General features: G+C 46.1%; 2 protein-coding genes and 1 pseudogene across 3 annotated transcripts in view; 2 read left to right on the forward strand and 1 right to left on the reverse strand.

Annotated features, from left to right (window-relative positions):
• The window catches only part of RDM1 (RAD52 motif containing 1), a 10,904-nt gene extending 2,731 nt beyond the window's left edge, over positions 1 to 8,173 (forward strand). Inside the window, exons 4-7 of the mRNA XM_080922252.1 lie at positions 122 to 281; positions 2,987 to 3,085; positions 3,805 to 3,890; positions 6,737 to 8,173. Coding sequence (XP_080778378.1) covers positions 122 to 281; positions 2,987 to 3,085; positions 3,805 to 3,890; positions 6,737 to 6,838 — 447 coding nt within the window. The 3' untranslated portion in view covers positions 6,839 to 8,173. The remainder of the gene's footprint in view (positions 1 to 121; positions 282 to 2,986; positions 3,086 to 3,804; positions 3,891 to 6,736) is intronic.
• A 3,906-nt stretch (positions 8,174 to 12,079) lies between these two features.
• LOC308426497 (small ribosomal subunit protein eS27-like) lies at positions 12,080 to 12,309 on the reverse strand (annotated as a pseudogene). The gene has a single exon. The product of its transcript is annotated as a small ribosomal subunit protein eS27-like (transcript).
• A 19,796-nt stretch (positions 12,310 to 32,105) lies between these two features.
• Positions 32,106 to 34,046, forward strand: ARL4D (ARF like GTPase 4D). The gene is made up of 2 exons (XM_080924515.1): positions 32,106 to 32,200; positions 32,984 to 34,046. Exon 2 carries the CDS (start codon positions 33,086 to 33,088, stop codon positions 33,689 to 33,691), a length of 606 nt encoding a protein of 201 aa, XP_080780641.1. The 5' UTR covers positions 32,106 to 32,200; positions 32,984 to 33,085; the 3' UTR covers positions 33,692 to 34,046.
• Positions 34,047 to 71,247: the final 37,201 nt, after the last annotated feature.

Here is a 71,247-nt window from a genome sequence, read left to right on the forward strand (position 1 = left end):
ATTAGATTCTCAGATGATGAGCTCGGGCTGAGTAGGGGAGAGCTTGCCTTGCAGGAGCAAAGCTTCAGGCTTGGTTCTCAGAGATAAAGAAATCCTAGGACTTAAATCCACCCCCTCCCAGCTGCAGGCGCTCTCTGGATTGGATGATGCAGCCCTTGCTGTGCCCACTCAGAAGCAGAACACCCAGTTCTTCTGTGCTGTAGAGGTGGTGCTGCCCTCCTACGGATGCAAGAGTCCTGGAGTTGGCATCTCTGAGGAACCTCTGCACCAGATGGAGGAAGGTCTGTTCTTGGCTCAGGGAGGGTGGCAGGATTGGATATGTCACCGGCCTGTCTGTCTCTCTGTCTTTTCTTTTGTCTCTTCACTTTTTGTCAGCTACTAGCCCAGTCTTAGGCAGAATTGTTATGCCTTGTAATAGACTTTCACCTTAATCGCATGCCTGACAAACTCTTTCATTTACAACAGAACCGTTCTCCTGCCCAGACGCTTAGGGGAGGCCAGAAACACTGTCTTCAGTTTTTGGTTAAGGATGTGCTTTAGGTTAAAATAGTTGGCCAGAGTCATTTAGTCTTCGATTATCTCAGCAAAGCCCTGCTCTAGGACGGGAGAAATGGCTCAGTATGTAAGCCTGCACTTTTGTTGTACAGGACCTGAATTTTATGCAGCACTCAGTTCAGATGGCTCGAACACCTGTCAGCAGATCCAGTAAGCTCTGATGCCTCTCTTGTGTACACAGAGGAACAGACATACATACTCCTCATTTACTGTTATCTAAACATTGCCATAAACTTTTGTATAGACACTCAGTCCTTTGCCTGCTAATGGAATGGCTTGAACAGATAAAAGGGTTATTGTGAATGGATACTCCAGTTTATGCTGAGGTTTCTTTTCCTAGACTCCATGATCCTCAGCTGGAGGAGTCCAAGTCAGAGGCAATGGTGTAAGTGGTGGGGTGGAGTAGGCTCCCAAGGTTTCTGAGTCAGTAATTATGGGTTCATCACCAGACCCTGTTCCACATCCAACCCTGTTCCATCACCTACCCTTGCTCAGTATGATTCTGGCCCTGAGCCACAGCAGATGGGGTCTGCAGGGTGTAGTAGCTTCTGCCTGTCAGTTGAAGTTTGGCAGTGAGATGAGATTTGTACCTGTTCCTCGCTTGAATCCCACGACTATAATAGAAGGAACTTCAGAATACACTGGGCCTATACAATAATGCGCCCTCTCGTGCTGGACCTTACACCAGCTCCTGCATTCTGTTAGCTGCTCAAATAATGGTCTAAGAATGACCCACGAATGTGCTTCCTTTTAAAACAAAGGTCTGTTGTTATCTGTTTAAATATTTACTTAAAAAAAAAAACTTTTATTGGTTCTTTATAAATTTCACATCTTGAGCCCTAATTCCACCCATCTCATTCCTGCCCTTCACTCTTGCAACCTCTCCTCCAATAGATAAAAAAAAAAATCTCATTGTGGAAGCTGTAGGGTTGTTGCAGTAAATATTAAAAAATAACTGGTTTATCTCTTTACCAGCCCTGAGGTCTCACTCCTCAGGCGCGATTTTAGTTTGGAGCCGTGCGAGCCTCTGGCGCCTGGTCTGAGCTGCCAACACGGCCCAACTTGTCTGTGCAAAACTCCCTTCCCTGGCCGTTTTCTACCGCCTATTCTCTGCCTCTGTCCCAGGGTATTTCTCTACTTCAGAATCCCACAATCACAACTCTACAGCATGATAGCTTTTCATACAGGTTTATATATTCAACTCTCAATCCACAAACCCTCTACACAACAAGATTGCATCAAATAGACAGATACAAACTGCCCTTCTATACGAGATATTAGACCTGTAAAATCCTTAATATTCATAGCTTTTTAATCCCAATAAATCCTACCTGAGTCTAGCTGGTCCTTGGGAAGCTCCAGGTTGTGACGACCTTCCCCCTCCATCCTCTCATCTCCACAGCCTCCTGACCTCTGACCTCTTAGACTTCCCTCTCTCCACCTACCTCACCCTACCCAGTCACTGGCTTTTCTTTATTTTCCTAATTAAAATGGGAAGGTTCAGTTGGAGTCTTGCAACTAGGCTGCTGAGGCTGCCCTTCTAGGGGAAGTGGAATTAACATTAAAATACAAACAGCTTCAGGACAATCTACATAGGGTGTCATAGTGTGTCCCACAGTCTACAAAAAAAAAAAAAAAAAAAAAAAAAAAAAAAACATTTCTTTGCTTGCAAATGTTCATTGCAAAGAGGCATTGATCAGGTTTGAGGCCTCGGGCTTCTGCTACACTATCAATACTGGAAGCTCACTGGGACTCCTCAGAGACCCTGTAGCTTTGGATCTGCCAGACCAGCTCCTTCAAGTGCCTCAGCAGTTCACAGATGGGGTAGATGTTGTAATGGGCCAACTCAAAGCCTTGGATTTGGGCCTGAGAGGTATCTTAGTTGGTCAGCCTGACAGCTCTTCTGCACCCACACCACTAGTGTGACCAGCAAGGGGCAGAGTAAGCTAGCTCTGCTTTCCTGCCTTTGGTGCTGGCTCATCTTCACCCATGCCATCAGGGCCAGCTCTATTGTGCTGCCAAGGCAAGGTGCAGGGCCCTGCTCTTCTGAGTACTGCAGCAGGTGAGGGGCTGGGTCAGCTCTTCCATCCTCATGACCCCAGGGCCAGCTCTGTACTCCGGAGGTAGCAAGGGGTGAGGGTGGGAGAGAGCATCTCTTCCTTGCCCACACAACTTTGTGGTTGATTTTGTGTTTGTTATATTTGTGTGTAGTATATGTAAGTGTGTGTGTGTGTTAACACGTAGTGCATGGGCCTGGAAGATAATAACAGGCTCACTGTCTCAGCCTGACTCACTGTTGGGGCTGCAGACATGTACAGGGTAATGCCCAAGCTGTTAATGGCACTGTATCCAAACAGCTTCTACAGCAAACACTGAGCCCTCATCAGCCCCCATTCAGGTATTTGCAATCTTTCTGTTTGATTGGACCCAGGACAGCCGTCGTTTCTAACGAAGAGGAAGACAGCACAGAAGCTCGCCTTCCAGGCAGCTTTATCCGATGCCTTCCAGAGGCTGACCATAGTGGTTCTAGGTGAGTGTTTCCTGATTGTCCTTTGTGCTTGAGTCTCAGTGAGCAGAAAGTTATTTTAAAAGATTAATCCTGCCAGCTGGTGGTGATACATGCCTTTAATTCCAGCACTGGGGAAGGCAGAGGCAGGTGGATCCCTGAGTTCAATTCCAGCCAGGTATTCAGAGTGAGTTCTAGGACAGCCAGGGCTACACAGAGACGCCTCGTCTCAAAAAGAAAGAAAAAAAGAAAAGACGACTGTCTTCCTCTTGCTTCTAATCCAGGACTTTCATTCCTGGTTTGAATTTGCTTTGCCTGCCGCTTACTTCTTGGTCTTCAGCCATTTGAACATTTTTTGAAATATCCAGTTTCTTATTATCACCTTAATCCTGCCTCTAAGATACCAAAATTGTCTAAACTAAACATATTTGCTATCTCATACCTTTTTTTTTTTTTTTTTTTTTTTTTTTTTTTTTTTTTGAGGTAGGGCCTGTAGCTCACTATGTAGACCAGGCTAGCCTCCAATTCACAGAGACCCTCCTGCCTGTGGTCCTGGGTACACCACCATGCCTGACCTGTACTCTTTAAGTAGATGGTTCTGTTAATAACTGCAGTGTGGGATGCAACATTTCTAGAACTATCTTTTCTTTAGGTTTTAGAAACAGTAAGTGCTCACTGGTGTGAGTTTGGACGTGGGAAGTTTGAGAATGTGAACAACTCTGAGTTTCTCCTCTTTCTCTCAGAAAGCGGCAGGATCGCGGTGGAGTACAGACCCACGGAAGAAGATCTAGATGCCAGAAGTGAAGAAGAACTGCAGAGTATAATCCAGGTACGTGGTGACCAAAGCCTGAGGTTTCCATAGCTGAGGTAGCCTAGACCGAAGCAGCCAGCAGGATCTGGAAGACTGCACTGTGTAGCATTCTTAAAGAACTTCAGATTTGGGTTGGGGACATGCCTCAGTGGTTTAAGAGATCTTTCTAGAACTTTTTCAAAGGATCCTGAGAGTACAAAGAACTGGGCAGTTAGTTCTTTGATGTGCTATGGCCAGAAGCTCTTCTCTTTCTGATACAGTGCATTATCTAAACCCTGCATTCCAGCCTCTCTCCAGAAGGTGATTTTTGCCAAAGACTTTCCTATAAATCAGTTATGCGAAAGGTTTTAAACAGAGAATAAATTGCCAAAGTCATTTTAAAAAATCACTATTTATTACGTAGAAAATATCTTTAGGGCTGGCTCAGCAGTTAAGAACATTGACTGCTCTTCCAGAGGTCCTGAGTTCAATTCCCGGCAACCACATGGTGGCTCATAACCATCTATAATGAGATCTGATGCCCTCTTCTGGTGTGTCTGAGGACAGCTGCAATGTACATATGTGTGTGTGTGTGTGTGTGTGTAGTAATATTTTTTTTAAAAAGAGAGAAAAGATACCTTTAAAAGGGTGGGACTGCAATGTGTATTTGTGCTATAGGCGTGACACTTGGGGAATTTTTTGATTACTTAACACAACCAGAGGTTTGAAGTAGTTTGGTTTGGAGAGATAGAGTTCATCTGGGTAAAGTTCATCCCCAGAGAAGCAGGGATTTAGTTCAGCTTAAACATTTTCTGGGCAAATGTTTCTGATCTTGCTGGAAGGAATTCAGCTGAGACACATTGTAAACAGAAGTTTGTTTAGCAAGGTATCTCTGGAGAGGTTAGAGCAGACTGCCCTACTGCAGTTAGGCTGGTAGGCCCTGTGCTGTGCTGTCTGCTTCTCTTTTGTCTAGCACCCTTCTCTGTGTGTGTGCGCATGTGTGCTCGAGTGTGCGTTGAACATGTAGATATCAGCAGACTACTTGGTGGAGTCATTTCCCCCTATAGTCCTTTTACTTGGATTCCTCTGGCTGCACCTGCCAGTCTTGTGTGGCAAGTTTCTTTACCCACTGACGCTGATGGCCATATACTGTGGATTTTTGACAGGTTTTGTGAATGTTTGTGAGGTGGGTAGTAGAACCATACTGGTAAGACTTTTCTACTAAATTATGGCTGATAGGATCTCTGTTTTAGGATTTGTTTGTTTGCTTGTTTGTCTTTGTTTTTTTCTGAGACAGAGTCTCGATATGTAGCTATGACTGTCCTGGAATTCACTATGCAGATCATGTTAGCCTAGAACTCACAGAGATCCCTCTGAATTTGCTCCCAGTGCTGGGAAAAAAGGCTATGCCCAACAGTGTTTGTTTTTTTTTTGAGGCAGGGTCTTAAATAGCCTAGAACTTAAGTAGCTGGCTTTGAACTTTGGTTCCCATACTATCGCCTTCAGAATGTTGGACTTACAGGTGTGTACTGACAAACATGGCTTAGTGCCTCATGTGTACTGGGTGGTAGTTGGAATGATAACGGCCCCCATAGGCTCATATATCTACTTGTGTAGTCCCCTAACCCTTAAGGATTAGGAAGTGTGACTTGTTGGAGAAAGAATGTACCTGGGATTGGACTTGGAGCTTCAAAAGCCAACAGCAGGCCCAGTGTCTCGTTCTGCCTGCTTATTTGTGGATCAGAATATAGTTCTTGGCTACTTCTGTAGCACCCTGCCTGCCTTGTATGTCACCCTGGTCCCTGCCGTGATAATGAGCTAGCTCTCTAGAACCGTAAGCAGGCCAGGATCAAATCCCTTCTTCTCTAAGAGCTGCCTTGGTGTCTCTTCACAGCGATAGAACAGTGACTAAGACATTAGGCACACACTACCTAGTGAAATTTTTCATACTTTGAAAAAGTCCAGTTTTTGCCCTGTGTGGTAGAGCACACATTCAATTTCAATACTCAGAGGCAGGTGGGTCTCTGAGTTTGAGGCTAGGCCAGGCCAGTCTACATACATAACCAGTTCCAAGCCAGCCAGGACTACACAGTGAGACTCTGTCTCTAAAACAAGTCCAGCCTGAGGCTGGAGAGATGGCTCAGTGGCTAAGAGCATTAGCTGCTCTTCCCTAGGACTCAGGTTCAATTCCCAGCACCCACATGGCAGCTCATACCTGTTTGTAACCCCAGTTCCAGGGCTGCCTAAACCCTCACACAGACATACATGCAGGCAAAACACCAGTGGACATAAAATAAGTTATATGTATATTAAAAATAGATATAATTCTGGCTCTCTGAATATGAGAGGAAGGAAGTCAGCTGTAGATTCACCCATAGATGAGTGGACTATTAAAATAAGTTCCATTTTTAAATCTCCACTATGTCCCGCCATGTCAGGACACTGGTATATGTAGTTATGTGCACATGAGTGGAGATGTCCTAGGAAGCCAGAGGCATCAGATCCTTGAAGCTAGAGTTACAGGTGGGACTTGGGAATTGAACTCAGATCCTTTGGAAGGACAGTACATGCTCTTGACTGCTGAGCCATATCTCCAGCCCCAAGATGAAGGAAGGCTTTTTTTGTTTGTTTTGCAAATCACAATGCAGATTATAAAATCGGCTCTGAAGGAGGTCAGCTAGTTAACTTCTGCATGTCAGTGTGTGAGCAGAATCTCTTGTGAGGTGTAGCTATGCCTTCGAGTGAAGGTGGGGTGCAGGTGTTTCCCCAATTCTCAGCTGTGAGTGAGGAAACTCGATCCCTGACGGTGAGGGGCAAGAGGGACAGTGACAGGAGCAACCACAGCCTGTGTTCTCCCGCCATCCTGATGGGCCTTCATCTTGCAGGTTGGCTGCTATCCTTCCAGTCAGTCCAGCCAAAGGGAGGAAGAATTTCTCTCGGATTTCAGCCTGGAGGAAGAAGACCTGAAGCTGTGTGAACTGCACTAGCAGCTCAAACTGTCTGAGGACCTGCCGTGTGACTTTGACAGGAAGTTCTGCATTCTCAATTAGTGGGTTGCTGGTATTCTGAACACCCAAGTGTGAGGCCTAGATCTTGCTGGGCTATGTAGGAGGACATCTTGGGAGAGGTCTAAAGAAGGCTTGAGCCTTGTCACTATGGTGGGAAGAGGTTCCCCATATAGAATGGAACTGCGTCCCATCATAATAAAGGTTTCCTAAAAAGATGTCTTGTAAATAGTGTGTGGTTTGGATCCCTGACTTCAGGTTTACAGTCCACTAGTGAGGCTATGTCTTGAAGGTCCAGCTTAATCTACTTTGTCCCGTGAGCCTCAAGGAGAAAGTGGATTTCCCTAAGGAGAAACAGCACCTGGCTGTGTTTTATGTTAGTCAGTGTGTTTTTGTGTGTGTGCACACATGTACACACAGACACACACAATGTGTCAGTCAGAATTGGCTCTTGTCTTTGGCCACCCTGCTCTTTGAGTATCTTGGATCCACTCTTCTCTCCTACATGTTTGCCCCATCTAAGGAGTTCACAACAGTCTACTTTTAATCCAGGATACCAGTTCCTCTGGGGAGCTACACCCTGAATCGGGTCAGCTGGCTGTTCCACTGCAGAATGTGCCCTGCTAACTGACTCAGCTCCTGAGGGTCCCAAAACTGCTAAGGTCCAACTGCAGACCAATGGATTCAAGTTGACTATCGACAGTGCTGCTTATGGCCTGGAGAGTTGGCTCAGTGGTTAAGAGCACTTGTTCTTGCAAAGGACCCGGGTTCGATTCTCAGCACCCACATGGAGGCTCACCCCTTCTGTAAGTACCATACATGTATGTAGTAAACAGACATAGATGCAGGCAAAGCACTCATACATATAAATCTTTTAAAAAACAACAAAAATCGGTGCAGCTTTTTAAAAATGTATCTTGTGTGTATCTGTCCATGGAGCCAGAAGATGGCATCAGATCCCCTGAGCTGGATTCCTAAACAGCTGTGAGCTGACCTGAGAGGCTGGGAACCCAACTCTGGTCATATGGCAGCAACTGCTGAGCCTTCTTTTCAGAAGGCCCCTTCTTTTTCCTAGGCCTCTTCCCAGCAAATATACACATTTTAGGAAACTTTGTAACCTTCTTCCCAAATGTTAGGATTAAAGGCATGCATCACTGTTTCCTAGCTAGGTCTTATTCCCAGTTTTAACAAAACTGTTTTTTATGCAAGGTCATAAGGACAGTTGATGTTTCTGATTCTGTAAACAAAAGCTTGTTTTGCTCAAGATGACTTCCTCCTTACACCTCAGACCACATGTAACTTTTTGTTCTTTGAGTTTATAAACCCTTGACAGCTGTGGGTGGAGCCACATTTAGGAGACCTGACACCAATATATGAATAAAAACCTCTTTGTTAAATTGTATTCATGGGCCTCTTCTTCTTCCGGAAAACACCAAATGGCTGATGACGCCAGTGCAGCGGGAGGGCCGGGAGGACCCAGGGGCCCAGGCTTAGGAGGCCGCGGCTTCCGCTGAGGATTCGGCAGCGGTCTTAGGGGCTGCGGTCGGTCGGTCGTGGTCGAGGCCGCGGGGCTCGTGGAGGTAAAGCTGAAGACAGTGAGTGGATCCCCGTCACCAAGCTGGGCCGCCTGGTTAAGGACATGAAGATCAAGTCTTTGGAGGAGATCTACCTGTTCTCCCTGTCCATTAAGGAGTCTGAGATTATCGACTTTTTCCTGGGTGCATCTCTAAAGGATGAGGTTCTGAAAATCATGCCAGTGCAGAAGCAGACCCGGGCTGGCCAGCAGATCAGGTTCAAGGCTTCCGTCGCTGTCTCGGACTACAATGGTCATGTTGGTCTCATTAAGTGCTCCAAAGAGGTTGCCACTGCCATCTGAGGGGCCATCGTCCTGGCCAAGCTTTCCATCATCTCTGTGAGGAGAGGCTACTGGGGGAACAAGATTGGCAAGTCCCACACTGTCCCGTGCAAGGTGACAGGCCGCTCTGTGGCTCTGTGCTGGTGCGTCTCATTCCTGTCCCCAGAGGCACTGGCATTGTCTCTGCTCCTGTGCCCAAGAAGCTTCTGATGATGGCCTGTATAGATGACTGCTGCACTGCCACCCTGGGCTACTTTGCCAAGGCCACCTTTGATGCCATCTCCAAGACCTAGAGCTACTTGCCCCCTGACCTCTGGAAAGAAACTGTGTTCACCAGTCTCCTTATCAGGAATTGACTGATCATCTTGTAAACACCCACACCAGAGTCTCTGATTAGAGGACCCAGGCTCCAGCTGTGGCTACCACATAAGGGTTTTTATAAAAGACAAAATAAATGAACTGTCTGTTTAAAAAAAAAAATTGTATTCATGGTCAGACCAGTGAATCTCTGAACTACCCCATACCTGTAATAGCCTAGGCAGGTCTCAAATTCATTCTTACCGTTTTTTTAGAAATAGAAACAAAGATGGTTATCAGGAAAGACTCTGGAGATGGGAAAGGCTGTGCTTCAAGCTCACCAGATCTAGGATGGCCTGGAAGGAGTTCTGCCTTGTCTTGTAGGTTTGCATGGCCACGCTAATTGGGGCTTGCCCACGAGTCGCTCCTGGTCCCCATGGGACCCCCTGTTGCCTGCTGACACTAGAAATGTTGATGTAAAATCCACAGTTCTCACCTTAAAGTAAGAGATGGTTTGTTCTTGAGCTATTTTGAGTGACCATGGTCCAGGAACAGATTTAGGTTACCCCAAATTCCACATCCCTATGTGGAAGAAGTTTCTCAAGGTTTTTGATAGCTTTATAGAACAAAAAAAAAGTCCTATATCAAGGCAATTTTCCCCCTGGGTTTTTAGAGACAGGGTTTCTTTGGGTAGCCCTGGCTGTCTTGGAATTAGCTCTGTAGAACAGTCTGGCCTTAAACCCAAGACCCCTTGCCTCTCCCAAGTGCTGGGATTAAAGGCATGTGCCATCACTACCCTACCTAAATCACGGTAATTTTAAAATACATTGGTAGGTATACCAGACAGGCAGATGTGTTGAGGTGGAGGATGGGCCGAGATACATCTGTTGACAATCTCAGCTCTTGGGTTGATAGAAGCTTATGTTCTACTAAGTAGCTTCTAAGATATTTTTACTTATTCTCAATGCTCAAAGTGTTACTTCAGATCCAGAGTGAGGCATGAGATGGCTGCCTCCAGAAGGCTAAAACCAGCCCCAAATAAAGTAATTAGCCCCTGAACCTACAAAATTCCAGTCACTCCACAGTACTGAAAATACTCACAGTGTTTATCAGACTCTGTCTAGACTCCATCCAGGAGTTATGTTCACAGCCAGACACAGCTCCTTCTTGGGGATTTTCCTTCACAAGATCCCATCTTGGATTTTTCACAAAATAGGTAAGTGTTCTATAACTTGTTTAAAAGTCTAAATTAAGGCTCGAGAGATGACTCAGTGGTTAAGAGCACTGGCTGCTCTTCCAGAGAACCTAGGTTCAATTCCCAGCACCCACATGGCAGCTCACAACTGTACCTCCAGTTGTAGGGTATCTGACACCCTCACATGGACACATACATGCAGGCAAAACAATGTACCTAAGAATTTTTTTTAATTAAAAAAAGTTTGTAGTTACTGTGCTTAATGAGAATCATAAAGCAAAACTGGACTTCCAAATGTTAAAGACGGTTAAGCATTGTTTTTGTGCTGAGCAGTGGTGACACACACCTTTCATCCCAGCACTCAGGAGGCAGAGGCAGGTAGATCTCTAAGTTTGAGGCCAGCCTGGTCTACAGAGCTACTTCCAGTACAGCCAGTGCTACACAAAGAAACCCTGTCTTTAAAAAAGCCTCCAAGATACCTGTGAAACATCTGTTTGCAAAACAGAATGTATGTAACTTTATGTTCTTTACCTTTATAAGCCCATGTGGCTCTGTGCTATATTTGGGAATCTGGAGTCCTTGGTGTAGCCCTGCTGCCAGTATCTGAGCAAAAGTCCTTTCTTCATTTAAATAGATTGGTCAGATTGGTGAATCATTGAACCACCCAGACCCAAAAAAGACTGAGCTGAATATTCCAGTTTCAAATTCACCCCTGCATCCCAATCCTGTAAACCTAAACTCCAGCTCAATATGTCCTGAAAACTTACTGTGCTACCCAGACTGGCCCTAAAATTCACAATTTTTCTGCCTCCATCTCCCAAGTGCTGGGATTATACACAGTTTTTACAGAACAGTTCCCTTGCAGATTACGATCTGCATCTTGCAGGAAGCTCCTTAAACAGGAAGGTAAACAACTCAGAATAGCCTCAGGAAGTTCCTGAAACTGACCAGATTCACTAGGCTCCTCCCTGATAGAGTAAACAAAAGCTGACCTGTGCTACAAAGAAAAGGGGCAAAGAAAAAAAAACCTCTCAAACCAGAAGAGTTGCATAGAGGAGGTTTTAGTCCCACAGAGGTGCCACAGAGGCTCAGGAAAAGGACACTCGCCAACCTGTTGAGCTTTCTGCAGCCTGTGCAGTGTGCTCCAGGTCCCCAGCTTTGTGAGTCATCCATGCCGGGGTAATGAAGCTGTCTTTAAGTCTTTTCTCCTTCTGTAAGTAACCCCAGTAAAACTCATGGTTTACCAGATTGGTCTTTGGCGGTATCCGAACTTTGGTCCGTTGTGGGTTCCGTAGCTGGTGTGAGAGGACCTGTGCATTGTCTTTCCCCAGGACAAGCTTTATTTGTCCCACAATAACCACCATGTGTAGTTCTCCCTAATCAGGTGGTTCTCAACCTGTGGGTTGTGACATCTTGAGGGCAGGGCAATCCTTTCCCAGGGGTTACCCAGACCATCCTGCTTATTATCAGGATGATGTCAAAATTGTTTGCATCATGATTCATAGCAGTAGCAAAATTACAACTGTAAAGTAGCAACAAAAATAATTTTATGGTTGGGAGTCAGTACAACATGAAGAACTAAAGAGTCACAGCTTACGAAGGGTGAGAACCACTGCCCTAATATGTATTTAGGCGTTTCTGCATGTTTGGACTTACTTCTTCTTTTAAACATTATTTATTTATTTTATGTATATGAGTACACTGTCCCTGTCCTCAGACACACCAGAAGAGGACATCAGATCTCATTACAGATGGTTGTGAGCCACCATGTGGTTGCTGGGAATTGAACTCAGGACCTCTGGAAGAGCACTCTGTGCTCTTAACCACTGAGCCATCTTTCCAGCCCCAGTTCCCACTCATCTTGAACGGGGGGCTTTCAGTGCTGCGTCCTCCTGAAGGAGCATCCTTCTCTCAGCCTGGCGTTCCCACCTGTGGGCTGACAGAGGACAGTGGAGCAGCCAACACACAAGACCGTGGTGATTTTACAGCATCCTGGGCATTTCGTGTCCATAAATAGGAATTGGGGTTCTGCACCAGGCGCTTTTTCCTGTGTTTCCTCTTCTCCTCTTCCTGAGAGGGAGGAAGGAGATCCTTTGTAAAAGGCATGTTCTCCTAGGGGTCATCACCACCGGAAAGGCCCACATTCTCTCTTACTTCCCCACCCTCCCTTTTCTCATCTCTGTCCCCACTCATGTTCTACTGTCATGTCTTAGATATGTGTGTGTGTGTCCATATGAAGTATAGGGAGTGCAGGTAAAAGAAAATATTTGTGGGAGTGGCTTCATTCACTTAATATAATTAATATAATTATCCGAATAATTTCTCTTGCAAACAGCTACGGTATTATGGTTGAAAATAGTTTCAGTGTAGATACAAAACATTTTCTTTTATTATCTTTATTTTTATTTTTTAAGATTTTATTTTATGTTTGTGAATACACTGTCGCTGTCTTTAAACACAGCAGAAGAGGTGGATCCCATCCCATTCCAGATGGTTGTGAGCCACCATGTGGTTGCTGGGAATTTGAACTCAGGACCTCTGGAAGAGCAGTCAGTGCTCTAACCACTGAGCCATCTCTCCAGCCCCCAAAGAATTTTCTTCATCTATTGCTTATTTGGAACACCAAGGATGGATGCATAACTTAGTTGTTGTGCGTGGGCTTTCAGAAACACTAATGTAACTCTGGTGTGTTGACCTGGAGTCCTTTGGGTAGATACCTAGAATAGTTGGTCTATGTGGAAGAGCTATTGTTAGTTTGAATAAACCTCATATTGATTTCATAGCAGCTGGACTGGTTTGTATTTCCAGCAGCACTGTGTAAACACCACCTTTTGTCTGCCTTCTTGCCGGCTAGTGCTGGTTTGGTTGCATCGGTCCCAAAGCCTGCCTTGTCGGGTGCTCCTTTTCCTTTTCCATGGCAATATGGTTTTACTTCAGAACATAGGCAGGCCTAGACCCCAGACTGCTGCGTGTTTGCAGTTAGCAGTGTGTGCAACTATGTTCACCCTTAAGTGTTTGTTTGTTTGTTTGTAACAGTATCACTCGGTAGCCCTAGGCTGGCCTAGAAGTAAGTATACAAGTGTGTGGATTACTCTGGCTTTGAACTACTTCAAAGTTTCACCTGCCTCTGCCTCCTTAATACCGGCTTTACAGACTTGAGCCAACCCCTCAGTCCAGAGTAATTGTTTTTAATTTTTAAATTTTATTTTTATTTATTGTTTTTCGAAACAGTTTTTCCATGTAGCCTTGGCTGTTCGGAAACTCGCTCTGTTGACTAGATTGGCCTGGAACTCAAGAGTTCCTCCAAGAGTGTGCCTGCGTTCACCCCAGTGGTGCGATTAAAGACATGCCACACTACAACCCGGTTTACTCGGCTTTTAAAAAGAAACCCTGCTTTGGGGTCAGGCCGAGGCAGGAGGATCACCAGGAATCGCACTTCAGTCAGTTTGGGCTTCCTAGGCGAGACGCTCCCGCGTGAAAACAGGAGGAACAAATAAAAGGAACGAGGAGGAAGGACAATCCGCCCAGAGCAATAGTTCTAGCAAAGGAGCTGCAATTCCTAGGGCCCATCTCCCAAGGCTCGGTCCGCCCCCCGAGGGGATCAGAGCACGTCTTCCCCAGAGCCACACTCAGGGCGGACACCGGCCTCCTCGCCTCATCCGTGGGTCTCATCTCAGGCGAGACGCCATGCCAGCAGATAAAAGAGGGGGCTAGGGAACTTCTTGTGGTGGGTGTTGTCAGTTCTGTGTCTGAGAAAGACCCTAAAGAAGAACCGGGCAGAACCGCGGGCATCGGTCGGTGCAGCGTCGCCCGGGCGGCGGCCGGCAGCGAAGAGTCCCAGGGCGCGCTGGGCGGGGCATGCAAATGAGGACGCGGTCCGCTCTCCGCGGAACTCTGGGAACGAAAAGCGCAACAAAAACAACTCCGTGTCCTTGGCTCTCTCAGGCTTTCCCTGGCATAAAGGCGGTCAGAGAACAGGGTAGAAGAGGATGGGTGTCGGGTGCGTGTTTGCAGGCGCGCGAGTGTTGGCGACCGTGAGTTGAATGTGTGTGCACTGGTGAGTGTAGCGGGCGTGCGGCAACAGGAAGGCATCGCTTCTCGGCCTTTTGGCTAAGATCAAGTGTAGTATCTGTTCTTATCAGTTTAATATCTGATACGTCCTCTATCCGAGGACAATATATTAAATGGATTTTTGGAACTAGGAGTTGGAATAGGAGCTTGCTCCGTCCACTCCACGCATCGACCTGGTATTGCAGTACCTCCAGGAACGGTGCACCCCTCGGGGGACATACAATTAAGTATAAAAATAGAGCTTAGTAAGTCTTTAGTTGTCTTTATGTGTCTTGTTGGTGTTTTTGCTTTAGTTTTGTTTACTGCAAGTTCTACAGCTTTTCTTTTTGTCTTGTTTTGAGACTTGTGAGCGAAATCTGGAGTGTTGTTTTTGTGTTTTGGTTGTAAGTTTTGGTAGTTATTTCATCTTAGCTCTCAGTTCTATAGTGTTCCCATCAGTCGGTTCTTTTGAGCCTGCATTCTGCCTCCGTGGCATGCTCCCCAACTCTGTCTGCATGGTTTCTTGAGCTCTTAGTGTATTTCTAGGCTTTATTTCTCTATACTAAATTTTTTCCTCTCAATCTGATTAACTCAACTGAGCATTTTCTTTTATGGTGCAGCCATCTTTTTTTATTCCATGCAATTCTAGTTTTATTTTATAAACGGTTGGAATCCTGGTCATAAAGTCCTTTATGACTCTGTTTGAGATGTGTTTATTTTTCTTAGGACAATTTGAGTTTTATGTACTATTGAGGTCAATTGTAGCTCATTTTTGTGTAGGATAAAGAGGTAAGAATCTACTACTTTCGTTATGGTACCTTTGTCGGGGTGTATGGTCTTCATACCGTGCTCCTTTGTTACTACATTCATTGGTGTGCTTATTTTAAATTCCTATTTTGTTTCTGTGCCTATAAAACTGCCTGTAAATTGAAATCATGTATGATTGTATAACTCCAGTAATACTCGTTTTGATTAGGATTGCTCGGCTTTCCAGGATCTCTTAAGATATACTTTTAAGATTCACCCTCCTGTCACATCTGTGAGGAGAGTCACTAGAATTTTTATTGGGATTGTATTGGATCTGTAAATTGCTTTGGGTCAGATGATCATTTTCTCAACATTATTCTTCTGAGCCAGGAGACAGTCAGAAAATTTCTTCTAGTGTCTTCCTCAATTTCTTTAATCTGCTTTCGTTTTTTGAGTCAGGGTCTTATGTGTCTCTGGCTGTTCTAGAATGCACTGTATAAACCAGGCTGGCTGGGAACTTGAGATCGGTTTGCCTGCCTAGAGTAGGCAAAGGTTAAAGGGGTGAACTACACCATCTAGCCTTTATATTTGAAAGGCAAAGGTATTTTAATACTAAGAGGCATTTGTTCTGCTTTGGATAATGTATATGGGGATCGCTTCTGGTTTGTTTTTGTGTATCCTGTTGGCTTTTTCATTTCTTTGAGACGGGTTTTTTTCTGTTTAGTCCTGGATGTCTTGGAACTCACTCCATAGAACAGGCCTGCCCCCAAATCACAGGGTCCTGCCTGCCTCTGCCTCCATTGCTGGGATTAGAAGTGTTTGCCCCTCCTGCGCCTGTGTGTGTGTGTACACACCTGAGAGTTCGAGGGTATTTTAGCCCCTGGAGCTGGAGTAAATGAGTAGTTGTAAATTGCTGGCAACTAAACTCCAGTCTCTAGAGTAAAGCCAACTTCTTGATGGGAATGTTTTTGGCTTTGGTTCGATGGTTAAGAGTCTGACTTTAGCTGGAAACCAGCTCTAGCAGGTCAGGGGTCCAAGGAGGACATGTGGCGACAATAAGCAGACAGACACACAAACATGTTTGAAGAATGATCTGATTTTTCTTCTTTCATGCTTTTTTTTTTTTTTGTTCCTTTCTACCCTTATCTATCTAAACACAAATCACATATTTCAAAAAACAAATTTCCTCAGAAGCTCCAGCAAGTCTACATTAAAATAGTCATATTATGTAGACCTAGAAGCCTCTCCCTCCTCCCAAGGCATTTAAGGTGTATACCAACCTGCCTGCATGGTTTTTGTTTGGTTTTCCAAATCATGGCTTTCTCTGCCTCTGCCTCCCTCTGGAATTAGAGGCACCTGTCTGACAGAGCCGGCCTCATGGAGAGTGCTCAGGGCCGTTGTTCACCTGCCCAAGAGCAGATCCTCCCCAACGACCTGTGGAAGAAGACTTGGAAGTGTATTCTGAAGTCACTTTTCTCCGTAGACTGGATGTAGACAAAGCCCTAAAGAGTCTGGAAATGGTCAGCATCTTTCTTTTCTTTTTTTTTTTTTAAGATTTAATATTACGGGCTGGAGAGATGGCTCAGCGGTTAAGAGCACTGACTGCTCTTCCAGAGGTCCTGAGTTCAATTCCCAGCAACCACATGGTGGCTCACAACCATCTGTAATGAGATCTGATGCCCTCTTCTGCTGTGTCTGAAGACAGCTACAGTGTGCTCATATATAATAAATAAATAAATCTTTAAAAAAAAAAAGATTTAATTTTACATAACTACACTGTAGCAGTCTTCAGACCAGAAGAGGGTATCAGATTTCATTACCGATGGTTGTGAGCCACCATGTGGCTGCTAGGAATTGAATTCAGGACCTCTGGAGGAACAGCCAGTGCTCTTAACCACTGAGCCATCTCTCCAGTCCAGTGGTCAGCATCTTTAAGTCAGAGCTATAACCCTGAGCTCAGACTTGATGGCTTGAGCCTGCTGATGTTCAGTGTTCTGGAAATCCAGTGCCCATCGATGTGGACCAAGGAAGAGCCTGGACAATGGTCACTCTCATCATGGAGAAGCTGCAGAACCAGAGTAAGATGACCTTACCCGCAGGGTCTGTGAGGCTGGCCCGTATTCTGCTGAGAAGAACAAAAGTGGCCATTTGTTCCCTATGGAGATTGGTGTGGATAAAAGTCTCTGGAAGGCCTTACATGGAGGATGCCCATTCGAAGCCAGGCAGCCTCAGGCCCCTTCTCAGTGGACTCACATGGTGTGTCTCAAACCGAAGGTCTCAAGTGGCAGCTGGAATCCACAGGGCCCATGGATGTGGACTGCTTCCTGGACCTCCGTAAGCACGGGGCCACCTGCAACACCACCAACCAACCACTCGACACTGCTGGACCCTGTCAGAGCCAGAGGAACTGGTTCAACGCTGTTCCTCATGGCGCCCTGGTAGCCCCAAGACTTCAAAATACTCAGAGCCTTTGTTTCCTGGACTATGAAGATGACACCCAGGCAGACTATTGAGTAACTCACAGGGCCTCGTGGGCATCATCACACCCAGCTCTAGCCCTAGGCCTGATCCAGACAGCCCCAGTGTCTGTGCCTCAGGGGAGTCAGAGGTCAGCACAGGTGAGGGTGGGAGCAGTGGGGTCCCCAGTGACAGTGAAAGAGAGGAGGGCATCTTCCTGCTGGACCATGGCAACTTGGAGTAGATTGAGAACTTAGATTTTTGGCTTCATTTTGCTGTCTGTCACCTTGGTACCTGACCGGGGTGAGGGGAAATGAACTAAGCCGTAATTTTTGTACTTTCTTACTTTCGAACCCGCATTATGAGTTCCCCCGAGGGGGTGCACCGTTCCTGGAGGTACTGCAATACCAGGTCGATGCGTGGAGTGGACGGAGCAAGCTCCTATTCCAACTCCTAGTTCCAAAAATCCATTTAATATATTGTCCTCGGATAGAGGACGTATCAGATATTAAACTGATAAGAACAGATACTACACTTGATCTTAGCCAAAAGGCCGAGAAGCGATACCTTCCTGCTGCCGCACGCCCGCTACACTCACCAGTGCACACACCTTCAACTCACGGTCGCCAACACTCGCGCGCCTGCAAACACGCACCCGACACCCATCCTCTTCTACCCTGTTCTCTGACCGCCTTTATGCCAGGGAAAGCCTGAGAGAGCCAAGGGCGCCGAGTTGTTTTTGTTGCGCTTTTCGTTCCCAGAGTTCCGCGGAGAGCGGACCGCGTCCTCATTTGCATGCCCCGCCCAGCGCGCCCTGGGACTCTTCGCTGCCGGCCGCCGCCAGGGCGACGCTGCACCGACCGATGCCCGCGGTTCGGCCCGGTTCTTCTTTAGGGTCTTTCTCAGACACAGAACTGACAACACCCACCACAAGAAGTTCCCTAGCCCCCTCTTTTATCTGCTGGCATGGCGTCTCGCCTGAGATGAGACCCACGGATGATGCGAGGAGGCCGGTGCCCGCCCTGAGTGTGGCTCTGGGGAAGACGTGCTCTGATCCCCTGGGGGGGGGGGGGGCGGACCGAGCCTTGGGAGATGGGCCCTAGGAATTGCAGCTCCTTTGCTAGAACTATTGCTCTGGGCGGGTTGTCCTTCCTCCTCGTTCCTTTTATTTGTTCCTCCTGTTTTCACGCGGGAGCGTCTCGCTTAGGAAGCCCAAAACTGACTGAAGTGCGATTCCTGGTGATCCTCCTGCCTCGGCCTGACCCCAGAGCACGGTTTTCTTTCATTTATATTTTGAGACAGGGTCTCTCTGTGTATCCCTGGCTATCCCAGTACTTGCTATGTCCACCTGCCTGGGTATGCATTTCTGAAGTTCGTCCCACAGTTCCTCTTGTTTTAAAAGTGAACGAAAACCACTTCGGCTTGGGTATTTTGGAGCAGGGGTATTCAACTCCACAGATTGCTCCATGATAGGACCTAGTGTTCCAGGCTGGCCGGAGTTCCTCAGTGAAAGTCTGTGCGCAAGCGAAATTAAAGGAACACCATTGGACAGGAAGACCGTTAGGACCAGGATCCGTCGTGGATCAATGCTCGATGCCTGGATTTTCTTCCTACTCTCTGTTTCAGAAGCTCTGGTACCATCGTGGGTGAAAAGAAAAGCATAAAATTTATTGCATGTCGTAAGTATAGTCCTCGTACTTGGAAGAATGATGCAGTGAGATACTTCCAAAAGTGTGGTGTGTGTGTGTGCCTGCCACTTGGTAGAATGGTTGGTTGCCTGTCATGCACAAAGACCTGTATTGATCGACAAGACGGCAAAAAGGAGAAGGTAGGCCGTAGATAAGCGTGCTTCAGCTAGCAAAAGACCCTAGATTCAGCAGTTAACAAAAAAAGTGCATCTGCCAACAAACTCGGTTTTGTCGATGGGACCAGGAAGAGAGAATTTCACCTGAGGAAAACTGGGTCAATAGACTGGCCTCTAGGCAAGTCTGGATTTTCTTGATGAGTGATTGACGTGGGAGGGTCCAGCTCACTGGAAATGGTGCCACTCCTGGGCAGGTGGTGTGGCTTGGTGTAAAGAAGGCAGGGCTGGGCATGGTGGTGCAGGCCTTTTATCCCAGCAGTGGAGAGGCAGAGGCAGGGACATAGAAAGAAAGCAGGCCGAGTAAGCACAGAGAGCAAGCCAGTAAGCAGCACTCCCCACGCCTCCCTGTATCAGCCCGTTTTCAGGTTCTTGCCCTGTTTAAGCTCCTGCCCCGTCTTCTATCAGTGGCTGCCTATGATCAGGACATGTAAGCCAAAGTAAACCCTCCCTTCCCAAGTTTCTTTGTTAAAGATTTATTTATTATATATGAGTACACTGTAGCTGTCTTCATTTTGAGGGTAGTTCACTCCAATTTCTCCCTGGAGTGCACTTTTACCCTGTCAAACACACATAACAAAACCGCTGAGCCCATCCCTACAGCACAGCACTTAAAAAAAAAGTGTGACTCTTAATTGGCTTCTTTTCATTAAGTTGGTCATGGTGATGACATGCTTTTTATCCCAGCACTTAGAGACAGAGACAGGCCGATAATTCAAGGCCAATTGGCCTGGACAGAGAGATCCAGGCTGGGCCAGATAGAGCTATATAATAAGACCCATGACAATCCTGGCTTCCCTAAGGCTTGGAGCAGGGGCGTTCGTACCCTTCTAGGGGTCACAGTCATAGCCACACTCTAGGAGACCTCAATTCTCTGCAAACTCCAAAGGAGGAGACAGAGGCCAGAACTGAGAGTTCAGGAAGACCCCCCCAATTCCATTGAAGAGCCCTCCCCCCAAATTCCATGCTCTCTGAAGCACTTCCTCAATTCTGATTTTTTTAAAAAAAGTTTTCTTTTTCTTGTCTCTATGTGGGTGTTTTGCCTGTGTGTGTGTGTCTGTATCTTTTGTGTGCAGTGCCTGCAGAGACCAGAACTCATTGTATCCTCTGGAACTAGAGTTTCAGAGAGTTGTAGCCATCAGATGGGAGCTGGGAATCAACTCTGGGTCCTCCAGAAGAACACCCAGTGCTCCTCATGTTTGACCTATTTCTCCAGCCCGCTTTTATATTACCTATTTATTTTGTTTTTATTTATTTTGACATAGGGATTCACTGTGTCTCTGGCTGCCCTGGAACTATGTGCTTATACCACACAAATACAAAACAAAGAAATAAGTAAAGGGCTGGAGAGATGGCTCAGATGTTCTTCCAGAGGTTCAAATCCCAGCAACCACATGGTGGCTCACAACCAGTTGCAGTGTACTCAGATACATAAAATAAGTAAATAATTAAATAAATCTTTAAAAAGAGAGAGTCTTGACTGCTTTCTGTAAGTTCTCATGGGGAAACACAACCCACAAGGTCTTAGAGCCTGTGCCTCAGAGAGTAGCTCCCAACTGCTTGGCTGGAAACACTGTGTTGTGTAAGGAGCTGATTCCAAAGCATTGCACGTGCTGCACACACACACACACACACACACGTGCTGCACACACACACACACACACACACACACAATGTCTATTGTTCCAATTCCCTGCCAAATCAAGGTGTTTCCTCAAACGCTGCATCCAGGACAGCTTCAAAGTGTCTAGCCCCGATGGTTGAGCCTCCCAGACTGCTTCAACTGCTGCCTTCATGTCTCTAGGCCCAGATGGTCTTAGGGAATCTGACCTAGTGGAGGTCAATATGGAGTCACTCTCCAAACTGTCTTAAGAACTCTGCCAATACAACCAGGGCACATCTCCAGTCCATTCTTTTCAGACTTCAGGCTTCACAAGGCTAGCCCCATTCACAGGGCTGGTGATACTAATCTCTGCTTTTTTCTTGCCTTGTCCTCTTTCTCCAGAAATGGATTCTCATTAACCAAGTGCCCCTACACCCATACCTCCCTTTGAATACCAGCCCACTGACTGCTCCCTCCTTCTCCCCACATCGGTCCATGCCAGCAGGAAGTAGCCAGATCTGAATAGGCACCCGATACCCAAAGAGGTCCAGATATTAGGCTGGAACCCCTGTTCCCCTCTGTACGAGCTGGGAAACTCCGTCTGCCCTCCCTCCCCCACCTCACGGAGAAAACTCATTGAGCAGAAGGTTTTTATTGTGGATGTGTCCATTAGCACAGCCCTAGGAATCTAGAAGAGTCCAGAATGAACACAGCAGAATAGGCCTGATCTTGGGTGGGGATGGGGGTGGGGCAGCAGAGGAGTGAGAGAGGAAGAGGAGAGAGAGAGAGAGAGAGGGAGCCAAGAGGATCTAGAGACATCCTGGATCAGAGCCATTGAGAACTGGCACCAAGAGAACCAAGAGGGGTAGCCAAAATGGCTGTCAATACAGGAAGAGGAGCAGAGGGGAAGGGAATTCCAGGGCTTAGGTTTAGGATAGGGTCTGGGTGAGGAGTGCTGAGAGGCCACTTTATTCTTTCCACTGCATTAACACAGCCATTCTGAGAGGGCCTGGCAGCCAGAGTCTGCTTTGATGTGTTAGTAGGGATCTCTGTTAGTTCTTTATCTTGAGCATCTTTGAGACCTAAGTCATCCTCCTGAGAGAAGGAATCAAATTAAACCCCTTTCCCCTCACCTGTTCCCCCCCCCTTAGGCTAGTCTGAGTGTCCTGCTGAGGACTTATTTGGCCAACCAGCAGTTTCTTAACTTCTTGCCTTGCATAGCCTCTTGTATTCTTCCAGGAGGCTTTCTTAAGTCCTTATTAAGACTTTAGGATCTGGGCTTCTTGCTCTGTAGCCCTTTGGTGTAGGGGTTTCTTATCAATGGAAACATTACCACCTAGAGGCAGAATGGAAACCTGTTAATAGTGAGGAAATAAATAAAACTCACAAGCCTCAGGAAGTTCCTGAAAACTACACATTTCATCCCACCCTTTTAAATAAGCAGTGACAATTTTGACCAGAAAAACAAAACAAACAAACAAACAAACAAACCCTCTTCTGTTAGCCCAGAAGATATGTGATATGTTACACGGATAGCTAACTTTATGGGTTTATGGGAGGGGATTGTTTGTTTGCTTGTTTGGTTTGGTTTTCAGAGACAGGATTTTGCTGTGTAGCCTTGACCTGGAGTTCTCTCTGTAGATCAGGCTGGCTTTGAGTTCACATGCTTCTGCCTCTTGGGTGCTAGAATTAAAGGAGTGTGACACTGATAACTTTTAAAACTTAAAATTTACTGCTTGGGACCAGAGAGGTGGCTCAGCGGTTAAAGCACTGGCTGCTCTTCCAGAGGATCCTAAGTTCAATTTTTACAACCACACAGTGGCTCTCAACCATCTATAATGGGATCTGATGCCCTCTTGTGGCAGGCCAGTGTATATGCAGATATAGCATATCTTTAAGAAATTACTGTGTTTAAGAGAGCTGTAAACCAAAGTTAGAAGTCCGAGTATTAAGGACTTTTGGTTGATTTAGTCATTGCTTGGTCTTACACAATTTTAACAAAACTTGTTTATGAAAGATCAAAGGTCGTATGGGACAAAAGCTTGTTTGGCTAGAGATAGCCAAGACTTTGCAAGACAGATGGTAACCTTCGATTTGTGTTGTTCTTCCACTATGTAAACCCCTGACTTCAGGCTACTCTTTAGTCCAGGGTGTAACATATCCGGATCAATTCAGGATCTCCAAGACCAAATTGTCAGCACAGAGGAGATTTGTTTGCTCCGGAAGGAAAGAGGGCAGGAGTAAGAGACAACAAGAGATAGAGGATGAGAAGGGGAACAAGGGGGAAAAAGGAGGCTGGTTTTTTTTTTTTTTTTTTTTTTTTTTTTTTTTGTCCCTGCCTCTGGATAGAGAGGAGACAGATGTGCCCATAAGAAAATGGTGGTTTATATGAAAGTGCAAGGGGAAACCCCATGTTAGCATAAGGCGTTTAATTTTAATTGAGCATGTTAATTAGGTGAACCAAAGGGGACTTTTGATTGCTGGACTTCAAGATCTTGGTAGTCAACCTCAAGAGGAGGAAGTAGCCAAAAAGGGAATAGACCTTAGGGGCTCGCTTTTGGAATGTAATCTAAAGGTTTTTAGCATGGCAGAGGGAATCCGAGAGAAGGGCAAGGCCTGCCAGAGCCATGCCTGCCATGTTTGAGCTGCCCAGTGTTCCTTCACAGGGTGTAATCCTGGCACCATTATCTAAATAAAAGCATCTTACTAAAACTTATTCATGGTCTGACTGGTGAGTCTCTGGCCGGAGACACATACAGCTTTCATGAGTCTTCACACAAGGCAGGGTGGGTGTGCTGCTAAAACAGCCGCCCATCAATTTTCCAAACTCCAATGAGTAATCCATTTCTTTTCCTCTGTAAGTAACCTGGTAAGCTCACTGGTTCTCTCATGAAGTAATGGAATCCTCCTTTTGGTTGGTTATCAGTGCCTTTTCATGGGGTGAAGGAGACTAGCCTTTGTCATATCTCCTTGGAAAATGCCACATACACCACTGTATACCCCGGGTTCATTGCCAGCTTTTAACCCTTTCTTCCTGTAGCCTGCTATGATGATCCTTGGTACCATTCAATGGAGTATGGGAACTCGGCCTTCAGGCTTATCCAGGCTCCTCCTAGGATTTACCATGGGCGCATAGGGAGATCAAAGCTGGTTACTGGCAGTCACAAGTCACCCTAGCACTAAGGAGACTAAGACAGGAAGGTTGTATTAAGTTCAAGTCTAGCCTGGGCTACAGTAAAAGATGCAATCACAAACTGAAAGACCCCCGGACTGGGGAAGCCCCGCACTCAAGTACCAGGATACTGCAAACCCAAGAACTCACAGAGAGCCTATCTTGCTGCAATCAGGCAAGAGGTTTATTTCCAGAGCTCTGGGGACGACACATATCTCACGCAGGAGATAGAGGAGTCGACCCTGAACTCAATTGGGGGGACATATTTATAGGGAAAATTACATAGGCAGTTAGCAACGGGCGCATAGCAATTTCATTGTTTTCAAATTGGCACACTCTGTCCATTTTGGACAACTCTGTTTTGGGGCACACTAACCTTCATACTTTGTTTCTCTCAGGACTGCAAGGCCAACCCAGACCTTATCGAGTCTAGTAGGTCTGGATTTGGGCCATTTCTTTAAACAAGTTATTTTGTTCTTAGCCTTGAAGCATACTTGTCCTCAAGGCAGGGTCAGTGGGGCCAACTTGAAATTTTAACTCTTTCAAAAATTAACAGCCAAAGAAAGAAATACGTAACAAATACGATACGATGGAGTTTCAAGGGTCTGTGCCACCCCTTGACCTGATCAGCGCTTGCATAACCGGACGACTGTACTGTGGCCACTGGAACCCTCCAAACTCATAAATCTCACCTCTTTATAAAGGCTCATAGGCCCAGATATAAAGCAGATAAAGAAAAAAAAGGGGGGACAGTGCAAGAGAGTGAAGATCCCCCTGTGGTTCTCAGTTTTGCATTTGAAGTATTGTGAAAAATACAGTACAGCTACGGGTCTGTGGGTCAATATCAACGCAGCCGCTGAAAGAATTTTGCAAGCACTCTTTCTGACGTTCGAGTCGCTGGCGTGCGCTGGGCGGAGCATGCAAATGAAGACGCGGCGGAAACTCCACGGAACTCTGGGAGCGTAAAGCTCAACGAAAACTTCCAGACCCCTTTCTTCCCTAGCGTAAAAGTGGTCAGTGGATAGGATAGAAAAGGAAGGTCGGTGTAGGGCACACGTTTGTGGGCACGCGAGTGTTGGTGACCGTGAGTTAAGGTGTGTGCACTGGTGAGTGTAGCGGGCGTGCGGCAGCAGGAAGGCATCGCTTCTCGGCCTTTTGGCTAAGATCAAGTGTAGTATCTGTTCTTATCAGTTTAATATCTGATACGTCCTCTATCCGAGGACAATATATTAAATGGATTTTTGGAACTAGGAGTTGGAATAGGAGCTTGCTCCGTCCACTCCACGCATCGACCTGGTATTGCAGTACCTCCAGGAACGGTGCACCCCCTCGGGGGAAGTTATTGTGTTAAAAGTTAGACGCAGTGTTTTCTCTGGGTTTTCTTGCTTTAGTGTTAGGAACTTACTAATGTTTTGCAGTAGGGTTTTGCTGCGCGTCGCGTTTGGCTTCTGAAAACAATAGTTTCCTTGAGTTGCTAGGTTGAGCCATGTAGTCCTTCAAGTCAGATTCACCTCTTCTCCTGAGAACTGGAACTAAAAAGGTTTGCAGCATCATGGTTTGCCAATTCTTTTATTTATCGTAAAGATTTATTTATTTCAGGCATGTGAGTACACTGTAGCTGTCTTCAGGCACACCAGAAGAGGGCGTCATATTCCTATTACAGATGGTTCTGAGCCACCTTGTGATTGCTGGGAGTTGAACTCAGGACATCTGGGAGAGCAGTCAGTGCTCAACCACTGAGCATTTCTCCAGCTCCCCCCTCCCCTGCCTTCTTAAAAAATTCTTTTTAAAATTGATTTATCTATGTATATGAACACACTCTTCCTCTTTTTAGACACGCTAGAATGGGGCATTGGATTCCATTACTATTGCAGATGGTTGTGAGCCAACGTGGTTGCTGGGAATTGAACTCAGGACCTCTGAAAGAGCAGCCAGTGCTCTTAACCAGAGCCATCTCTCCAGCCCTTGCTCTGCTAATTTAAATCTTTTCCTTAAAAGATGAAAGAAAAGGAAGGAAAAGAAAGAAGCGAGGACATTTTGCAGCCCCAACCTGAAGTCCTATAAATATTTTCAGAAAATACAGGAATCAAAGGGACCCAAATCATCTTCACTTTTTAGGAATAATCAAGCAGCAACAAATATGTCCACCGGGAGGCAGCATCTGCTCATTTCCAATCCGAGGCTCTGGTCTTAGTTGTGGTTTAGAGATGGATGGGGAAAGGAGCCTTTTCAATACTTGCTGCTCCAGCAACCATTATGAGACACAGATGATAGGGTCTTTATATGAATATGCTGTCCCTGTCTTCAGACACACCAGAAGAGGGCATCAGATCCCATTACATATGGTTGTGAGCCACCATGTGGTTGCTGGGAATTGACCTCTGAAAGAGCAGTAGGTGCTCTTAACCTCTGAGCCATCTCTCCAGCCCCAGAGTTCCTAATTCTTAAAGGCCTGGCCAACCACAGTTTCTCCATTTTGTTTGTAAAACAAAAAAGCTGGGATTTGAAAGTGGGTCTTTGAGAGAAGTGGGCAGGTCGGGTCTTTGTGATTCCTAGCTGATACTGCTCTTAAGCCTCCTTGCTTCCCTGCAGCTCCTCTGTTCATCTGGACATGAACTTGTTGGGGCAGGAGTGGTGTCATCTGTAATCTGTAAGCAGTTAGGAGGCAGAAGCAGGGGGATGTCAAGTTCTAGGTTCTAAGTTCTAGGTCAACTGGACCACAGAGAGAGACCCTGTCTCAAAAAACAAAAAACAAAAAACAAAACAAAACAAAAAAAAACCCAACCAGTCATTTCCAGGGTGAGCTCTACCCATCCTCTCAAGCTCGTTCCAGAAGAAGGAGGGGCTGTAATCACTGAAACTTCTCATTACATACTGAAAAGTGCCGGTCCCAGAGGGAGATAGCTTGTCCAATCCAGTGTGGAATGGGATGCATACTTACTCTTAAGTCCTAGGTTTTAGCGTGCCAGGATTTGGGGTATTGAGGTTGTATAAGGTATTATCCCATTACTGACCTCTGTTTTCTCCCTCCCCCACCCCCCACAAAAAAACGTCCACACACAGGGATAGCAGGATGATTTAACAATTTAAGAACACAGAGAATCCAGATTCAGTGCCCAGCACCCACATGGTGGTTTACACTATCTGTAACTCCAATTCCAGGGATCAGATAATTCTCTTCCATCTTCAGCTTCCACACGATACGTAGTCATACATGCAGACAAAACACAAAGTAAAGAGTAAGCTTTTTAAAAGTGTGCATCTATGAAATTCTCAGAGAATAACTAAAAAAAAAAAAATAAACTCCCAATATTTTATTTATTTCTATAAAGTTCTGTTTATTTTGCTTTATGCATGAGTTTATCTGTCCTGAGTATGTCTGTCCCCTTCTGTGTGTCTGGTGGCCAAGGAGGTCAGAAAAGGCATCATATCCCTTGGAACTGGCGTTACAAATTGTTGTGAGCCACCATGCAGGTGCTGGAAACTAAGTATCGGTCTTATGCACTAGGTTTGGTGCTCTTAACCTCTGAGCCAGCTCTCTGGCCCTACTTCTATTATTTTATATGCATTTTTAAATGTGTGTGCATAATGATGTGTGTGTGTATGTGTGTGTGTGTGTTCAACAACTTTGTGGAGTCTGTTCTCTCCTTCTACCTTTATGCAGGTTATGAGGATTGAATTAATGTTCTCAGGCCTGTGGGGCCAGAGCTTTGACTGAATAAGCCATGTTGCTGCCCAACCCTCCCGTCAATATTTTAGGCAGGATCCCATGTCGCCCAGACTGGCTTCGAGCCTGTGAAATGCAGAGTTTCAAGTCCAGTCGTGGACAGTTCATTACTAACAGAAGCACTGAGGGCTAAGGACCCCCGGACTGGTGAACTCAAAACAAAGGTGTGGCTCCATGGTCAGGGCTCTCCTTGGTGTGGTTAACTACTCCATCTCACGGGATTTCTGGCAGAGAGGAAGCCAGACAGTGCCCCGATCAGTGTAGCTGCAGATGAGAAGAGCAAGCGTCTTCCATCTGGGGTTCAGAGTGCTGACCACACAGCTGGACTCTGATTTGAGTTGAGTGGGAAGCCAGAAAGGGCAGCAGCGGCTCCTACTTCATCTGTCCTATTGCCTGGACACTTACCACACACGGGTGTCAGTTAAATATTGCTTCAAAAACCCCATCTTCTAAAAAGCCTTCCTGAGCAATATCACCCTCAAACTAAAAACAAACAACCCCTCAAAAAAAAAAAAAAAAAAAGTCCACCAGGACCTCACCGCCTCCTCTCCCTTTGTCTGTTCACACCTTCCCTGCAAACATGAAAGATAAGGTGTGGAGTGAGAATGTCCCTTTCATTTCCTTTATCAGAGAGGTGACAGTTTCCATCTTGGGTGTGAATCCCTTAGGGGAGGGAGTGTTAAAAACATAGCCTGACACCTGACAACTTGTGGTTCCCCCCTCATTTCCCCCCCTTACCCCCAGTTTCACAGTCATTGAACCTTTGTTCAAAGCCAGGGTTGTTGGCACAATTCCTAGGTGGCGGGGTGGGTGACCTTGGATAAGTCGTGTAGCCTTTCTGTGCTTCAAAATCTTTTTAGAAAAAAATGCACCCAGATCTTGGTATGTTGTGTTTTGTTTGTTTCTTTCTGAAGTCTGCTGGAGATTAAACTTCAAAGTCTCCGGGATACTTGACAAGAAATCTATTCTCACTGCTTAACTCCCCTTTCTCTCCAACTCTCCCTCTAGTCCTCATGTTATTAGCTTTTGTTTGTCTGTTTGCTTTTTAGCCCAGTTTCCTCTCCAGCTTACTATGTAGCAGAGGATGGTTTTAATTAAATAAATGATCCTCCTGCCTCGATCTCTCAAGTACTGAGATGAGAGGTGTGGACCACCACAAGCAAGTCTTTATTTTTGCATTTTGAAAGAATGTTGACTGTGTAGCATTCGTTGCCCTGAAATTCACCAAGTAGACTGGGCTGGCCTAGAACTTGTTGCCTCCCAGTGCTGGGATCCCAAGGCTGCACCAACCATCCGTGCCTGATTCAGTTATGAATTTTTAAAAAGAAAACTGTGTAGATGCAAGGCAGATCTCTGAGTTTGGGGCATGCCTGGTCAACAGAGTGAGTTCAGGGACAACCAGGGTTAGACAGAGAAACCCTGTCTTGAAGACAAAAAACAACAAAAAGAAAACTGTGTTGAGCGCTCAGACTGGAGTGCAGCCTGCAGTGTACGCTGTGAGGTGGTGTTTGTTCCCTGTGGCCTTGGCCTACCCCGCGGTTCCCCTCTCCGGCTTCACTGTACTCTTCTCTGCCTCTGGGCTTTAGCTACCATTCTACTCTGTCTCCTCATCCCCATTTTGGGGGAGTAAAAAGGTGATTTTCTAAGGTCTGGGTCCCAGACTAACTTCAGAAGCTCTCTAGGGATTTGGAGGCTCCCTGGACTGCCAGGCAAGCCAGGCGACTCTTGTGGTAGGAAGTGACAAAGGAGGCTGGTGTTAAACTTGGGCCTTTATCAGCACTTGCTGGGGGTGGCTGGCAGGAAAGGGCTGGGCTCTAGCAATCTGGTAATGGCTTCTCCTCCTCCCTTTCCAATCCTCATTACTCTCAGCTGTTACTAAGGGTAATCCTGTTGTCCTTTTGGTCACCTTGCCCTTTATAACATCTCTTCCCCTTCAGGACAAGCAGGACTGCAACTGCTAAGCACAGCCCCCACCCCCGCCACCCCAGCCCCCAAGTGGAAACATTTTTAGAAGCCTTTCCAGAAGCTTCTAGCTGACAAGTTTTTTTCCTCTGAAGTCCCCTATTGATAGTTTGTAAAAAGCTAATTGTGTTTTCCTGAACCGCCACTGTCTGTCATTCCTTATGGACTGAGACCTTTGAGGCTCAAGGTGTCCATAGCTCTAGGACTCTGGCTTGTGCAGAGGAGTTTACTAACTCACTGCAGTTCTTGGGACAGACCCTGAGCCTGTGCTGGGCAGGTGCTCCACTGCTGAGCCATCATGCCTGGTTCACCTGTATTTTTGAAATTGGGTCACTATATAGCTTAAAGAGGTTATGAACTTAGTGTCCCCTGCCTCAGCCTTTGGAGTACCTGGGATTAAAATTCTGTGGTTATGCCCAGTTGAACTGTCTTTTTTTTTTCTTTCTCAATGTATTTATGTGAGTACACTGTCATCTTCAGACACACCAAAAGAGAGCATAGCATTTAATCTCATTACAGATGGCTGCGAGCCACCATGTGGTTGCTGGGAACTGAACTCAGGATCACTGGAAGAGCAGCCAGTGCTCTTAACTGCTGAGCCATCTCTACAACAAGAACTTTGTTTTTTTTAAAGTTTATTGTTGTTGTTATTATTTTAGACAGTCTCACTGTATAAGGCACATTGTCATGGGCTCACTCTGTACAGGCTGGCCTTGGATTCGGACAGCCCTCTGCTTCTGTATGGAGTGCTAAGATTAGGCCATTGCAAGCTATTTAAACAAGACAGGCCCTTGGAGCTCTGCCGTTGGTCTGAGCAGGCTTGATGGAAGAATTTCCACTAAGGCATTCTAGCCCCATAATTTCCCCATGAAAGCCAAGTGGTGGGCATCCTGACACTGAATTCAGACAGACCTTGCTCAGCCACCTATGACTTAGATGTGATCATAAATGTCTTTTAACCCTCTGCAGCTTTCTGTGCCTGTAAGAAACAGTAGTCCCTAACATGCTATTGTGAGGTAATGGGGTTCTCAGCATTCTACATGCAGGAAGCTGAGGCCCAAAGATTGCTAAGGTATCCAGGCTAGCCTGGGTTACATAATGAGATTCCCATCTCAAACAAACACACAAACAAACAGACAAACAGATGTAGCTAGGTATGGTGGTTCATGCCTTTAATCTTAAAGGCAGAGGCAGGTAGATTTTGTATGTGAGGCCAGCCTAGTCTACATAGTAAGTTCCAGGATATCTAGGGCTATATAAGTCCTAATAAAATTAGCAGCTACAGGGCTGGGAAGATGGTTCAGCAGTTAAGAGCACTGGCTGCTCTTCCAGAGATCCTGAGTTCAGTTCCCAGCAACCACATGATGGCTCACAACCATCTGTAATGGGATCTGATGCCCTCTTCTGGTGTGTCAAGAGTAGTGTACTCATTAAAGAGTCAAATAGCTCAAAAAAGAAAAGAAAAGAGAAAAAAGGGGGAATAAAAAAAAAGCGACTACAGAGATGGTTCAGTGATTAAGTGAACTTGCTGTTCTTGCAGAGTTCCCAAATTCGGTTTCCAGCACCTGTGTTCTGCAGCTCACAGATGCCTGTTAACTCCAATTCCGGGGCTCTGACGCCCTCTTCTGGCCGCTGTGATCACCAAGCAAGAAGCAAGCAAAGCAGGTAAAGCACTCATATAAAATAAAAATCTTAAATTTTTTTTTTCATAAAAAGTATGTGCCTGCTATCCCAACACCTGGGAGCTGGAGGTAAAAGGATCAGGAGTTCAAAGTCATCCTTGACTACAAAATTGGTCCAAAGCCATTTGGGGTTACATGAGACCATGTTTTGATAATGGGCTTAGTACTATATATCTTAGTACCGCTGTATCTGTATGGAGGTTCCAGGTAAATACTGCTTTGCAAACTAGACGAAGAAAGCGACTTGAATGAGTACTACTGAATGAGGGAAGACAGGAAAACTTGTCCGCATCTCTTCGAGCAGATCCTTAGGTGGAAGGAAACTATTGGTGGGGCCTTCAGCCTGAGTGAGCGAGAAAGTGGATGGGGTGGTGTCATTATTAGACATTCCATTCCTTGCTCCCGTCAGGCACAGCCACGCCTGTTCCTTTGGTTCTTCCTACCTCCCGGCCCTGCGAATTCCAGGCTCGATTCCAAATACTGAATAAGGTAGAAAAGATTAAATAAAGCGGTTCCGGATAGAACGAGCACTCCCTCCGGAGGCTGGGTCTGCAGAGACCGGCTTAGTCCCCGCCTAGCTCCCCCTCGGTAGCGCTGATTGGTCCTCGTCGTGTGACGTCACGAGAGGCTTTTTAATATGGAACCCGAGCAACGGCTCAGCAAAGTCCGATGTGGCTGAGACGCGGCGGGCCAGTGTCAGGTCTACGTAGCTGGCGGGGAGTGCGGCTGACAGAAGGTAAACGAGGCTGTCTGGACGGTGCAAAGACGCCGGCTTGCGGGGCTTGCGGGGCTTGCGGGGCTTGCGGGGCTTGCGGGAGCGGCAGGCTGGAGAGTAGCAAAAGACCGTGGGGATGGCGGTCACAGCGCCCGCAGGGGCGTGCCAGCGTTGTGGGTATGCGGAGCTTGTGGGAGCCCGACCCGTATCGGGGCTCATTGGGCACGCTGCCCGACTGCCTCCTTTCTTCGAGAAGTTTCCTGTGGGGAATGGAGATCATAGCTTCTGCTTTCCCTCAAGCTCGAAGGGGGGCGCAGGAAAACTACCTTACTTGGGATCTAGCCTGCAAGATCCGCACCTTCGAAGATCCTAGCACCTGAGGGTTTCTCTGACCCCTAAGCCCGGAGAACGCCTGCTTATCACACCTGTAGCTACTTTTTTTTTTTTTTTTTTTTTTTTTTTGTAAGAAAAGGGGAAGGAAAAAGGCATTGGAGTTGGCTCAGGGGTTAAAAGCACCTACCCTCAAACATAAGAACCCTAATTGGTCCCTGAGACCCACATACTCCTGCAAGTTGTCCTGACTTTCACACTCAAGCTGTGTTAATGTGGCTTATACACACTAACAAAAAAAATTTTTTTTTTAACGATGGGAAAAAAAGAGGCACCTAAAAATCTTGTTTTAATAAGAGGAATATTTAGAAGGGTGGGGGTGCTGGTTTAGGAAAATAAAAAGTTGCAAATCTATGTTTATTTTAAACCTTTTTTTTTAAATTAATTTTTAATTTCTCTTTTGGTCTTGTTTAGACAGCCTAGCTTGTGCTACCTGCCGGTTCAAGGCCTTCTCTTGCTGGTCTCCGCTGGAGCCCCAGCCTTGCTCCTGAGGTCTATCCTGCACCCTAGCTCACCATGGGAAACCACTTGACTGAAATGGCACCTACGGCCTCATCTTTTCTGCCACACTTCCAGGCCTTGCATGTTGTGGTCATTGGGTTGGATTCCGCTGGGAAGACTTCCCTTCTTTACCGCCTCAAGTTCAAGGAGTTTGTCCAGAGCGTCCCCACCAAGGGCTTTAACACCGAGAAGATCCGAGTGCCCCTGGGCGGGTCCCGTGGAATCACTTTCCAAGTGTGGGATGTTGGGGGTCAGGAGAAGCTTAGGCCACTGTGGCGTTCGTACACCCGCCGGACAGATGGACTGGTGTTTGTGGTGGACTCTGCAGAGACTGAGAGGTTAGAGGAAGCTAGAATGGAGCTACACCGAATCAGTAAGGCTTCTGACAACCAGGGGGTGCCGGTGCTGGTGCTGGCCAACAAGCAGGACCAGCCGGGGGCCCTGAGTGCAGCTGAGGTGGAGAAGAGGCTGGCAGTCAGAGAGCTGGCATCTGCCACGCTCACCCATGTGCAGGGCTGCAGTGCTGTGGACGGGCTGGGCCTGCAGCCAGGACTGGAGCATTTGTACGAGATGATCCTGAAGAGGAAGAAGGCACCTCGGTCGAGCAAGAAGAGACGGTGACCTGAGGCTGCCCATACCCTACCTGCTAGGGCTCAGTGCACAGAATAGTCAGGCAGGGCCTGTGACCTCTCAGCCAGCCTGGGTGCTGGACCCGTCCACCTCAAAGGACCGAAGGAGCATGACTGGCCCTGTGTGCCACACGGGGGAGGGAAGATGGAGTGTTTTCATGGCCCTTCACTTGGTCGAGGATAGGGGCTGCAAGACCGGAGACAAATATCAATGCTATCTCTACCTCGGCCCTGGCTCTCCTTTTCTGCCCTAGCATTTTATTTGGATATATATTTTTTATCATCGCAGGAGGAAGGTGTGTAGAAAGTTGTCCAGAGAATGCATTTGATGGTGAACTGAGAACAACTTTATCCTCTCCACGACTGAGGAGAGCAGGGGTCTCCTTAGCTGCTCTTCTCACAGTCTTCCCATGTCTGTGAAAGGCCAAGAGTTCTCCCCACATTTGTAGATCCCCTGGCCCTTTTTTTTATAAGCCTCTCCTGTCCTCTGTATTACTGTTTCTTGTTTGTTTGTTTGTTTTTTAGCATTTGCCTGTAAGTTATTAAAGTTGGATGATTCTAGCCCTTGTTTTGATCTGGTAACTTCCCCTCACCTTACTTAGCTCACCCCATGGAGAGTTTGGGATTTGCATGGAATAGGGGAGGGAAGGTTGCTTATCCTGAACGAACAAGACAAGCACAGATTAGACTATGTAATTATGGGGTGGCTGGTACAAATTCTGGAGGAAATTGAATACCCCTAGAGCTATGGTTGCCTGACCTAGTTTAGGGGTCAGGGTTTTTCTCTCTTCCTCTCACCTCCTCTGGCTCTTGCTCCTGAGACCAGCTGCTCCTAGGCCTCTCTGCCCACAACCGGCCCCATCAGGGCTTCCCTAGTGTTCAGGTCGGTCCAACTTAGTTATCCTTTTGGGGGATGTATGGTGAGGATGGGAAGTAATCCCTGGCCTTAAGCCACCTTTAAGTGCTCAATCCTGCTGACTGTGGCTCTCTGGCAGCAGCTGGTGCTTCAGAGACCTGGGTTGGCCTGGTGACTAAGCCTGAGTCTTCAGCTATGGGAACAGCAGCTCTTCTCCCAGAGGGGACACAGTCATAATCTACCCCACTCCCAACCTGTGAGACAGGATTGGAAGAACATGATCTGCAGTGTTAACAGGGCAAGCGGAGATAGCTGCGGTATGCACCTGCGGTCCTAGCATTTGGGGGTGGGGCAGAGGCAGGAGGGTCAATCCAAGGTGAGGTGAGACCCCACCACACACACAATAAGGGGTAAGGTAACACATGAATGTTGCCAGGTCCCCAAGTTCCTGCTTAGGTTTCCAGGGGCCCCGCCTCCTGCAGGAAGGCCAGCTGTGTCTGATAGAACAATAAGATTCTCTCCTAATCTATCTGGGTGGGAGTCCTGAGAAAGCAGAGGACAGCCTTCTAGGCCCCAGTCCCACCCACGGCTTTTGCAAACAGGAGATCCTTAGAGCAGCTTGACAGTCCTGCCCTTGGATCTGATAAAGAGGTGGGAGAGCTCTCAGCAGCTCAGTCTCGGGGAGGCTTCTTCTCCAAAAGCTGAAGCTTGCTGCTGAGTCCAGGGCCACCTAGATTTGTCCTCCAACTCCCTTGAAGCTCTGGCAAGATGGGGGTGGGGAGGGTGTGTGTGTGTGTGTGTGGTGTGTTTCGAGAGTGCATTGATCCGGAAGGGTGCCCAAGTGTGCGTCAGTTTGAGGGACAGCTTGTAACAAAGCTGCTGGGCTGGTTCTGCCTGGAACGTGTGCTACCTGACCTCTCTGACACGCAGGATTGATGGCTTTCAGTCTTTGGAACAGAGTTCTGTAGTTCAGGGACAATACAGGGCTGTGAAGGACATGGTCAGATGAAGGCTTGTCCTAAGAGATCTTCCCTCCTTATCCCAGTTCTGCTTTTGTCTTAAATGCTCTAATGAACTTTTGCTTTTGTTTCTTGTTGGGTTTTGTTTGTTCGTTTTGTTTTGTTCTTGTTTTTACATTCAATCATCTCTGGGATTAAGGTCTCCAGATCTGAGGAAAGAGGTATAGAGATGTGTTCTCTGCTCTCTCTTGCCAAGAGGCTTCTGAGGTGTCAGCTCTTGATTTTGACGTCCAGCTACATGCCATTCCTTCTTGCCTATTTAGAAATAAACCCTCCTTACTATTGTCGTAGCCATAGGGCAGGTCAGGGATCATGGTCCTCAGGACTGTGCAACTGTTCCAGCTCCCCGAAACCCTTGGGCTTGACTGTTGGCAGATTTGAGTCTGGTGGAGAGAGGGGAGCCTTGGAGGATTCCTGTGTAGATAGGGAGCAGCGAATCATTGGGATCTCTGGAAATAAGCCTGGCTTGACCCATCAATGGGACTGGAGACTTGCAAAGGTGTGATTGTCCTTCTGTGTTCTAGAAGGGAATGGGAGATTCTGAGTTTTGAACACTGGGCGCAGGCTGGGGGCAGGTTGTATTTAGTTTGTTCTAGTTTCCCTAGGAAGTATACTTTCCTCAGAGGAGAGCATCTCTGGGGCAGAAGTGGTGGATGGAACTGGACACCTATAAAGAGAAGTTGGAGAAAACCTGTAGGCCTAGAGTGGGGGCTCCCAACTCACGCTTCCGCCCACTGGCCACCCTCTTTCCTTGCAGTCTGAAGGAGAATCTATGGGGAGGGCATGGTCCTTGCTTGCTCTCTCTCGGAACAGAGAATGGTACTGGCTCCATTCCCTGCCCTCCTCGGTCCTCCTCTACTACACATGCGCTCAAGGAAGGAGAGAAAGAAGGAAGAGCCCTTAAGATTCAGATCCTTGTTCCCAGGGGAACAAGTTACCACCACTGAGCTTTGCGCTCCTACCCCTCCCCCCTTCTCTCTGGATCCCCACTTCTTGATTAGATTAAGGCCCAGTTTTCCGATTCTTCCCTCCCTCCCTTCCTGAGGAGTGGAAGGTCTTATCTCCAAACCTAACAGAGCTCTGGTTTCAAATCTGGCCACACCCTCCTTTTACACAATGTATCAGTAGAGTCTTAAAACATCTTCTAGGAAGCCCAACCCAACCCAATCCTGGAGGCTGTTATAAATCCAGCCCAACACAAAATCATAAGCATCTGAAACATTATAAGTTGTTTGTGCAAGTTCTGGAAACTCAGTTGTGTGGTTCTCCAGCTTTGAAATTTGCAGGTGACAGGTTATGTCACAGTGTCAGAAAGTGAGCAAGGCTGGGCTTGGTGGCACGGGCCTAATACTGGCATTTGGGAGTCAGAGTCAAAGGTGAGTTTAAGGCCATCCAGGGCAAGTGACACTTTGTCTTAAAAAAAAAAAAAAAAAGGACAGGCCTCATTGCAAAGAGTGGCCTATTACCTGTCAGGGGCCTGTTTTGAATAGAAGGTAAGCAGTAGAAGGGGAAAATACTGGAGAGGAGGCTATGAGGCGCACCCCTACACCCCCTCCTTTCACCCCTTCACACACACACACACACACACACACAGCACATTTCCTTGGAGGAGCAGGCTGAACATTTACCCGGCTGCTCGCTGCCGGGGAGTTTGGATGGAATCATAGGTTCTTGTCCCGTGGTTGAGCCAGAAGAAAAAAAAAATCCTTCAAAAAAAAAAAAAAAAAAAGTCTTATTTAGCTAGGTGTGGGTTGTTGAGTTCAAGCCTCAGTACTGAGTCTAAGACAGATCACCTAGAATTTCATGTCAAATTCACCTTAAGACCAGGTACCCAGGCAGTGCATAAATACACACATAAATTAAGAAAACAAATTCACTGACCTTCATTCGGGACACAGGTGATAGATGTAATCTAAACACAGGAAATGCTGGGCAGGGGGTGGTACATTCTTTAATTTTAGGACTCAAGAGGCGGGTGGATCTCTGAGTTCCAGGCCCTCCTGGTCTATAGAGTAAGTTCCAGGATAGCCAGAGCTACACAGAGAAACCCTATCTCAAAAAACAAACAAAACAAAAAAGGAGAAAGAAAGTATAGAAACAATCTAATGTGCTAAATATCATGAACAAGTTTTAGATCTACCCTGTATGTCTTTGCATACGGATAGAAAGATGTGTCTCTCCAACCACACGCGGGCTTACATAAGGTGTCCTGTTCAGCTTTGCCTTTTTCGTTTATATCTTGGACATGATTCATTGCTGACACCTATGAGTTTTCTTGCTCTTTTTGATGACTACATGAAATTTCATTATGTGAATTCATCATCATTTTATTAATGAATTCATTATTCAATTCACCTTGTGAACAAACCAAGAACGTCCTTGAATATTTTTTGTACACTTGAGGAAAACTTGTTGTATCAAAGGGTATTATGTAGGCAAGTTCAAGGTGGCTCAGCAGGTAAAATCACCTACTGCTGACCCTGATGACCTGGGACCGACCCCTGAAACATGCCCTCAGACTTCCATACTTGCAGACATGTACACAAAAGAAGGTTTTTTGTTTTAAAGACTTATTTATTTATTACATAAGCTGTTTTATTATATATAGCTGCCTTCAGACACTCCAGAAGAGGGCATAAGATTTCATTACATGACGGTTGTGAACCACCATGTGGTTGCTGGGATTTGAACTCAGGACCTCTGGAAGAGCAGTCAGTGCTCTTAACCACTGAGCCATCTCTCCAGACCCCATTTGTTTGTTTTAAATATAGTAGTGTTGGGCTTGGTGGAACACATCTTACAGTGTGCATCTCTATTGGTTCAAGGCTACCCTAATCTACTTAGTGAGTTCCAGGTCAGCTGCACAGTGAGATTCTGTCTCAAAAAGCAAAACAAAACAAAGCTGTTTTTATTTTCCCCCAAGACAGGGTTTCTCTGTGTAACACCCTGTTCACTATACCTCACCCTGTAGACCAGGGTGGCCTTGAACTCATAGACATTCCCCTGCCTCTATCTCCAGAGTGCTAGGATAAAAAGTCTTGTGCCACAAAGCCCTGACTACACGGTGTTTTGTTTTGTTCTGTTTTTGTTGCTGTTTTTGTTTTCTTTTTAAAGAGGGATATATTGGCAGGTATTGGAAAGTCGCTGAACCGCCTAGGCTAACCTATATTCTTGGCTCTATTCTGCCTGCTGGGGGCGCGGGGGGTGGGTGTCTGGATTTATCGCGGTTTTTCAGTATGATGGTGCATACCTCTAGTCCCAGCATTTGGGAAGCAGAGCCAGGAGTACAAGGCTAGCCTGGTCTACATAGCTTGGTTTTGTTTGCTTTTTTTTTTTTTTTTTTTTGTTTTTTTAAAGGTGCACCGAGGGTAATATGTATTGAAGGCTTAGCCAACATTTGAGGGAAAGAGAAGTTTTAAGTTTATCCAACCTCACCCTCCAATTGCTGCTCTCTGAGGATTCATTTGGGTGGAGAGTGAGCTCAGTCTCAGACCCAGCCACCACTGCCTGGCTGGTGGCGGAGGCTGGCAGATGGTGAAGGCTCCCTAGCACCCTGCTTGTCATAAACGTCAGGCAAAGTAGGCGACGCAAGTCCTGAAATAACTCCTGGGGTGGAGGGGACTTAGCTCAGGGAAGGAGGCTGAGACCAGAAATGTTGTCTGGGAAAGGAGCAGGAAGGGAAGCCCTAAAGAGGGAAGGGGAGGTTCTAGCCCCGCCCCGCCCCTCTGACCCGTGCTTGACCCCTTCTAGTGAGGATTCCCACCAATTGCTATAGCGCACCACGGACTCTCAATGGATCTGATTTCCAGAATGTTTGGAGGATGATCACTCCGGTTTACTCAGGTCCTGGCAGACAGTCCTCACCCGTATCCAGTGGAGTGGGGTAGGGTGAGGTGGGAAGGCGGGAGGCTTATCTCCTTCGCACTCTGAGTGCCCTTCCTGGTTAATCTGTGGGAAGATCCCTGGAGGAGTGGAGAGGCTACAGCTGTTTTTAAAATGCGTTGAAAGCAAAGCGTCTTGTCTCCCTTAACCCAGCTTGTGTGGGGATTAAACACGAGTTTGATACAGTTGAGATCAGCTCCAGAACAAATTATTTTTACCTATGTGTAGGCCGAGGGTGGGGTTGTCATATCTCCTGGACGTCCCTTAAAGGTAGTTATGAGTATCCTTGTGTGTATGCTGGGACCAGAACTCCTGTCCTTCAGAGGAGCAGTGCTGGGTATTAACCTTAGAGCCATTTCTACCACCCCATCTCCAGCAGTGTTTAGTGATGGGAATTTTATTTGGGTTTTGTCTTGTGTTTTGAGACAGGGACTCACTATGTAGCTGAAGCTGGCTAAAGCTCGTGGTCCCCACGCCTCAGCTCCTGAGTGCCAGGATCCCAAGCATGTCCTATGCCACCACAAATGGCTCTGGTTCTGTTTTAGCTTTTGATGTTTTTTATAAAGTCACCCGCTGTGTTCCACTGTAGGGCTACTTTGTACTCTCCTGAGTTTTTGGAGCCTGAAGGGGAGACGAGAACCCCCAGTCTTCCAGACCATATCCCAGAGAGAAACCCACAAAGTAACTGAAGGTCAAGATAGCTTTAGCCATGATTGTGACCAGGATATCCCCTCTCTCCTCATCCTACATCTAAATCTATAAATAAGGGCCTTGGGGGCTATTCTGGGTAGTTTTGCGTCAACTTGATATAAGCTATATTCACCTGAGAGGAGAGAACCTTATTGAGAAAAACTGTCTCAAAGATCTGGCTGTAGGCAAGCCTAAGGAACATTTTCTTAATTAGTGATGGGGGAGGGCCCAGTCCATTGTGGGTGGTGCCACCCTTGGGCTAATGGTCATGGGTTCTATAAGAAAGCAGGCTGAGCAAGCCATGAGGAGCAAGCCAGTAAGCAGCACCCCTCCATGGCCTCAACAACATGTCCTACCCTGTTTGAGTTCCTGTCCTGACTTACTCCCATGAGGAACAGTACTGTGGAAATGTGAGCCAAATAAACCTTTTCCTCCCTAACCCCAAATTGCTTTTGGTCATGGTGTTTCAACTCAGCAATAGTAACCCTAATTGAAGAAGGTTAACAATATCAGTTCTCTCTCTCTCTCCCTCCCTCTCTCTCTCTCTCTCTCTCCCCCCCCATCTCTGTCTCTCTGTCTCTCTCCTCCACCCCTCATTTGTTTGTTTTACGAAGGTCTTATGTAGGCCAGGCTGGGTTTGAACTTGCTATGTAGCCCAGCAATGGCCTTCTCCTTCAGTCTCTCAAGGGCAAGTATTTCAGGTTTCCCATACCAACAAGCTCAGCTTAAACCCGACATAGGGACCCTTTTTGAGAGAGCATCTCACAGTGTAACTCTAACTGACCTAGAACTCGCCTTTAGTCAGGGGCTTTTGTTCTCATTGCTTTTGCTTTTTTGTGCTACTAGGGATTGGTCCCAGGGCCTCATGGATGCTTGGAGAACACACTCATCACTCCTCCAGCTCCAGGTTTATTTTATAGTTACCAGTAACAGGAGGAAGTATTCCCCCCCCCATCTTATCACCCTGTGAAATGCCCTTATTTTGGGTTAAGTTTGTTTACCTTCTAGGCAGGAACCTAGCCTTCTCACTGCTCTGTCCACCAAGTATTACCTATCTCTGGGACACTGGGTGCCCCCAAGGACCAGAGGGTGGGGTAGGAAATGGTTTTAGTTTATAAGAGCTGACAGGCCCCAGGAAGGACAGCCAGTAAGAAAGATTGGACCTCGAGTATCCTGAAAGGCTTCCAGGAGGAGGAGAGACAAATAAAATAACTCCAAGCCAGGACAAAACATCCTGAATGGGAGGGACTCTAAGCATTGGCCTAGAGCAATCCTGGCCCTGCCAGTCACTGAGGAGGAAGGGCCTGAGTCTGAAAGTTTAAACACAGTTTCATTCCACCCTTTCTGGTAATTAATTACCTAGCTTAGGACACTCCTCAGAGACTCCACCACTCCCCTCCTCCAGCTCTTCCCATTGTCACCTGAGGACATTCAAGTTCTTTAAGGTTCCTGAGACCCCCCCACACACACACACTATTAGGCCAATAAGATGCTCAGTAGGTAAAGGCGGCTGTTGACAAGGACAAGCCAGAGGACTTGAATTCAGTCCCTGAGAGCCACATGGTGGGAGGGAAGAACTGATACACATACACAACACACACACAAAACATACAACACACCCAATACAATAAATGAACTGTAATTTAAAAACTAAAACATGTTATTTAAGTTAGTTTTATGTGTTGGTGGTATACACTTGCAATCACAGCATCCAGGAGGTAGAGGCAGGAGGATCTGGGTTGTTGTTGGAGAGATGGTTCAGTGATTAAGAGGATCATTGGCTGTCCTTCCAAAAGACCTGGGTTTGATTCCCAGCACCCACCTGGAGGCTCACAATCAGGAGTCCTTTGCTGTCAGCCTGAACCACATGAGACCCTGTATCGAAGGCAAACAAGCAAGTTATTACTTGTTTTTGTTTTTCTGAAACATGATTTCTCTGTGTAGCCTTGGCTGTCCTGGAACTCACTCTGTAGACCAGGCTGGCCCTGAACTCACAGAGATCCACCTGCCTCTGCCTCCAGAGTGTTTAACCCTGTTTTTATTGTTTTTTTTTTCTTTTTAATTTTTTTTAAATGTTTGTTTTAAATAATAAGGTCTCACTGTGTAGCTGGCCTGGAAGTCTTTCTGTAGACCAGGCTAGCCTAAAATGAATGGAGATCTATCTGCTTCTTCCTTCAGAGTGCTGGGATTAAAGTCCTGAGATACCATGCTTGACATTGCCTGTGTTTTGTTGGTTTGTTTACTTGTTTATTTGTTTGTTTTCTTTTGAGGCAGAGAGGCTCCTGTAGCATCTTTGTAGCTGAAGCAAAACTCCTAATCCTCCTGCCTCCGTCTCTCAAGTGCTGTGCTTACAGACATGGTCATATTTTCCCTTCTCATCTGTCTTCTTTATTTTTGGTACTGGAACTCAACCGTGGCTTTGCACAAGCTTGGCCTGGAGGTGTGATAGTTTGTCCAGCATGTTCAAGGCCCTTGGTTCCATCTCAGCACCTTAAACAAACAAAAAAGAATACGGCTTCCAGAAATATAAAATCACACACATGGGTCACACTGTGTGTCTGTGGCCGGTGTGGAACTAGATCTTTGGGGAAGAGGATGAGTCAAAAATGTGCTGTTTTTCTTCTCCTCCAAAGTCAGAGGGGAAGGAGGCTCAAACCATAGCTGTCCTGAGGATCTTACAGGGAGGCCTCTTGGCAAAGAGAACTGAAAAAACCCAAAAGATCTGCCTGCTCCTCTTCCTGGAAGGCTCTTGAGTAGCAGTAAGTTCTGCATATCTTGAGTGATTTTAATATATCTTCAGACTAAGGTCTTCCATGACCCATGACTCAAACTTAGTTAGGCAGTGATCTCCCAAGTCACATTTTTGTTTGTTTGTTTTGTTTTGAGACAAGGTCTCACTGTATAGCCTTGTCTATCCTGGAACTTGCTATGTAGACCAGGCTGGCCTCAAATTCCCAGAGATTGCCCCTGCTCCCTGAGTGCTCAGATCAAAAGTGTGCGCCACCACACCCCGATCTTTCAGGGTGTTTTTATTCTACAGTCACTTCTTAACTCCACCTAATGACAAGCCCAGATACGTGACAGAAAATTCCAAAGGTGATTCTACCCAATAGTGTCTGATCTTTCATCAGACTGCTGGAGCAGTGGCCTCAGTATTGATGGCCCCAACCTTCATCACCCTGCCCTCCAGTGTTTTGGGTGGACAGGGTAGTGCTATACTAAACCCTCCATTCCATTTATCTACCATCCAGAGCATGACTCCAATCCTGTGGTTGATCAGTCACATGCAGTCTGGATAGTATTCAGGTTGGAGATCTGACACATCAGCCCCTGGAGATACGGAATAATTTTTATGCAGAGATATGTGGGCACTTGTTGCTCTTTCAGAAGACCTGGGTTGTGTTCCCAATACCCACGTGGTAGCTTACAGCCACGCATAACTCCAGTTGTAGAGGTTTCTGGGCATCAATACATTCTCATATAAATGTAAAAATAAAATGAATAAAATAAAAAGCAGTGTGTTTGGGGGCCAAGAGTTTAGCTCAGTGGTGCATGCTTGCCGCTCACAGGGCTGAAGGTTCCATCTCATCTGCATAAAGGATAAAATTGTCTTCGAGTCTCCTTCATAGACAAACAAGGGTCCCTGGTTTATGGCAGAGCAGATCCTCAAGGGAAAGGAAGGGAAGCAAAATGGGTCACAGGAGCTAAAGCAGCTCTGAGTCCCTTGTCCTTTTAATGACCCTGCTGAAAGCTTTGGAGATGCATTCCAGAAAGAATCCTGCTCTGGCTGATGGTTCACTCTTGTGACTGCCAACATTCAGGCTACAGAGACCAGGGGATGGATGTGCACTCTGGGCCAAGTTGGGCTTTGTAGTGAGACTAGATCTCTGAGACAGTCTTTGAAAAGAAAGGAAGAAAGAAAAAGAAAGAAATAAAGAGAAAGAAAAGAAAGAAAGGGAAAAACTTCAAGGTGACCCCAGCACCGGGAACATACATTTAGGAGCACCAGAAACTTGGCCAACTTTGGTTGAGGTTGAGGTTAGCCTGGGCTATGGGAGATCCTAAATCAAAGAAAAATAGACAAACAAATAAATACATTAAAACAAAATAAGCAGGACATCAGGGAGCAGGCTTGTAATCATAGCACTAGGGGGGTAGAAACAGGAAGAACAGGAGTTCAAGGTCCTTAGCTACACACTGAGTTTGAGGCCAGTATTGGCCTACATGAGACCCAGCTCAATCACATCTGTACGCCTGCTCACACACACTGCCAGAGGAAGGCTAGTCTCTTATATGTACATCATCAGATGACTAGCTACTGTTGGCTCTGAGCATTCCCTAGGCCAAGGGCAAGTAGTCAGAGAACACCCCAGCCAGTATAGGGGGCTCTAGGTGGAGCCTCAAAGGCTAGAACAAGCAGGCTGACCTGAGCAAGGCCCAGCCTGGATCATTACTTCCATGTTGCAGTTCATGCCTCTCAGGACTCTCACTGGGCCTCATCTTCACTCATCCTACCTCATTCCACCCTTGTTCCCAGGCCCTGGTCACTACGATCTAGCCTGGCTGTCCTTGGCATGTATCTGGAAAATTGGATGAAGCCCCAAGCTTCTTTAAGGGCTACCAGGGAGCTGGGACTCCGGAATTTTCCTTGCTCATTTCCCTTGCTTACTTCACTGGGTCCTTCATTGCCTCAGCAGAAGGTTCTGGGGTCCCAAGGAGGACCAGACACTAATTACTTCCCTTGGATTTTCTTTTTACTGGTTATGTCCAGCCTTGCTTCCTGTCAGAGAATGGACAGGCCAGGAGCAATTCTCTCTCTCTCTCTCTCTCTCTCTCTCTCTCTCTCTCTCTCTCTCTAACACACACACACACACACACACACACACACCCTGACCCGGTACCCCAGGCTCAAATCCTACTCAGACATCACAAGACACATACTCTTGACCGGAAGGGTGGGCCTGGCCTGGTTTCCTTTGAAACTTTAGATCAGAAAAGACACCTCCTTTCCTGATCCTTTCTCCTGGCACCACCCAAAGGCTAAGCTGGTGGGAGAGTAGAAAAGTAGAGAGTTCAGTGGGAGGGGTGGGCATGGGGGTAGGAGTGGAGGTGGGGGTTGGGGTGGGTGGACTGACTTTTGAATCTTGCTTTTCTTTTAGCCCAGCCCTATTTAGAGGAGCCAGAATCCTGAGGCAAAGGACAAAGGAGGAGCAGCAAAGAACATTCTTTCTGGGCAGTTGACGGCTGTTTTATGCCTGAGATTAAATCAAGAGGTTCCAAGTGTCATGTCTTCATAGCCTTCCTGTCCTTTGGACCCTAGCATTTGGTAGACCTGTGGTAGGTATGCCTCACAGACACACACACACACACACACACACACACACACACACACCCTTACACTGTTGAAACCAGAGCTGCTGCTTCCTGGGAGAGGGGTGGTCACATACCTGTCCTCCTGGGAGGTGACACTTCCATTACACCTCCACAGGTTTCAAGTGAGCCTCACCCTACCTTTGGCCTGGTGCTGTCAGGGTGGGCAGCAGGGATGTAAGAATCGAGCTGGCCTAGTGTCAACAAGGAGGACACTCTTAGCTGCCCCTGGACATGCCAACAAAGCAACTCTCTCTCCCAAGGACTAAACCTGATTGAAACTCAGCCAAGAGCCCAACAGCAGTGTTTGGTCCTGGATTGCTCAGCTACAGGGGTGACTGAGAAAAATACCCCAGAGACCTCTTGAGGATTGGAGGGGGCCCAGGGTCCCTGATGAGCTGTCAAAGGCAGACCTATGCCCAAGCCCTGAATAAAGCTTGGGGTCTTGGCTGGACACAATGAGACTGGTAGCCCAAAGTATTTGCCATCTCTGAACCAGGAGAAGAGACTGCCCAACTGGGTGTGTCTTCACCACATTAGGCAGAGGCTGGGACTGTAATTGCTGTAATTCTTTGATGAATGCAATTTGCAGCTGGTTTCTCTCCGTGTGACAGGCTTCAATTAAAGCTGCCAAGGGCTCTGGGGACTACATGTTGTTCCCCTCTCCTTTGCCTGATCTCCTCAGCCTCAAACAAGAGGGATTTTAAGACTAGTTAGGTGAATCTCCACTTATACCTGGAGATAGAAATTTAGAAGAGACACTGCTAGAGAAAGACTTAAAATGGCGGGTCAGTATTTATTTGATACAGGGTCTCGGTTCCTGGATGGCCTAGAACTCACTTTATAAAAGCAAGTGTGGATTCTCCTGACCCCGCCTCCCCCAGGCTGGAATTACTGACAAGAGCCACTATGGCTTTGCTGTTGTTACCATGGTTCTTGTGTGTTTGCTGTCTTTATAGGTTGTAGCTAAGGATGACCTTAAGTTACTGATCCTTCGGCTTCTGCTTTTTTCATGCTGGGTTACAAGCCAGGCCACCACATTTGGTTTTCTGTAGTGCTTGGGACTGAACCCAGGGCTCTAGGCAAGCTCTGTACCAACTGAGCTGTAACCAGCCTCTTGATTTTTTTTTTATTTACATTTTTGTCTTTTTTTTTTTTTTTAATTCATCCTGGAAGAAGGTTGGTGCCAACTCCTACTACTAATATTCATGTCTCTTGGCAGTGCCTGGCACAGGGCAAGCAATGGACAATGTTTTGAATATTTGTTTATTTATCTATTTATTTACTCACTTACTAATTTATTGAGACAGGGTTTCCTGCCTCTTGAGTGCTGGGATTAAAGCTGTGCACAACCAGGGACCCAGTCAAAATTTTTATTTTATTGTAAGACAGGGTATCATCATGTAGCCATAGCTGGCCTGGAACTAGCTATGTATAGAAGGCCAGCCTTGAACTCAGAGATCCACCTGCCTCTGCCTCACCAGTCTGTTGTTGTGCCAGGCTGGATAATGGATGGAGTTGGTGGATGGATGGACAGATGGATGGATGGGTAGATGGATGTATAGATGGGTAGGTAGATGGATGGATGGATAGGTGGATAGATGGATGGATGGGTGAATGGATAGATGGGTAGGTGGATGGATAGATGGGTGGATGGATGTATAGATGGGTAGGTGGATGGATAGATGGGTAGGTGGATGGATAGATGGATGGGGTGGATGGATGGACTAGAAACTGTGTAGGGTGATAGACTCACAGAGAGGAAGGTAAAGGCTGAGTTGGGCTGGAACAACTGGGCTGTGTTTCCTTCTGCATCAGTCTCCCCATCTCCCACCACTGCTTTTTGCTTGACTTTGAGAGTAACTAACACACCTTCATTTAGACTCAAGAGCCAAATCAGGAGCCAATTAGAAGTTAGTTAAAAGTGTCATTCTGGGATAATTTATGCCTTTTCTTCTTTCCACAGAAAGTTACGAAAGTTACGGCACTACACAAACACAATATTTGATGAAAATACTTCAAACAGACAGCTGATAGCAGTGACGAAGACTGTCTACAAATAAAACTGTTTAAAAATATCAGACAAGGGAGAGAGTAGGAGGCACACACACACACACACACACACACACACAGAGAGAGAGAGAGAGAGAGAGAGAGAGAGAGAGAGAGAGAGAGAGAGAGAGAGAGAGAGAGAGTTTGCAGCTAATCAGAGCACCAGGACCAGAAAGGCAGGAGTTATAATGGAAGGTATCTTAGCGGGGCTTCCTAGGGGTCAGGAACAAAGGACCATGGGATAAAAGTTTCCAAAGAAGTTGGAGGGTTAGTGAGATCTAGTAGGGAAAGATGCTTGTAGTCAGGCATACCCCACAGTGTGTATGTAAAAGGCAGAGGGGAATTTTTTGGGAGTCTGTTCTCTCCTTCCATCATGGCTTCCAGGGATAGAAATCAGTTGCCTGTTGGTTCTTTACACACTGAGCCATCTCCCTGGCCCGTACCTACCTTTTGTGTAGCAACAGTATTTTTTAAGCCTCTCTTTCGACAAGGGTCAGGCTAAGCACTTTCTCTTGTGGTATATCTGCCCATCAGGCCTGAGGGAAGGAAACCCAGGGTACATGCCCTTTTTTTTCTCCTCCTGGGTGATCTCATCCACACCCATGGCTTTAACTACAGCCTGACTCCCAAGCCTTCTCTCCTCCCAGACAAGCCCCACCTTACTTACCTCCTTGCTGATGTTCAGTCCTGAAACCCAAACTGAGCAGTGGTACTTTATGCCTTTAGTCTCAACATTTAGGAAGCAGAGGCAGGAGGATCTCTGTGATTTCAAGGCCAGCCTGGTCTGCTGAAAAAGTTCTAGGACAGCCAGGGTTACACAGAGAAACCCTGTCTCTAACAAAGCAAAACATCAGTAACAAACAACCCAACCCACTAGAAGACACCAGGTTTGGGCTTGGCTTCCAGAGTCCATCCCCTCCTTCCCTGAGCCTTGCTGTCTGTGTGTCTGTCTGTCTACCTTGTTGTATTTGTATTTCTTTACCTTTCATGTATGTATTTTCATTAGTTGAGTTTGTGGCCATGTCTGAGATTTTTCCTGCTCCCTCTCACCTGTTTTACAGGAGATTTTCCCCCTGCCTTTTAATTCTTTAACTGGCAGAGAAATGGAACCCAATCCAGATCCTTAGCTGATAACATTTGTGTGCTGGGAATTGAACTTGGGTCCTTTTGGAAAAGTAGACAGCTCTTTTAACCAACAAGTCATATCGCCAGCTTAGAATTTTTTTTTTTAAGACAGACAGACAGACATGCACATATACAAAAATCTGTTTTTGGTGTTTCTGTGTATATGGCTTTAGGTTTAACCATATAATCATCAAAGAAAGAGAGGTCATCAGTTTGAGTGGGGGTGAGAGAGGTACTTTAGAAAAGGGACAGGGGAAAGTGATGTAATTACATGCTAATTAATTAATTTGTTTCTTTGTGTGTTTACTTGTGTTTTTCTGAGATAGGGTTTCTCTGTGTAGCTCTGGCTGTCCTGGAACTCACTTTGTAGACTAGGCTAGCCTCCAACTCAAGAGATTTTTTTTTTTCTGCCTCTGCCTCTTGAGTACTGGGATTAAAGTTGTTTGCTATCACCACCTAGTTTAATTACATTTTAATTAATTTTTTTTAAAGAAGAAATCCATTGGCCAGATGTGGTGGTATTTTAGCACTTGAGAAAGCAAGGCAGGGGAATTATCTTAAGTTCCAAGGCCAGTCTGGGACATATAGCAAGACTTTGCCTAAAAACAACAAAGCGAGCAAAACTAAGACCCTTCTGAGGTGACCCATGTCTGTGACCCTAGCACCCTGGAGGCAAAGGCAGGTAAGTCTGGGTGAGTTTGAGGCTAACCTCACCAACATATGGAGTGCCAAGTGAGGCTGCATAGTGAAACTCAGAAAAACAAACAGAGCACTAAGTATTGAAATACATCGAGAATCCCCCCCCAAAAATGAACTCTTCTAAACATGTCCTGGTACCCAAGGGAGGCCTCAGCTCTGGTTGCTTCTGCAGTCCCAGGCCTCCTCAACCCCAGGCCTCCTCATGGGGTGTTTCCATAGCTATAGGTCTCCACATGGGGTGCTTCTGTAGACTGGGAATATCTTGTCTCCATTTTTGCCAGTTCATTTCCTCCCAGGGAAGGCTTTCTGACCACCAGTCTATCCCCGACTCCGTCCTTGGGTTCCTACTGTGCCCAATGCCTATCTATTCCTTAGTGGTACATTATCCTCTCTGCTTGTGTTTCTCACACGCAAATGTGCGAGTTTTCTGGAGCAAGCATGCTGGTTTTTTTTTTTTTTTTTTTTTTTTTTTTTTTTTTTTTTTCCCCTTCTTCTTTGCATTCTTTTCTATGTATGTGTTGCCTGGCACATATGGTGGGTTAAATGCTTGTTGAATGAATATCTAATCAGTTCTCTCGCGCCCTTCGATTCATCCTCCGTTTGGGAAAGCCTATTCAGTACTGTTTATTATAGGACCCAGGATGTGCGGTGCAAGCACCGGAACGTTTTTCTTTCTCCTTTTTCCTTCATCTCCCAGAATTCACAGGAGCTACACTCTTGGCACAGCACCGACGCAGGCAGCTTATCCTGCGGAGCGGAGCGTCAGCTGGCAGGCAGCCCTTCCCTTCCTCCCCAGCTCTGTCTTCCCTCAGCATAAATCCCTTTTCCTTTTTGGGTGTTGAGAGCTCGGGAGAGCAGAGGGCTGAGTAGGAGGGAGAAAGCAGTGGGCTGTCTGCAGGGAGGCAGGAAGGGGGTGTGAGGGAGCCAAGATGTGGGTGGAAGTGCTGCTTTGGGGAACCTTTTGAGGGAGAAAGAAAATTTAGCTATTTTAGAGATACATTGGGAGGGGTAGCAGGGATACACTCTGGGGGCTGAATTCTCCTCTGGAGCATTGGTGAGCCAAGATGGGAGTGGGATGGGTTAGTTAGTTTTAATTATTTAGTTAGGCTATCCCCCCTGCCTCAGCCTTCTGAGTACTGGTACCACAGGAATGTGCCACCATGCCTAGCTTCAAGTGGTGACTATGAAATGCCCTTTCTCTGGCAGGAGCCTGGCTGGGCACATGGGTGTCCATGTGGGTGAGTAGCCATCTGCTCCTTTACAGTGAAGTCCTGGCTTCCTCAGCCCCCAACCCTCATCTGCAGATCAAGAGGGAAAGGACACATTCTCTTAGTTCCTTCAGGGACACCGGTGCATAGAGGAAGCCAGCAGTATTCGTGACACACCAACCTTAGTCACCACTCTGCCTACAGGGATTCTCTGCCCATCAAGATGAACCTCAAATGAAAACAGGGCTTAGTGTGCCAAGCTGTGTCTCTGGGAGACCCCCAGCCACCACCAACGGGGCTGAGTCACTGTGTTCCTCTCTTCCAGAAGCCCACAGAGAGGATGCTGAGAAGCAGTCCCCCTACTTGCCTAGTAGAGAGCAGACCCTAGGCTGGTACAGTTGGCAGGAGACTGTTTTCTTACCAGTCTTTCTGAACAGGCCCTGACCAGCCACATATATCACCAGCTCTGCCTCCTATACTCCTTTATAGACAGACAGATTTCTCTGTGAGTTTGAGGCCAGCCTGGTCTACACGGTGAGTTCCTAGCCAACAAAGGCTACATAGGGAGATCCTGTCTGGCAAAAAAAAAAAAAACAAACCAAAACAAAACAAAACAAAAAAGCAGTACACCAAAAGGGGGCAGGAAAGGTGATCTAACAAGGTACCTTCTGGTCTGAAGAGACACAGTTTCTGCTCAGAATGAACAGATGATATTCCTGAAGGAATTCTGTAGGGGGCTGCAGAGATGGCTCAGCAGTGAGGAACACTGGCTGTTCTTCCAAAGGACCTGGGTTTGATTCCCAGCATTCATAGGAATTTCACAACTAGCTGTAACTCCAGTTCCAGGAGAACTGACAGCCTCTTTGTGCCTCCATGGCCCCCGTAGGGACCAAACTCCAGGCATGAGGTACACCTGTAAGCAAAACACCCACATACAGGTACTAAGATTTATTTATTTTTTTTTAAAGAAAGAAGTGGAATGCTTTCTGGCTGGAATATGTTCCTGGCACTCTCCCTTCTATCATTCACTCATTCATTCACTCACATGTCACAACACTCCCCAAGTCCCACTTTGTGTTCTTCTTTTGAATACTTGGCCTAAAAGGATGTTAGAAAGCCACATGTGGGTGAACAATATGTAAAACAGTCCCAGAGGGTTCCATGTTCCCAGACTTGTGCAGTCAGTGCCAGGAATGAGGGACACGGCATGGAAGGGTCCTAATGTTTCAGAGTCCTAGGATTGTACCTCCAACAGCCAATCTCACCCAGTCCTACTTGAGACATCCCTTGGCCTCATAGGCCCAGGGTAGACAGCAGATGGACATCTTGCCGCAGCCTTACTGTATCTACTACTGGGTCTCCCTATGCAAGAGTAGAGCCCATCTGGCTGCTCCGGTGGAGGCGGGGAGACTTGGAGTGCAGCCTGGTGAATGGGTTATTTATTCCATCACGAAGCTCACAATACAGTTCCAAATTTCCCTTGATTTGGCTAATTCAAGAGATTAAGGCCCAGATGTGATGGGGGGCAGGGCTGCCACCAAAGTGTCACCAACCCTTCATTTTGTACCAGCTGATGGGAGAGCATAATCGTCCAGATGGTGAGAGAGAATGATTAGTCTGTTTTTTTATACCAAACTCCAGGGGAGTTGAGGATTAATCACGGAGCCCCGTGGGAGGGGTTTTTCTGTCTAGTGGCTCCCTCTCTGGCTGGCGAGAAACTTCCCAATGAATATGCAGGAGAGGAAGCGTCCAACTTAGCCCTGGTCCGTTCTAGCTATGGGTTGATTCTGGAAGGCTCTGTGCTCGGCTTCTCTCCTTATGTCCTACGCGCACACACACCTCCCACTTGATGTTTTTATGTTCTAGGCAACACTTACCAAGTTTACATTCACCAGGTTTGACCTCAGCTACTTGAATTCCTTATAAGATTTGTTTCTGTATATTTTTATTTTTGCTACCCACTGAGCAACCAAATTGCCCTCCCAGAGCGGGGCAGAAAGGAAATGACATTTTGACACTCTTTGTCCTCCTTTTTCTTCTGATTCTTGATTGTGTGAGAATCACATGTGTCTCGGTATGGGTAGCGTTGGCTGCCTGGTTCTCACGGTGTAGACCAGGTTGGCCTTCAATATGTAGAGGACAGTCAGCCTCCGCTTCCTGAGCCCTGGGATTCAAGACTCCTGCTGCCACGCCAGGCTCATTCTTACCTTGCTAAGGGAAGGCAATCTCTCCTTTTGCCAACAGATGAGTTATGACTGGTGTAAGCAGTCATGTTAATGATTTATCTCTGTCTGGGTTTTATTGTGGGAAAATAGCATTGTGCTTGCCAGTGATGGACATGTAGGCTGGGGATAGGGTTTTCAGACAAAAAAATATGTGAGGAGAAAAACTGCCTTTCATGCTTCGAGAAAGATTTGTGGATGTAGTGCCAAAGGTATAGCATCCCTTTGCCAGCCAGCTGAGCTGTCTAAGAGAAGCAGCCCCTTGAGGCTTCCCCAGAGCTCTGATACAGTTAAGCCCATGAGCAATGGACACTGGAATGAACTGTCTGGTCTCAATTTTAAGATGCTATGGAGGTGGTATTCCTGTTACCAACAGCTAACAACATTTCTGACATAGTCTTGGGGAAATTTTGATGTCTCCAGTGATGTCACCTTCTAGTACTAGATTAAGTGTTTAATTAAGACTCCTTGCCCTGTAGCTTCACAGACACCTCCACCTGAATGTCTAAAGCCTAAAACCAAATCTCTTGTGTCGCCGGGTGTGCTGCTGATGCCTGCAATCTCACACTTGGGAAGCAGAGACAGGTGGATCTCTCTGAGTTCAAGGCCAGTCTGATCTACATAGTAAGTTTTAGGATAGCTAGAGCTATAAAGTAGAGACCTTGTCTAAAAACCAAACCAAACAACAACAAAAAGCCTATCACCACCACCAAAACCCACCATGACCAGGGCAACTTACAGAAGAAGGCATTTAGTTGGTGTGATGGTTTGTATATTTGTGGCTCAGTGAGTGGCAGTATTAGGAGGTGTGGGCTTGTTGGAGAAGATGTGTCACTGTGGGCATGGGCTTTAAAACCCTAGTCCTAGCTTCCTGGAAGTCATTCTACTCCTGGCTTTCTTTGGAAGAAGTTGTAGAACTCCTCCAGTACCATACCTGCCTAGATGCTGCCTTGCTTCTGCCTTTATGATAATGGACTGAACCTCGGAACCTGTAACCCAGGCCCAATAAATGTTGTCATTCATGAGAGTTGCCTTGGTCATGGAGTCTCTTCACAGCAATGCAAACCCTAAGACTGCCTGGATGTTTTTTAAGTTTTTTTTTTCTCTTTACTTAAAGATATTTATTTTATATGTATGAATGTTTGCTTGCATGTATGTAAGTATACCATGTATGTGCCTGATGAGGGTAGGAAGAGGGTATAGAAACCCAGGAACTGGAGCTATAGGCAATTGTCGGCTGCCATATGGGTTCTGGGAACCAAACCTGGGTCCTTGACAAAAATAGCAAGTGCTCTTAACTGACATTTCCGGTCTCTCTTTCTTGTATGCATTGTTAGCTTGTGTATATATGATGTGTGTGGGGTTATGCAGCCAGAAGAGGACTTCATGGGGTTGGTCCTTTTTCATATTTGTGTACTCTGGAGACTGAAGTCAAGTCTGCAGCCGTTTGAAGCAAGCATTTCATGCTCTGAGCATCTCATTGACCTCTCAGTATGTTTTTTTAAATGGATTTGTTGGAGTGGAAAGATGGCTTCCTGGTTAAAAGCAAAGACCAACATGAGAGTTCTCAATTCTCTGTAACCCCAATTACTGGTGATTTGATGACTCTTCTGACCTCCAAGGGCACCAGACACATACATGATCCATAGACATACATACAGGAAAGCCATACATACACATAAAATAATGATAATTTATAAATAAAATATTTATTTATTTACTGTGCATGTAAACTTGTGGTAGCACACAAAGGTGTTTGTTTGTTTTGGTTTTGAGACAGGGTTTCAGAGACCAGGCTGGCCTCAAACTCAGAGATTCTCCTGCCTCTGCCTCCAGAGTTCTGGGGTTAAAGTTGTGCCCCTGGCTGCAGACACAGGTGGGAGAAGCTGTTTCTCTCCTTCCATCTTGTTGGCTCGGGATCCAGTTCAGGTCCTCAGGCATGGCAGCAGGCACCGTTACTTGCTGAGGCATTTTAAAAAAAAATGTAGGATGACCTTGAACTCATCATCCTGCCTCCACTTCCCAAGTGCTGAGATCAGGCATGGGGCACTATGCCTACTGAGAAAACCCTTAATCATCTGTATAATAAACCTTTGATAATCTGGCATTGGCTCCAACCTTTCTTTAGGCACTAGTTATCCATTCCCGAATGTACCTTTCTGCAAATCTCAAAGTAATTGCTCGAGCAGACAGACTCCCCTGTGACTCTTCATGACTAGGAGAACCCCTTATTTGATGTTGGGGGCACATCCAGCAGATTTCTTACATTATGAGTCTTTTGTGAGTGTGTACATAAGCTGTTTTCTTTGCTCAAATTCCTTTCTTGCTTTCTGCTTATTTTGAAAGATGTGGCTCAGAGCCCATCTCCTGCTAGAACATTCCAGGGCCTCTCTAGTCTACCCTCTATCACCACCAAATTCCTTCAGTTCAGTGGATCTTAACCATGACTGTTTGATGAGATAAACCATGGAGTTTTAGGAAATACCATTCCCACTGGGTGTGGTAGTACACACACCTGTGTTCCCAGCACCTGTGATACTGAGTGTGAGGCCAGCCTGGGCTATATAGCAAAAGCCTGCCTCCACAATAGAAAGGTTTTTATTACTTGTTTAGTTTTGTTTGTATTATGTTTTTGGAGACTCATGTCCTCCAGGCTGGCCTCAGATTCACTGTGTAGTCAAAAATGATTTTGAACTCCTGATCCTTTTTCATCTGCCTCCCAAGTGCTAGGATTATAAGTGTGTGCCAGTACACCAGATCCAGATGTATGCCTTCTTAATTTTATTTTTTAACACTGCTGGGAATTGAACCTAGGGCCTTACATACACTAGGCAAGCATTCAACCAACTAAGCTACAATCCCCAGTCCTAGACTATTATGATTTAGTGGCCCAAGCTTCTCTGCAATCTTCAAAGCAATGTTTGGGACCAGTGGGTGGGTGGGAAAGTTTATTGAATAGCACATGGGTTGGGTACTGTGACAATATTGAAATACTGTGGAGGGGCCAATGAGATGACTCTGCAGTTAAGGACACCTGCTGTTAAGTCTAATAATGAATGAACTGAGTTCCATGCCTAGGACTCACATGGTGGAAGGAAAGGTTGACTTGCAAGTTGTCCTCTGACCATCACATATATACAATGACACCTCTCCCTCCAAATAAATAAAATACTGTGCAGTGTGAATATTGTCGGCCTTGGCTGAGAGGCTTTCTCATGTCTAGGACCCAGGCTATGGCAACACTTTGGAATGCTTGGTTTAAAGGATTAGCTAATACCTCAACTATCAATGTTTGTCGTTTAGTTTGGAGGTGAACCCAGAAAAGAAATGGGAAGAAAATTCTTCCTTTCCCCATGGAGGTGTCCTCAGGTGCCCTGCAACTTGTCTCCTCTTTGAAAAAAGGGAAAGTGGATTTTCAGAGAAGCAGGCTTTGCAAAACAAGAGTTTGGGGATTCGGGAAGGGGAGAGGCTCAAGGACTGAGCTTGGAAGAGGAATGGATGGAGGAGCTGGAAGATGGCAAGCCAGGTAAAAGGTGAATTGAGACCCAGCTGTCACACTATCCTCCCCTCCTCTGTCAATTATAGAAGCTGTGGTGGCCAGGACAGCTCCGCCTTGTAGCTCACTGTAGCTTGAGGCGTTCCCTTAATTGCTCAAGGGAGCTCAGTAAATACAGAACCAGATCCTTGGCTTTTCTTTTTTTAAAAGTATTTATCATCATCATCTAGTTTGTGTGTTTGAGTGTTTTGCCTGAGTGTAGGTCTGTGTCTCTGGAGGATAATGGATCGCCTAGGACTGGAGTTACAGACACTTGTGAGCTGTTGTGTGGGTGCTGGGAATCCAACCTGCTTCCTCTGCAAGAGTGGCTAGTGTACTTAACTAATGAGCCCCAATTTATTAGTTTTTATGCGTGTATGTGAAAGGAAAATTCACGGGGCACCAATGTTGTGAAAAGATGACGTCCCAGGTTTCCGCACCAATGTTAGGGGAAGGATGAAGAGAGTGGGGGGCATATGGCCCATGGAGGTGCTGCGAGGCCTGGGGGCAAGGGAGATGCCTCTGGGGGGCCCATGTTGGGAATCCCTTCCCCCCTGAGGGACCAGCTACACAACAGTATAGTACAGAATAGAGTTTATTCAGGTAATGGGGGAGTTAAGAGGGTAGTAGAGGCAGAGAGAGGGAGAGAGAGAGAGAGAGAGAGAGAGAGAGAGAGAGAGAGAGAGAGAGAGAGAGGAGTAGAGAAGAGACCAGCCATGAGCACATGGAGGGAGAGGGGGAAGGGAAGGGAAGAGGAGGGGTAGGGGTGGGAGAGCAAGAGAGCCAGGAGGCAAGAGAGAGAGGAGGGGGCAAGCAGCCCCTTTTATAGTGTCAGGTCACTGGGGCGGAGCATACCTGGTTACTGCCAGGTAATTGAGAGGTGGGGTTTACAGAATCCCAACAGTGTGTGTGGGCACCAGGCATGCATGTGGTGCAGACAAACATGCCAGCTGCTGGCAAAATTCTATACATTGCAAATAAAATAAGAATAAAATTAAAGATATTTATTTTATTTTTAGTTATGTGTCTCTCAGTGTGAGCATGCCAAGTGTGTGGGAAGGTGCCTCACAGGTGTTGTGTTTTATAAAAAGAAAGAGAAACCAGGGATATGTTTGGTGGAGGTATGTGGTCAGGTGATGGGGAAGGGGGGGGGTGCCTCTGCAGGCCCATGCTGAGGCATCTCCTCCCCTCGAGGGACCAGCCACACAATGGTATAATATAAGATAGAGTTTATTCAGGGCATAGGGAAGGGAGTTGAGAAGTAAGTAGAGACAGAAAGGCAGAGAGACAGACAGACAGACAGAAAAAGTAGGGGGCTGGCCATGAGTATGTGGAGGGAGAGGGGGGAGGGAAGCAGGGAAGAGAGAGAGGGTAAGAAAAGGAAGCAAGAGCAAGAAAGCCAGAGAGAGAGGAGGGGGCAAGCAGCCCCTTTTATAGTGAGTCAGGCATAGCAGGCTGTTGCTAGGCAACTGTGGGGCGGAGCCTAGACTAAATACTAACAATAGGTATCCTCAGAATCCAGAAAAGGGTGTAAGATTCCCTGGATCTGGAATTCCTAGAGATCATGAACCACTCACTGTGGGCGCTGGGAATTGATCCCTGGTCCTCTGGAAGAGCAGCAACCACCCTCTAGCCCCAGTTCTAAGTTAATTTGTTTTTCCTTCTGATTGAATTTTTTGATATTTGTATTGGTTTTTATTTTATGTGTATTCATACAGTGCTTGCTGTGCCCTCAGAATCCAAAAGAGGGTTTGATCCCTTGAGATTGGAGTTACAGATGGTTGTGAGTCATCATATTGGTGCTAGGAGTAGAACCTTGGTCCTCTGGAAGAGCAGCCAGAATGTTTACCTGCTGAGACTTCTCTTTTGTTCTTTTGTTTGTTTTTCAAGACAGGGTTTCTCTGTGTAGCCCTGGCTATCCTGGAACTCACTCTGCAGACTAGGCTGGCCTCAAACTCACAGAGATCTGCCTCCTGAGTGCTGGGATTAAAGACATGCAGCACCAAGTCTGGCCTGTCTTCTGGATTTGTAGATAGGGTTTTGCACTATTCTCCAGGCTGGTCTGGAACTCACACTGGGTTTCAACCCATAGCAATCCAGCTCCAGCTTCTTGAATGCTGTGATTATAGACTGTAGTATGGCTCTATCCCTGGTTTAATTTGATAGATTTTGGGTTTGTTTTGTTGTTGTTGAAATGTAGTCTTACTATGTAGCTTTGGTAGTTCTGATACTGCCTATGTAGACCAGCCTGGCTTTGAACTAAGAAATCTGCCTGCCTCTGTCTCTGGAGCTAAAGGTGTGTACTGTTTTTTTGACTAAATGTTTTTATAATATAATTTTACTCTGTGAATGTGTGTTGAGTGCAAGTGTATTGTGTGTCTGCACATATGTGAATGCACATGTGTTCCTTAATTGCACTCCACTTCATATCTCCACATATTACATATATACATACAAACATGCTTATTTTATTTGCATGTATACATGTTCACCATGTACATGCATGTCCTCATGTTAGAGGAGGTATCCGGGCATTCCTTAGAACTGGAGTCACACACAGTTGTGAGGTTCTATGTAGGTGTTGGGAATTAAATCCAGTTCCTCTGCAAGAGCAGCCAGTGTTCTTAACCTCTGAGCTGCATCTCTGGCACTCTACTTTGTATATGGAGGTAGCATCTATTACTGACTGTCTCAGTCAGGGTTTCTATTCCTGCACCAACATCATGACCAAAACACAACTTGGGGAGGAAAGGGTTTTTTTCAACTTACACTTCCACATTGCTGTTCATCCCCAGAGGAAGTCAGGACTGGAATTCAAGCAGGTCAGGAAGCAGGAGCTGATGCAGAGGCCATGGAGGGATGTCACTTACTGACTTGCTTCCCCTGGCTTGCTCAGCCTGCTTTCTTATAGAACCCAGGTCTACCAGCCTAGGGATGGCACCACCCACAATGGGCTGTGCCCTCCCCCTTGATCACTAGTTGAGAAAATGCCTTACATCTGGATCTCATGGAGGCATTTCCTCAACTGAGGCTCCTTTCTCTGTGATTAACTCCAGCCTGTGTCAAGTTGACACAAAACCAGCCAGTACACAGATCTAGAGTTTGTCGATTTGCTTACTCTCACTAGCTAACTTGTCCTGTGGTTCCCTAGTTTCTGCCTCCAGACCTGCCCAGTATGAGCACACTGGGATGCTGAGGATCTGCACTCCAGGCCTCAGGCTTGCATGACGAGCACTGAACACATCGAGCTCCCCAACCTCATTCACTCTCATTATCTTGACCATGAATAGCGGTTCAGTAGGTAGAAGTGTGGCCAAACCCAGCTATAAGATTCATGAAGGACAAGACCAATTCCATAGTTATGGGCTGACTACTATTACACTTTCTCTCTCCTCACCGTGAAACATACCCAAGTGCGCACACGGGAACATACACATTGATTATAATAAACAATCTTGTACCATATTAAACAATCTTATACTAATCCCATAGTGTTTTTTGTTTTTTGTTTTTTAATGGCTTTTGCTACCTCAGAATTAGTGTTTGCAGGTCATGCGTGACTGGGCATGACCCAAATACAGGATGGCTTTTCTGGTCCCTTGTCTCCAAGATGTTGGCTTTTCCACTGTGAGAAACCGTGTTAAGGACAGTTAGATAAACAAATGCCTCTTTCAAGCACACCCTGCCTGCTGGGGTACTGGATCTAGCCTGAGATCCTGGGTTCTTGCTCACAAATGAATTAGCAGTAGTGAGAAAGGTTGGATGCCTTGAGTCTGAAGTTAAGAACCTCTCTCCCATCTCCAGTCTACGGAGGCGATATAAAAAAGGTCTGATTTTACTTTGTTTCCTTCAGAGGTAAGGCTGGCACTGTCCTTCCCCAGCCAGGGGGCGGGGAAGCTGTCTTTGTGTGGCTCCAAGCTGTACCAGCAGGATTTGCAGAGCAGGGAGGCGTCCTAAGTGGCTGCCATCAGTTTCTGGGAAGAATGGTTAAAAGAAGGCGCTGATGAACAATTTGCATCTAAGGGGCTGGTTTGGGGTTTGGTGAATAGCCCATGATTGTAGATAAACACCACCACAGCCCCCCTTCTCCGGAGGGTGAATTTGCTCTGGGGTGGGGGTGGGAGCTGGCCCCCTCCCCCTTCACTCTCCAGTGCTTTTATGCTAATGCTTTGGAGGAAGATAGAAAACTGGATTTCCAGGCTGTATAACCGGTTTCTCTGGGGAGCGGGAAGAGCCCTTTCCTAATGAGCTTCCTTTCTAGTTGGATTAAGATGGAAACAGAGTGACCTCAGGAGCCATTTTTTAGTCCCCAGAAGGCCCGGTTTATGACCTGGGGATTGAAATTGTATTGAAATGAGACTCCGAGATCTCATAGATCCCTGGGAGGCCAAAAATCTGTATTTGTTGTTATTTTTTGTGACAGGGTCTGTGTACAAAGCCTGGTTGGCCTTGTATTTGAGTCCCTTTTGCCTCAGACTCTGGAATGCTAGGATTATGCACTTCCAAATAGCTGGGATTTAAATCCTGTACCACACAGCTAGGCCCCAAAACACTCTAGAAATTCTGTGGGCTGGAGAGATGGCTCAGTGGTTAAGAGTGCTGTTTTTCCAGAGGTCCTAAATTCAAATCCCAACAACCACATGGTGGCTCACAACCATCTGTAATGGGATCTGATACCTTCTTCTGGTGTGTCTGAAGACAGCTACAGTGTACTTATATATAATAAATAAATCTAAAAAAAAAAAAAAAAAGAAAGAAATTCCACCTGTGTGTATGTGTTTGTGTGTGCGTCTGCCATAGCATGTATCTGGAGGTCAGAGGACACATGGACAACTTGTTGTTGTTAAGATAGGATCGCTCCTGTAGTCCTGGCTGTCCTGGAATCCACTGTGAAGATCAGGCTGGCTTCCAATTCACAGAGATCTGCCTCTGCATTCTGAGAGCTGCGATCAAGAGGCCCATCATGCCAGGCCTCAGAAGACAGTTTTTGGATATTGGTCTCTTCTGCCGTGTAGATTCGGCGATCAGAATCAGGTCACCAAGCTTGGCAGTAAGCGTCTCTACCCAATGAGGCATTTTGCCAGCCCTGAAACACTTTTAAGACAGAGTCTTACTGTGTAGTCTGGGTCTGGCTTCCCATGAGTGCCCTTCAGCTTCCTGCCTCAGTCTTCCTAGCAGTGTGACTACAGGCTTAGTTAGTGTACAGGTGATCCCACTGGCCTGGTCTCAGCTACTTATGGCACCATCTGCTGCCACCAGGTTCATGAGGTTGTATGCTGCTAATAAAAGGGCCCCTAGCCACCCCAGAGTGCTCTCCTTTCTCTCTGTCTGTCTCTCCCTTCTTCCTGTCTGCATGGCAACTTCTCTGGCCTCAGAGACTCATTCTCTGAGATGGTTAACTTGCCCAGAGCTGTTCTCAAACACATTTGCCTTTATAGTTTTAATTCAGCTGGAATTGGTTTATTACATTGGTGGAGAAAACCATTCATGGGTGTGGATGGCCGCACCCAGATAAAAGGTAGAAAGGAGAGTGAAGTAGGTGAGTTCACAAACTGCCAGGAAACCTCCCAAATTATTCAGCACTTCTTGGAAAGTGTCATGAACTTCATGTCAAGAGCCAGAAAGATGCTCACACCCACTGACTCAATAATCACATTGCTGAGAACTATCTGAAAAATTAAAATCAAAGCAGAGTTATATGCACAAAGGATCCATTGTACCATCACTCTAAAAACCAAACACCCAAACCCAGCAAGCTTGGATGTTAGCCAAACATGTAAGATACTTGAAAAATGATTGTTTAAGATTAAAACATTCTCAAGATAGAGCAGACCCTTAAATGGTTCTTCACGGGATGGGGATGTACCTTGGCTGCTAAGAGCTTGTTTAGCATGCATGAGGCCCTGAGTTCAAGCCTCCATACCACATAAACTAGGCATGGTGATACATGGTTACAGTTTTGTTCCTTGGGAGTTGGAGGCAGAAGGATAGCAGTTCAGGGTCATCTTTGGCTATGTATCAAGTTCAAGGCCAGCCAGGTTATAAGGCTCATGTATCTTTTTTGTTTTTTCCAGACTGGGACTAGAGAGACGGTTCAGTAGTAAGAGCATGTACTCCTTACACAGAGAATTAGAACCTGGATCTCAGAAGCCATATCTGGCAGCTCACACTGACCTGTAACTAGCGCTGATGCCCTCTTTTGGCTCCTGTGGGCATCTACACTCAATGTGCACATGCCACAAATAGACACACCCATAGTTCAGATAACTTAGAATAAAAAATAAGGAGCTGGAGAGATGGCTCATCAGCTAAGAGTATTTTCTGCGCTTACAGAGAGCCTGGGTTGGTTTCCCAGTATTCATATGGCTCACAACTGTCTATAACTCTAGTTTTCAGGGGATCTGACGTCTGGTATATAGGTAATCATTTATAGGCACTGTTAGCATTTTGTCTAGGTGGGGGGCGGGGGAGAAGAAGTAGAGGCCGGCCATGAGCTCATGTAGAGAGGGGAGAAAGGGAATGAGGAGAGAGGGGGAGCAGGAGGGAGAGGACAGAGCTAGAGCAAGGATTTGGGGGGGGCCCTTTTATAGTGAGTCAGGCATACCTGGCTTTGAGGCGGAGCTTTGACTAAATGCTATCTTTGTCCAAAGAAAGGAAGGAAAGAAGTTTTACAATTTTAAACTCTATCTGTCTACCCGTGTGAGTGTGTGTAAACATGCAGAAGTCAGAAGAGAATTTGCAATAGTTGGTCTTCTCCTGCCTGTGGGTTCTGGGGATTGAAGTCAGGTCATCAGGCTTGGGGGAGAGTTGTTTTTTGTTTTGTTTTGTTTTTGGCAATATTTGGGAAATAACTTTGCAACATTTTTGATATCATGTTCTTTTCCTCCTGGTTGAAGGCACTACTAATTCCTGCCCTTCCTCCTGCCTCTTCGGCTTTGATTTAGGATGAGAAACAGAAAACTCTTGTGCTTACGGGGTTGTTGGATGTAACTCTACCGTATACAACTTCTCATCTGTATTATCCCAGTTCTTTAAGACTGGAGAGATCGGGGCTACAGCTTAGGGGTAGAACACTTCTACACATGCAGGAAACTCTCTAGGTTTGACCCAGTACTGCAAACAAAGCACACACACACAGCCACACACAGACATACACAGACACACATACACACAGACATACACAGACACACACAGAGACACGTACATAGATACACACAGAGACATACACAGACACACACATAGATACACATACACAGACATACACAGACACACATACATACACAGACACACATACATACACAGACATACACACACACACAGACATACACAAACACACACACACAGACACACAGACATACAAAGACATACACACAGACATACACAGACACACATACAAACACACACACACACACAGACACAGACAGACAGACACACACACACACACACACACACACACACACACACACACACGGACACGGGCTCTTTCTCTTTCTTGCCTACAAGCTAAGAACAAAAAACAAAAGATTCAGCACCCCCTTTAGTCCATGCCAGCAGAGCCCCAGGTCTGAGAGTGCCAGTGTAAGGATTCTGGGTGCTCTTAGGCACACTCAGCTCCTGTGGAGTGAGGTTGTACACTGTTCTATGGGGCTTCACGGTGAAAAGAAGATGCTGAGGCTACCACTATCTTGAGAAGACTCACAGATAAAAAGAATGGAATATTCATTCCTTTTCCAACCAAAACATAACAACCAAAGACTAAAAAGAAAAAAAAATTATCACAGCAGTTTTCAGATGAGGTTAGTTTTGGAATCCTGCCTCTTGGTTACTAACTACTACAGGGATTTAGGAATCCGAGGGAGGAATGGACCAGAACAATAAATTACCTCACTCCGAATGTCCTTGATGCCCCTGTGGGGAAACACTCATCTAGTTCCTAATTGGGATCATTAATATGTATGCCAGAAGGTGGTGGTACAGGCCTTTAATCTCAGCACTAGGCAGGGGCAAGGGCAGGGGCAAGGAGGGCAGAGGGACAGAGGCTGGCAGATTTCTGAGTCTGAGGTCATCCTGGTCTACAGAGTGAGTTCCAGGACAGCCAGGCTACACAGAAAAATACTCTTGAATACAAACAAGACAACAACAGCAACAACAAAAAGAGAAAAAGTTACATGTATTTATTCAGTCTGTGGGTAGGTATGAAGTCTGAGGACAGTTTGCAGAGGTTGACTCTCTCCTTCCACCATGTGGGTCCTTGGGATAGAACTGAGCTCCTCAGGCTTGGCAGCAAGTGTCTTTGCAAACTAAATCATACTAGTGGCCCAGTTTTCTTTGAGACAAGTTCATGCTATGTAGTCCTGGCAGGCCTGGAACTCACTACACAGCTGAGGCTAATCTACAACTTGAAACAGTCCGTCTCCCTCAGCCTTTTGGTTGCTGGTGTTATAGGAGTGAGCCATCACAGGGGGCTTTAGTCCCCAGAATTCCGTAATTGGTGGCATGTGCCTTAGAGTAGAGGTTGAGTCTTTGAAAACACAAATGTCCCGGGAAGGGAGGCCCGGAAGCCAGCCACCTCCTAGCAGGCATATGTTTATTAAGTGGCCTGCTTCCTCCTCAGTCACTCTCTTGGTGACAAATGGTGGTAACAAGAGAGTGTGGGGCAAAGGAAGGAGGTCACACGTTGCAGAACATCCCCCATCAGAGCTGCCGATGGCTCATCAACCACATGTTTATGGAGAGAGCAGTGGCCCTTAAGGAATGGAAGAGAACGTTCTGGTTTGTTTGTCTGGCTTGGTGAACGGTAGAAAGGACTGTAGCTGTTTACTTGGCCGAGGACTGATCTGTCCTGATAGCTCTGAGGTCAGAGCAGAGCAGAGCTGGCTGGCTTTGGCTTTTGGCTCCCAAAACAGTTGTTCATCAACCATTTGCTCCGTCCCCAGGGCTCAAATTTTGCTGCATGTTGAATCAACCAGGAACGTGTGGTATCCACACTGCAGCTTAGACTACCATAGTAGGTCTGAGGGTGGTTGCCAGGCACCAAAAGTTTTTTCAAGACCCCTGGGGTTTCTGCTAAACAAGTGGTTGTCTGAGGCACCTTCAGTGACACAAAACAGGTGAGAACCTGTTCCCCACCCTCCAGACCCAATACTTGATATTTGTTTTGTTTTTGAGACCCAGTTTGACTGTCTCAGTCAGGGTTTCTATCCCTGCACAAATATTATGACCAAGAAGCAAGTTGGGGAGGAAAGGGTTTATTCAGCTTACACTTCCACATTGTTGTTCATCCCCAAAGGAAGTCAGGACTGGAACTCAAGCAGGTCAGGAAGCAGGAGCTGATGCAGAGGCCATGGAGGGATGGTACTTACTGGCTTGCTTGCCCTGGCTTGCTCAGTCTGCTTTCTTATAGAACCCAGGTCTACCAGCCCAGGGATGGCTCCACCCACAATGGGCTGGGCCCTCCCCCCTTGATCACTAGTTGAGAAAATGCCTTACAGCTGGATCTCATGGAGGCATTTCCTCAACTGAGGCTCCTTTCTCTGTGATAACTCCAACTTGTGTCAAGTTGACATAAAACCAGCCAGTACACTTACTATGTAGTTCAGGCTGGCCTCCAGTTCCTGATCCTCCTGCTTCCTTCTCCTGAGCGCTGGAATACAGCCACATGCCACCATACCGAGTTTTTCTGCATGCTAGGCAGTTGCTTTACCAAATGAGCTATGCCCCAGCCCTTCTCACTCTTTTATTTGTGTATTAACAGTTTCTGTGTATGTAGTGTCATGAATTAATTTGTGAATATTTAACTCTCACATTCTAATGTTTACTGTCTTCCTTTTTTTAAAATAAAAAAAATATAACTTACCTGTGTGTGTGGGGGGGGGAGGGGTGTCTGTGAAGGCATGGCGTATGTGCCATGGTCAGAGGACAACTTTCAGGAATGAATCTGTTCTCTCCTTCTACTCTGTGGGTCCTGGGGATCATATTGAGATTGTCAAACTGGACAGCAGGGGCTTTTACCCACTGAGCCATCTAGCTGGCTTCTGAATTCACTCTCTTTCAGTGTACAGTTTCTGAAGATGTGTACCTGTAATTCCAGACATCAGGGGGCTGAGCCAGGAAGGTGATTAGCTCAGACACTCAGGGTCTAATTGGTGAGATAATAGCAATATTTGCTTGGTTTTTGTTTGGTTGGTTTGGGTTTTTTTTTTTTTTTTGTTTGTTTGTTTGTGTTATTTTTTGGCATTTCATAATAATAAAATCCCACAATGTACAGCACTGTGTGTCTGGTTGGTTTCACTTAGCATGTCTTCAAGATGCATAGTGAGCCAGTCTGGTGGTGAAAGCCCTTAATCTCAGTGCTCAGGAGGGAGGGGCAGGAAGAGTCTGGGAGTTCCAGACTCCATCTCAGGAAGAAAAAGGGAAAGAAGAGAGAGAGAGAGAGAGGAAAAGAAAGAGACGCATTGTGTTATAATATTATTATTTCTCATTCTTTTATCACTGCTGAATAACAGCATCATTTACAATGTTATTTATTCACTCAGCTGATGGGCATTGGGGTTGTTTCCACCTTTTGACTATTAGGAATAGTGAACATTGCTATAAACACTTGTGTACGAGTATTTGTTTGAACACACATTAAATATTTAGAGTGTAGAGATGGATTGATTAAAAGATTTGGAGTTGGGGGTGTGTGGCCTTACAGGTCGAACAGATTTAGGATCCTCAGAACCCACCTTAGATTCCAGTGATCTGAGCCCTGATGTAGTCCCATCATGAGGCAGAAGATGTAAAAGAAAATTATACAATTAAGCTGGACCTGGTGGTGCACATCCTTAATACATGGGGAGTAGAGGTGGGTCTCTGTGAGGTCCTGGCCAACCAAGGCTACACGGTTAGACCCTGTTTCAAGCAAATAATAAATAAATTAATTAAATTAAAATAAGGGGCTGGAGAGATGACTAGAAGTTTGGTGTTCTTGTAGGGAAACTAGGTAGAATTCCCAGTACCCACATGGAGGCTCACAACTATCTGTAACTCTCGGTCTATCTATCTATCTTTCTTTCTTTCTTTCTTTCTTTCTTTCTTTCTTTCTATCTTTCTATCTATCATAGCTCAAGCTGTCCTCAAACTCAGAGATCCACCTGCCTCTGTGTCCTGGGATTAAAAGCATGATCTGCCACTACGCGGCTCCAAAAAATATTATTAATGAAAAAAATGAAACCACTTTATAAATTAAAACAAACCAACCAACAAACAAGCAAACAACAACAAAAGAATGGGGCTGGGGAGACAGACATTAGCCTTGCCCAGAGAGCTGGAGGACCAAGTCTCTCATGGAACCAGAGCTCAGAAATTTAGCTAGCCTGGCTGAGCAGTTTGCCCTAGGGTTCCAGGTCTGTTGTCTTTGCCTCTCTTGGTGGCAAGTGCTTTTACCCCCTTAAGGAAATTCATGGCATTCTGTTCTGATTTTAAATATGGTCCTGGGAACTCAGGGTTTTGAACATGCTAGGTGATAACTTCACCACTGAACTATACCCCAGATTCCCATGTGGTATTCTATTACTGTAACTAACATCATCATCATCATTTCTAAAAGGTTGTGGTGTTTTGAGACAGGGTCTCTTGTAGTTTTGTGTAACCTTTTATTCTGTATAGCCCAGGCTATTTTTGGAATTCAAAGAGATCCACTTGCCTTTGCTTCCTGAATGCTGGGATTAGCTCTGGTTGGTTGTCTTTGAGCTGAGCCTTGGGACAGAACCAGAGAAGGTGTATTGAAAAGGTTAAAGCTGCTCTTTAGAAACCTGTGTTTGCCCAGCGCTACTTTCTGTCTGGAGGAGGGTGTTTCTCCTCCCTCCATCCTGAGTTTCTTTCTCCCGTAGTTTCTTCTTCCCATTTCTCTTCTTCCCCTCTTTCATCTCATTATGGCCTCTGGCATCCTTGGCTTTTCCAAGGTCCCGAGTTTTGGGTCAGTGCTACTCAAAACTACAGGGCCACCGTTGTCTCTTTGCCTTGGTGTTCTTCTTCTGCCTTCTGGAACCAGGGCTCATTGGGACTTCAGACAGGGGTCATTTCCAATCCAAATTACCAGCTGAATTTCTGTGCACAAATCAAGCCTTCGTTTAGAGACGCAGCTGTTCCAGCCTCATCTTGTTCAGTTAATAATTTACTGCCCGGGGGAAATGGGAGTAAAGTGAGCCCGAAGGCATATCATATGTGAACTTTGGGGTTCCTCTGACAGCAATTTGTGTAATTTGTCCAGACAGATCCTAAAGCTGTCTGAATTCTAATGTCCTGCCTGCCACCTTGACCCTGTGGGTCCATTTTATTAACATGCTTACCTTTGATTTATGTTTATTGTATTGCTCTGGTTTCTCTGTGCAACTCATGACCAGTGTGGTGCCTGGTGTGGAAATGACTTTGTGAGGAATCAGGTTCCCAGGTGTTCTTGTGTGCACAACTCTGTAAGCCTGCAGGTTTCTGCTCCACTCTACATTGCTGAGATGTCTTGCAGCAAACCCCTGTGTGCAGGGCTGGCTTTAACATTCTGTACAGGGGTGTCTGCTATGCTCCCCACCTACCATGCTGTAAGTTGAGCTTAGGGACTTCTAAAGTCACCATGTCCTTTTCTCCTGCCCAGAAGCCATCCTGAAATCTTGGCATTGAGAACCTTCTAGAAGGTCTTGGCAACCTAGTTCCAGAATCATACAGCCCCATCAGTCAAGGGATCTTAAAGTTTACATAGAGATAAAGGATTCCCATAGTTGGGGATGGAAGTACATATCTGTAATCCCAATATTTGGGAAATGGAGACAGGAGGGTTGTTACAGAGTGAGACCTTTATCTCAAAACAAAACACAAAAAGAAAGAGAGGAAGGAAAAAGAAGAGAGGTGGTTAGCTATAGTAAAAGAACAGTCTGCAGGCTAATAGCCCCAGATGCTCGGAGGCCTCTGCCTCTGTCTGATAAGTCATCTCGGTGGCCTGCTGGGTTTTGTTTTTAAGAAATATTTATCCCTTTTACAGGCCAGCCCTGGTTGGTCTGAAACTCCTTATGTAGCTGAGGATGACCTTGAACTTTTGATTCTCCTGTCTCCACCTCCCATGAACTGAGTTTACAGATGTGTGCCATCTGGTTTGTGAGATGCTGGGCCCCAAACTGTTCTGTGCAGGGTAAGTAAACATTCTACCAACTGAGCTACTTCTCCAGTCTCCCAGTGTGTATTTTAAAGGAGCAGAGTAGGGACTTGTATAGAATTTTGAAAAGGGGATGTTTGTCTAAATTGGAATTTAATGAGACAGTCTATATTTTGTCTGCACTTCTACCCTTGAACAAAGCTTAGCATGTCATAGGCTCAGTAGAGTTGTATTAAAAGCTCACAAGCTCACAGGGGCAGTGACTGTGCTGTTCTCAAGGACTGGTAGGTACGTGCTTCATATACACAGATGGCAGAAAAATCTTCATGACTGTGTCATTTGGCCTAGGAGAGAATTATTTTCTTGAAAGATTTGTTTATTTATTTTATGAGTACACTGTAGCTGTCTTCAGACACACCAGAAGAGGGCATCAGATCTCATTATAGATGGTTGTGAGCCACCATGTGGTTGCTGGGAATTGAACTCAGGACCTGTGGAAGAGCAGTTAGTGTTCTTAACTGGTGAGTCATCTCTCCAGCACAGTGAGAATTATTTGTAGGTTAAATTTATTCGCTTAAAAATATAATAGGTATTATATAATAGAGGCTATTAGAGAACCCAAATTTTGTTCCCAGCGTCCACATGGCAGCTTACAACTATCTGTAACTCCAGTGTATATGGGATGCACACAAACTCCCAAAGGAACAAATACACATAAAAATAATAAGACACTCACATAGTGTAAACATTATATGTGGGCAAAATACTCACATATGTGAAACAAAATAAATACTTTAAAAAATCAGGGTTTTTCTGGATAGCCCTGGTTGTCTGAGAACTTGCTCTGTAGACCAGGCTAGATTTAAACCCAGATCTGCCAGCCTCTGCCTCCCAAGTGCTGAGATTTAAGTTGTGTAACACAGCTGACCAGCTTTAAAAAATATTTTTTTAAAGAGAAAGTCCAGGCGTAGTGGCGCATACTTTTAATCCCAGTGCTACAGAGGCAGAGACAGGCAGATCCCTGTGAGTTTACCCAGCCTAGTCTACATAGAGTTCCAGGACAGCCAGAGCTACATAGAAAGACCCTGTCTCAAAATAGTAATAATAATAATACAGCAATAATGTAGCCTTAAGGAGAAAGAGGATAAAACTTTAAAAATCCTAGTGTAGCCGGGCGGTGGTGGTGCCACCTTTAATCCTAGCACTCAGGAGTCAGAGGCAGGCAGATCTCTGAGTATGTGGCCAGCCTGGTCTACAGATGAGTTCTAGGATAGCCAGGGCTACAGAGAGAAACCCCCATTTTGAAAAACCAAACCAAACCAAACAAATTCTAGAACAGTGGTTCTCACCCTTCCTAATGCTGTGACCCTTTAATACAGTTCCTCCTGTTGGGCTGACCCTCAACCATAAAATTATTTTTGTTGCTACTTCATAACTGTAACTTCGCTACTGTTATGAATCACAATGTAAATCTCTGTGTTTTCGGTAGGTCTTAGGCAGTATCTGTGAAAGGATCATTTGGCATTCTCGACTCACATGTTGAGACCACTTCCAGTGGGTCTTGGCACTTCTTCCATAGGCCACTATTTCCCAGTCAGATGCCTAATTGTGATCCTCTGGTCACTTCACTTTAAGCCAGTTAACCTTTGGGGAAACCATGACCAGGCTGCCTCAAGGGAGGATCAAAGGAAATGAAGGGAGCCCATTAGGTCTGCCCTTCCTGCCAGAAAATTTGGAAATTCAAATGCAAATGTCTGGAGAGCA

This window comes from Micromys minutus, assembly GCF_963924665.1.
Source record: "Micromys minutus genome assembly, chromosome: 10".
In the NCBI taxonomy this organism is placed as follows: Eukaryota; Metazoa; Chordata; class Mammalia; order Rodentia; family Muridae; genus Micromys; species Micromys minutus.

Excerpts from the sequence above, each read along its gene's own strand:
- ARL4D (XM_080924515.1), top strand. The coding sequence starts at position 33,086 with ATGGGAAACCACTTGACTGAAATGGCACCTACGGCCTCATCTTTTCTG.